Source organism: Uloborus diversus, chromosome 4 (assembly GCF_026930045.1).
Source record: "Uloborus diversus isolate 005 chromosome 4, Udiv.v.3.1, whole genome shotgun sequence".
Taxonomy (NCBI): Eukaryota; Metazoa; Arthropoda; class Arachnida; order Araneae; family Uloboridae; genus Uloborus; species Uloborus diversus.
In genome coordinates this window covers 87009046-87081134 of record NC_072734.1, presented here as the reverse complement: position 1 = coordinate 87081134, position 72089 = coordinate 87009046, and the positions used below count along the sequence as shown (strand labels likewise).

The 72089-nt window shown below is 32.8% G+C and overlaps 1 protein-coding gene across 1 annotated transcript; it reads right to left on the bottom strand.

Moving 5' to 3' along the window:
* Nucleotides 1–34906: 34906 nt before the first annotated feature.
* On the bottom strand, nt 34907–70769 carry LOC129220692 (thyrotropin-releasing hormone receptor-like). Its single transcript, XM_054855121.1, has 3 exons — nt 69909–70769; nt 38646–38834; nt 34907–35309 (listed from the first exon to the last, which is right to left on the bottom strand). Exons 1-3 carry the CDS (start codon nt 70767–70769, stop codon nt 35148–35150), a joined length of 1212 nt encoding a protein of 403 aa, XP_054711096.1. The 3' UTR covers nt 34907–35147.
* Nucleotides 70770–72089: the final 1320 nt, after the last annotated feature.

Below are 72089 nucleotides of genomic sequence, written 5' to 3'. Positions count from 1 at the left end.
CAATAAAGTCTACTTAATGGGTAAAACTCAAGATTACAGATATTATTTCAAAGTGTGTTTTGAAATGTTACTAAACAAACAGATAGTAGTGTAAAGAATATTATATTAACACTTTGCGAAGTTTAGTTTCATCAAACAAAGCCAAAAGATAACTGTAAACTTAAAGCTTTTTGATTTTGAAGATTTCTCAGATCCAAAGTTACCCTGTGAAAAGATGAAATCTAATTCGGTGGGGGTAGTTTTTGAGGCAGCGATTCATTGAGGTAGCGAAAATTCACCAAAACAAGAACTTCGAAAAAGAAATGGCAAGAATAACATTGCTGTCACAGTAAGTGCCGTGGACTAGGAATCTGACAACTGCGTAAAAGTAAAAGCAAAATACTGGTCTATTCAACAGACGTGATTTTAGACTAAACCAAAGCAGTGTGTCCCACCGAAATTCTGTAAACTAAAAATTATCCACTGTCCCAAAGTAAGCCCCTCGGTCCCAAAGTTAACCCATTTTACAGTGTGCTTTGTTTGTACGTATGTGAAAAAAGTTCTAGTGACTTAAGATGAATCATTTGCATATAAAATATTATGCTTCTTTTTAAAACCTGAACCAGTGTAACAATGTGAAAAACATATCTAAGTAAGATCATTGGTGTGCAAAATCAAGTTTTTCTCGGATTATGCAAGTGTGACCAAAGTAATGTGGTAATCCAAGTAACTAATCAAAAAGTTTATAACGCAATAAGCAGGAATAGGACACTCGCTCTAAATCCCGAAAACAAATCTGAATAATATGAACAAATAAAATGGATTTTCGATTTTATATTGTCAGTTACAGAGTCCCATCCAAATTAAAATATGTTAAATCAGTATGTACCTTAAGTTAGATAACTGAGCATACCTAAAAAGTTAATCGGACGTCTATCCTTTTGGATATCAGCGTTAAACTACCTTTTTTAATATGTAGTAATAAATAGCAAATATAATATATTTTATTCGTTAAAATACATTGCCAACTTTGGCGCATCAAAGCACAAACCATTTGGACAATTTATAAATCAAAAAGAATTGAGGCAAACATTGTGTATGAATTTCAAGTAGTTTTTGATTAATTTGGGACATAAATGTTATCCTTCTAATATGCGAATTGATTTGTGCAATTGGTCCTTGATGGCCGATGCCTTTTTCGGAGACAGCGCAGCAGCATGTATAATTTTTTTTATATAAAATTGAGACAATACGCTGAGAAAATTTCGGATACGCCACTAGTGCTGAAATTCAACTATTTAAGACTGTTCTTGATTTAAAAAAGTTATTCTTCCCAATAGGGGGGGGGGGCCGCCTTTTAAAACGAAAGCAGTATTTTCGGACTTAATATTGACTGATTGTCGAACTCAAGTGGCACAATGGGATCCAGTTTCTCAGTTACAAGTATTAGGTCATAAACTTTTAAGACTTCAAGAAGTTTAGCTTCAACTATTCTCTAATGTGATTATTTTACCAACTCTAAGAAAAATCACTGAAACATCCGCTCTGAAACGATATGTCTCTATAAATGTCGAGTCACGCGATACACCAATAACAATCTTAAACGAAATGCTTACGATGACTGTAGCGCAGTGATCTTTTGCTCTTTTCATTGTTCAATATTTTTCTTCGGAAAGAACAGCAATACTGCAACCAACTCATTTGTTTACAGCTGCACGTTAGTCATACTAAATTAGTATATTCAATCTAAGACACTCTATAAAAAAGAATTGACACGACTTGATGTAGTCGTCAGAGCGAAGCGAAATATTTGCATACGAAAGGACAACATTAATATTAAAAAAAAAGATTACAAAATGAAAGTAAAATGACCCTTTATTACTGGAAATGTCTGGAATGAATGACGGTTTTTGTATCTTGTTAGGCCACTTCTCTGCGTGCCTGCACAAGGAAATACTGGCAAAGAATGATGCTTAAAAGTACGTCATCTCCTACGTCATCTCGAATCAGTTACTGTAAACGCGTCACTAATTCAATCAAACTAGTAGGTTGTCTAACTTACCGTCCCAGGAGATCTTAGATTTGCTCGACATGTGACAATTCAGAGGATTCATCTACAGGCAGCTGAATAATTATAAAGTAGACTAAATTATGTTTCACTAGAATGTGCGTTAAAAACATTTTGTTAAAAAACATTGCTGTATGCTGCTCATGTGAAAAGTTTCCACAAGCAAGCAAAAATAATACTGGTACTTATTTATTCTCTTCTATCTATCTTGGTATAAACTATCTTGAAAATGGAATACATCTTTCAAGCGTAGTAAGAAAAATAATGTTTTTTCGTAATTCAGCATGTAATAGTACTCTGCAAGCCATGCACATTGTTATTTTTATTAAACAAGAAGTTCTGTCTAGAACTAGACGAGCCTACTTTCCCGTATACCCATACTACTTTCTAGTACCTGATCAATATTCTCAAAAATAGCTAAAGTCGCAAATTTTTTCAAACATATTTTTAAAATACTTTAAGCTGATTTCTAGGAATAAAATATTCCTCACTCATCTAAAAAAAATAGATGCGTAAAAAAAAAGAAAAAAAAACGGACAAATGAAATAGCAGCAACTTTTAAACAAAGCAGCAAATACACTTTTTTCCATTAAAAAAAATCTTTAACATCTTTCAAAACGAAAACATAATAATTAAAATTAATAAGCTCATTAAAATAAATACATCATATCAAAAAAAAAATCGTCTTTTTCCCCTGTTGCCAAAAACATTTTTTAAATGAATTAATGCACTTAACAAAAAAAACAAAAAAAAAACAATAAAATGTCAACTAAAAAAAATAATTTTCATTGTCAAAAAAAAAAAAAAAAATCGTCTGCGCATATCTTTATGTAGAAACATAAATGACTTCGAGTTTATTCGCCAAAAGCTGAGTATCTAAATTGAAACTTTAGCGTAAAAATAAAAACAAGTCATATCAACAATAATTATTTCACAGTTAAAACCATAGCTCTGGAGTCGGAGTTGAAATCAATCTCATTTTGAGATAAAGGAGTCGGAATCGAATATTTAAGAATCGGAGTCAGTCATTTGTCCTCCGTGTATAAGTGTTTGCCAAAGCTACGAAGTCAGAGTCGAAGTCGGGGAGTCGGAGTCCGATTAATTGTCGGGAACAGGAGTCGGAGTCGGAGTCAGGTGCCTCTAAATTCTCGGAGTCGGAGTCTGGAGTTCGGCGTCAAGAGTTATTTCCAACAAAATTTGTTTGAAGTAAATCCGCCTTCAAGTACAGAATCTACATTGACTTTCCGTTTCCCCGTAGGCGCTATTGTTAAGGGATTTGAACTGTTCAAAATTGAACGGAAAATTGTTCAAATTAAAAAAGATATTTTACATACAAGTTTTTCATCAAAAGCTTTTTCCTACAAAGTTTGTTTGAAGCAAATTCACCCCACAGTTCGGAATTGCCTTGAATTTCCCAGTAGACGCTAATGTTGATTTTTTTTGAACTGTTCAAAATTGAACAAAAAATAGTTCCAATCAAAAAGTAAAATATGGGAATGAGGTGTCCTCGCCGAGATCTTTCGAACAAAAAAAAGTTTTCTCGAATCGGACAATTCATTCAAAAGTTATTAGGGGGGGGGGACAGACAGACAGACCGACGGACCGACAGACATTTTTCCCCATCTCAATACCCTACTTTCCAATTTTTAATTTTTCGATATTTATTTAATTATTTTAATTATTTTTGACATTTTTTTGTTTTTCGCGATATTTTTAAGATGCATTGAGCCTTCTTTCATGCTTTTTTTCTTCTGTTTCTGACTTTTACTGGGAAAGTAGGCTAAAAAGAAAGAAAGCTTTTCAAGAATCTTTAGTATTATTCAGATATGGTACAAGATAATATTTCTGCAGTCAAGATTGTTTTATGATTTGGTTTGTTAGTGTTTAGTTTTTCACCATCAAAAAGGAGAGTATCTGTAGGGGGGCATTAGTTTGGCCGTTTATTTTAATAATAAGGTTTCTTAAACTTTTGTTGCAACAGCGATAATTCAAGCTGTATTTAATAGTTTCAAAATTATTTTTTTGCATAATGCTAGTGTAATGGCTAAAACATATGTACAACTGACAGTAGGCTACATTTACAGAAAGCAAAAAAAGTTCATAGCGATTGAAAACTATTTTGTTCATTCTTGAACATGATGCGAATTCGAGAAAATAAAAATCGTAACGAAAAGTAGGGTCTGGTGGGGGAAAGTGGTCAATGGGGTAAAGTGGTCATACGTCAAATAAATGACTATAGCTTGGAATTAAATGTACGAATGAATGTAAAAATTTTATTTTAGGTTCGGGGAGTTAGAAACTACATTTTGAATGCAAAATTTCCAAACCTGGCAAAATTTTATTTGGTAAAAAAAATATTTTGTGTAAATATGAAAATTTTAAAAATCTAAACACCTTTTTTAACTTCTTTGGGAAATTTTGTTTCTTAGAATTATGAACAGATTGACGGCACAGGAAGCTTCCTACATGTCTTAAGATCGCTTACTCATTAGCAGTTAGCTGAATATATTTTAGATCATTTTTTAGAACAATTTTAGTAAGATGGGGTAAAGTGGTCATAATATTAGGCTTAACGAATATTGTTCTTCTAATGTCACTTAAGAGTTATGTATAAGGCAGATATGAATTAAATATTAATTTCACTTAATATGTATTGTTTTTACCGTAAATGCGGTTAAATATACGAGTATATATGTATGCATACGCATATACTCGTGTAGGCACGTATACAAACGTATTCACATAAATGCACCAATAAATACGTATATGGGTATATGCGATATGGGTATTTTTTATCTATGTAGATATACATTCGACTATACAAGTATATACTTGCTTTTACTCGTATATATACGAACACTTATATACTCAGGTAGACACGTATATACACGTACGTACTCAAGTAGATACTTACATACAAGCATATGACATACAAGTATACAGGGTTAGTTTAAACTCTTGGGAAAATTTTTACCAGGTGTTAGAGGGGAGGATAAGAAGCAAGAATCACAAGGAACATATGGTCACAAACACAATGCTGACGCGCTACATGCACGCAAAACCAAAGACTGATGGATGCAAAACAGGTCACAAATTTGTTACACTAAGACAATTTTGCACAACATTTTAGGTTGTAAGAAGGTTTTAAAGCGATTGAAGAAATTTGCGGCCTGCAGCTGTAATGCATGCGTCGCAATCACAAAACACTCTCTGTTTTAATAACGAGACTTTTGAAAAACTTTCATCCGTCGCTGCGCCTTTGTTGCGATGCGTGTATCAGAACTACTACGGGCCGTAACTTTTAAAAAGTGCTCTAAATATTTCTTAAAAATTAAATTTTGAGTAAAATCATCTTTGTGTAAAAAAATTGTGACCTATTTTGCATACATCAGTTTCTGGCTTCGTGTGCATGTAGCGCGTCAACGACCATAAACTCCTTATTATTCTTTGCTTTTTATCCTCACCTCTCACACCCCTTAGATTTTTGCTCAAGAGCTTGGATTCACTCTGTAGGCATACATGTATGTAAGCGTATATACTCGTGAATACATATATGTACTGGTAACGAGTATGTACGGACACATAAATGTACGTATATACGTTTTTTCAGGTATATAATTGTGTTTACGCGTATACATACGTATATACTCGTGCTTCCATATATACATGTATATACGTGAGTAGACACGTACAAACACGCACTGGATGCATCCACGAATTAACTCGTGTATACCCGTATATACATTTATGTACAGTTATGTGTATACCCACATGTACACTTGTACATATATGCGTATATACGTCTACTATACATGTATATACTCAGGTATGCACGATATCTACTCATATATGAACGTGATTACTCATGTTTACACGACACGTATATACTCGTGAATACACGCATATATTAGTGCATATACTTGTAACCATAAAAATAACTGAAATATACAAATATTAGGGTTATTTAATACGGTTTTGCATTTATTTTTAACTATGACCACTTTACCCCATGCTATGACCACTTTACCCCATCCCATGGGGTAAAGTGCTCATAAATACAAAGGGATAAGGAAGTGTTATAAAACTAATTAAATCAATATTTTTTTTTCTAAACTTCAATGTACTGTGTTCTTTAATAATGCAATGTAAAATAACAACAAAAAAAAATTGAGGTGTTTAAATTATTTGTTGTATTTATTATCCACCAAAGTTGAAAACCTACGATTTTATGACCACTTTACCCCACCAGACCCTAAACATTTAAAAATTATTTAACTTATACCTGAACTTTCAAAAAGCTCTCTTTACATCTAAATTTTAGATGACTGCAATGCTGCGAAATTTTCTGCTATGGAGAAAATCCATAGGAAAAACGACTTCAATCAAATTAGTCTTTTCAAAAGCATTTACAAAAACTTATCGAATATTCTAATTTCGGCCAAAATTTTCTGAGGTTTTCCAATAAGCCATTTTGAAACGGAAATATGAATCCAAACAGAAAGCAGGATTTATTTTAGAAAATATTTCAAACTTTTGAAGTCGTTAATCGTTGACAAAATAAATATTTAAAAATATATTCAATGAATTATTCAAATGTTTCTCAAGTATTTTAACGTTTTTTTATTGAAAAATTGACAGAAGATATTCATATCTACATAAATCTAAATTCAACATTGTCTCAAAAGGTCAGAAAGTGAATGAATACAAATTAGAGTGCGTATGTGTGCTGAAGTTTAGGTATGATTGTGGTTGACATGAGTATTAAACAAGAAGTTCCGTCTAGAACTGCACGAGCCTACTTTCCCGTATACCCATGCTACTTTCTAGTACCTGATCAATATTCTCAAAAATAGCTAAAATCACAAATTGTTTCAAACATATTTTTGCTAATTTCTAGGAATAAAGTATTCCTCACACATCTAAAAAAATTAGATGCGTAAAAAAAAAGCAGCACCTTTTAAACAAAGCAGCTAATACACTTTTTTCCCTTAAAAAAAGTTCTTTAAGAGTTTTCAAAACGAAAAAATAACAATTAAAATTAATAAGCTTATTAAAATAAATACATCGCATCAAAAAAAAATTGTTTATTTTTCCACTGTTGCCAAAAATAATTTTTTAAATGAATTAATGCACTTACCAAAATAAATAAAAACAATAAAATATCAACTTAAAGAAATACTTTTTATTGTCAAAAAAAAAATCGTCTGCGCATATCGTTATGTAGAAACATAAAGGACTTCGAGTTTATTCGCCGAAAACTGAATACCTTAATTAAAACTTTAGCATGAAAATAAAAACAAATCATATCAACAATAATTATTTCACAGTGAAAACCATAAGTGAGTCGGAGTCGGAGTCAATCTCATTTTGGGATAAAGGAGTCGGAGACGAATATCCAAGAATCGGAGTCAGTCATTTGTCCTCCGTGTATAAATTTTTGACAAAGCTACGAAGTCGGGAGGATTGTCGGGCAAAGGAGTCGGAGTCAGGTGCCTCTAAATTCTCGGAGTTGGAGTCTGGATTCTGGAGTTTCCAACAAAATTTGTTTGAAATAAATCCGCCTTCAACTACGGAATCTACATTGACTTTCAGTTTCCCCGTAGGCGCTCATGTTGTTTTTTTGAACTGTTCAAAATTGAACAAAAAATAGTTCAAATCAAAAAATGAAATATAAGAATGAGGTGTCCTCGCCGAGATCTTTCGAACAAAAAAAAGTTTGTTCGAATCGGACTATTCATTCAAAAGTTATTAGGGGGGGGGGGGGACAGACAGACAGACCGACAGACCGACGGACCGACAGACAAACCGACAGACATTTTTCCCCATCTCAATACCCTACTTTCCAATTTTTAATTTTTCGATATTTATTTAATTATTTTATTTATTTTTGATTTTTTTTTTGTTTTTCGCGACATTTTTAAGATGCATTAAGCCTTCTTTCACGCTTTTTTCTTCTTTTTCTGATTTTACTGGGAAAATAGGCTAAAAAAAGCAATCGTAGGAATATCAGGTGATGGTTCTTAGGCTCATTGTAGTTGTAAAAAAAAAAAAAAAAAACGAGGATAGTTCTAACTCTCATTGAATAAATAAATTGGTTGAAATGAAAAAAAAAGTCATAAGACAAGTGACACATTTTGTGCTCAAACCTCACACCTGCTTTTTAAGTACATTAATTTGCAGATTGTTCTAAATAGATGAACGCATTTTGAATTCATTCCTAATGTGTTATTATTAGCTAGTTAATGATTTTGGCTTCGTTTTAAGATTTATTAAGGTCAATAATATTTTTCACATTATTCTTAGCTACAATAACACAAAGACAAAAAAAATTCAATTTATGAATTTTGAGCAATTATGAAAGAAAAACTGCATAAAAATGTTGAAATTCAGTGTAACTGAGGAAACATCCCGCTTTTAACTGATGCAATAAAAGTGACTTCAAGTAAATTCAACTGATGGAGGAAAAGGAAATTTTCAAACTTTTCTCAAAAAGAACAATCAAAAAGTTTATATTAAGTTTGCTTTAACCCTCAAGATTTAATCTTTGGAATAATGTTCGTGGGAGTTTTACGCTTTAATACACAAAAAGCATAAGGCTAAGCTCTGATCATGGACTCTTTTTTTTTCTTCTTTGCATAAGCATTTATAAAAGCGCAAAATATATTTTACATTTTCTTAGACGATGAGTTCAAAAGATTTTTAAAAAGCATCAAATTTTATATGAAATTTTCTTTTCCATGTATAACACAGCGTGATAAAATAAAGTTATATATGTATATCCAATACTATTAAAGAAAACATTTATTATTGCTTTAAACTTTGGTGACTTCTGAAGTTTAAAAAAATGTTAAACAATTGTTAAGATTTCCCATAGCAGAAGTAAAATAATCATTTGAACAATGCATTACATAATTCATAATAAAACGTTTAAGAAAATAATTATCACCAAAAAACTTACATCATAAGGACGAATTATGATAATAGGAAGAATAAATAAGCATAGGATACCCACGCTCTTTTTGGTTAAAATTGAGGTTTCATATATGTCAGGATTTTAAATACACAAACAACACGTTTTTATTCATTGTCCAAAATTCATTGCAACTCACTCATGATAAGCAGCTTATTGCTGTAAGTGACACATTTTTTAACATAAACGTTCTCGCTCCATTAACTTTCCTAATTTGGTCATTTTCACCCTTTGCTAGTTTGCTGTGCAGAAAACCATTAATTTTACATGCAAGTGTAGAAGTGTTTGGCAAAACTTACCATTAACTAATGTTTTTGTTTTCGAGCTCTTCTAAGTGCCGTTTCTAAATAAAACATTTAGAGAATCGTAACATTTAGAAAGATCTAACGCTTTCATGTTTCGTTACTATAAACATTGACTTCACATCCTCATGTATAAGCCAATTCACTGATCGAGTAACACTCTTGATGTCAGCAACAAAGGAACTCGCGCCATAGCATAATAATTGGATCATGTGTTTTAGTAATTTTTGACAGGCAGGAAAATGCTTTATTTTGACAAGGCCGAACTGGATCCGGTAACTCAATTGTTTTACTGGCAAAACTGTAATTTTAGGAGAATAAAGAAACGAAGAAGTGGTCAACAATGAACGCTATGTACTAAATTTTAGGGTTATTCCACATGGGTTAAGGTAAAAATTTCAGCTATTAAAATAAGGCAATTGCTTCGTTCAAATTTAGAAACAATTTTACTCGTCATACCTTGACGGGCGATTTGTAGTAAATAAAAATAACTATTTATCCCTGTCCTGCTCTCATTTTAGAAAACAAGTATAATTAGCAATAAAAATATTTTCAAATTACTATTTCTCCCTCTAAGTAAACGTAGGAACAACAGAATATGCAATATTTTCCCCCGTATCATGGAATGGTTCAATATCTGATCGTAATACAGACAGAACACAGCATTTCACAGCTCTGAACAAACCAAGAGTTTGCTCCTGAGTGTTTTTTTTTTCATGCCAACTATCCAGGCTCGAATCCAGATTTGGCATGTAGTTTATTCATCTCTGCATTATTCCTTCTAGTTTAGCGAGTCACCGTTTAGGTATAAGAACTTCAAAGCTATCTTTATAGGAATAATTAAATTTATTTAAAATGAACTCAAGACATCTAACATTAAATGAAAGAAATCGACAAATTAGACAAGATCTGCGTTACACAGCGGATGCCTACGTAACCTGACAGTTCGGGAAATTAAGCTACAAACCAAGAATTAAATCTTTACTTTGAAATTTATAACTGAAACAACTTTGGACAAAGTGAATGCCATTGCAAAATTGATTTAGAAAAAAGCACTTGAGGGCTGCAATGTCGATCTTTAACGATATAATCTTTTAAGTTTAAAAAAAAGTACTCCTCAAATGTATGGGAGCCTCAAATGTTCTCTAAGGTATACAAAGAAAGTCCAAAAACACAATTCACATGGAGAAAAAAAAACATATTTAGCTATTCTTATAATCCTTATCAAAAATTTTAGATATTTTTGATTGATTTCTCTGCGTTACACAGCGGATGCCTACGTAACCTGACAGTTCGGGAAATTAAGCTACAAACCAAGAATTAAATCTTTACTTTGAAATTTATAACTGAAACAACTTTGGACAAAGTGAATGCCATTGCAAAATTGATTTAGAAAAAAGCACTTGAGGGCTGCAATGTCGATCTTTTAAATGATTCGTTCACTTTTCTTAGTCGTACATTGAACTCGTTCATTTGAACGATTACGTTTAAAATTACGGGTGACTTCTCTGCGAGTTTTAATCACGTAGATTGAAAAAGTTTTATTATATCAATATTAGTGATATTCCCTTAGAGAAAAGCAACTTGAAAGTACAAAAATATGCGAATACATATTTAAGCAAAAAAAATATTTAATTTAGGTTTAGATGTTTCAAGTAATCATTGCTCATTTTGTGAGATGTTTCTCGCCCATAGGGTGGTAAGATAAGTTTTTCATTGTGAAAGTCGCAGATTAGATTCCAACACGGAACAAAACTGACTACCAAAATTTGATATAATAAAAACCAAATTTGATAGAAATTAATAAAATTTTTGTGACGTCAAAAATTGTTTTGAAGAATTGACCTAAAGTAACTGAAAAAAAATATCGTTAGCTTAGTCCGGAGCACCGGGTAGTTTAATTTTTAAAAAAAGTACTCCTCAAATGTATGGGAGCCTCAAATGTTCTCTAAGGTATACAAAGAAAGTCCAAAAACACAATTCACATGGAGAAAAAAAACATATTTAGCTATTCTTATAATCCTTATCAAAAATTTTAGATATTGAACGTAAAATTTGCGACTAGAAATCGCAAAGCTAGTTAAGAACAAAGTCAAATTAATCTGGGAGCCAGTGGATAAGAATGTCATAGAAACAAAAGGCTGGTCGGAAAAGAGATAAATGATACTTTTAGAAATATTTTGTCAAAAGAAAGCGTGAGAATTATTTTAACAAGTGCGTAGGATAAGAACTGGAAAGTCCAAAACATTTTGTTAGTAATTCAAACCAGTTACCCACAATATTACCAACGGACACATATAAAATATGCAAATGAGCTACAACGGTGAAAGAGAATTGATGATTAAAGCAGAAGGTAAAAATAGTTCTAAATAAATAGATTATACTGCATTGAGGAAAAAGAAACTTAGGAGATATTGAGAGTTAAAAATTATGAGATGTTTGTAATGAAAAAAAAATGTTATTTTATCACTAGTATTTTTATCACAATGTTCCCTGTTCAAAAGAACGGTCGTTCCTTATTTAGGACACTGTACTGTTTCATTCCTTTTTAGGAGTCTGTCTTTTAAACTCGTTCGTTCATGAACGACACATCCCAAAAAACACTATCAAAAACGACTTACAGAATCTAAAATAAACGCAAATCGATGCTTCGCAATAGCTATTACTCGTTTTAGAATTTGTTTTAGAGTCGTTCCGTGTAAATTAGAACTGAGTACTTTGGGATATAGGGATATTAGGAGATAATGTAGTGTGGCTCAGCATTCATGGCTCTCAATGGAAGCATCAAAAACATCGAACTTGTAGGAAATGGTGAGGACATTAAACACAATAAAGAAATCAGAACTTTTACACTTTGCAGTGTACCCCCTATCTGTAAGTTAGGCGCCAGAGTAACAACTGAAATTCATTGCTTAATTTCAAACGAACAAGGCTACTTGAGGAGAAAAACTTGTTCCGTCAACGCTTGATTAAAGCAAGCTATGCTTAACTTGTCAAACTTTCTGAGATGGACTTGTTAAAAGCCGAGAACCAACAGTCTTGAGCTGTACCGGGCGGTCATTCCAAGCTCGTCAGCCTGCGAGATCGAGATTTTCGCTCACGTGATCGGTTGTGATGTAGAAATGTCGCAAAGTAGCTGACGAGCTTGGAATGACCGCCCTGCACATGAAACTTACCGTAACTGAAACTATTGTAAAAAAAACTCCATTAATCCAGAACATTTTTTAGCTGCTTTGTAATTATAAGATTTCTTATTTAAATTGAGGAACCCCTTTTGATTTCAAGTGGCTCAACTCTAGGACCGTCACTAAGATACTTCGGTGCGTTTTATATTCTCATAGTCACCAGTAACGCATGCAGTGGTTCCCAACCTGAGAGCGATTGCTCTTAAGGTGATATGACTCTCCAAGGGAGCAGTAAATTTGTGAGGGGTGATAGGGGCGATTAGTCTTTAAAAGTGAAAAGACAATAACCCAGCGAATATTAAAACTGCAAACGAACAAGAAATGGATTGCTCACATTTTAGCAAAAAAACACGAATTAAAAAAGAATCAAATTGAAATTTAGGAGCGTTCTCCTCATACCTTGATTAACCTAATCAAGGCCAAAGGAATGATTTTTTCATTCATTGCAAATTTTGATTATATACAAGGCAAATATTTGTCATCAAAAGTTGATTCAGTTTCCAACCCTAATCTTTAAAGAGGGGCGATGGGCCCAAAAAGGTTAGGAAGCACTGCTCTAGATGATCGGTTTCTAGGGTTACCGTCAAAGTATAAAAGTTCCACAATTTGTTTTTAAGATTGATACTGAATTTTTTGGCTCGATTCTTTTTTCTTTCCTTCCTTTTCTTCAGAAATCAAATTTTAAAATAAAAAAATATATAAAAAGTTTATGAAAAAAAATTAAAAACGCCTGTATTTTGTTCTGTAGCTCCTAGTACAGCTCGCAGTTTTTCAAGTTTTTGGAAACTGAGTACCGATAATGAGTCATTTGAACATCCCACAGGAAGACTAAATTTCCCTTATCAATCCGCACGAATAGATATAAGAGAATATGAAGAACTTCCAAATACGATCATACGAAATAAACTTACTATGTGAAATGAAATGGATTGACAGAATTTATATTTTTTATAAGGATACTACAGAGACTTTTTTTTAGTTCCATTGTATGTGCTATATACAATAACATCCGTGTCAATATAAGACATTTACCAGTGAAACTGGAAACAAGACATATGCTACAGTCATTTCTGTTCTCTAAATTAAAAGATTTCTGTCATCTAGCCAAACTTGTGCTTGGATTTCAATGGCTTATCGTATACAATGTTCTCCTTTTAATATTTCCTTCACTTTTTTAGCCTTGTAAACTTGGTGTATGAATATTAGTTTAATACATTTACATGCGTTTGTATAAATTTGATACTAGTTATCGATGCATTGTTTGACGAGCATAATGATTTTTATTGATAGTATGTATTAAAATTGAGAGAGCTTTTTGTCAATTTTATGTCGTTAAATCTTCTAACATAGGATGAATTATTCGTTTGGGTAACTTCTTCTATCCTATTTCAATGGCATTTTGAATTGCCAAATATAATAGAAAATATTTTATAAACTAGTATTTATTACAGATAAAATACTACAAAAATTTTCATGTAGTTTCAACTACTATTTGTAACCCAAAACACATGTAATAATTTTTTAATAACGGGGATACAGTTTATCAGCAGTTAATTCGAAATAAATTCTAAACTCTAACTCAAACAGGTGATTGGTACGTGTCATTCACATTATATAACTCCAAAGGTTGATTAATCTAATGAGAACAGCTGGCGTGTCCCTCCCAAGTAAACACCGGAAGAACATTTTTGCATAACTGTGGAAGCAACTGATCAATAAATCATTCCGTTCGTGCTCGCTGCTCATGATTTAATAATTAATGAACTTTGAATCATTCCCACTTCCACAAGTCGAAACACATCACACGAAAAAGATCCAATTCATGGCAGAGAAATAGTACTACAATTGTTTCGGGTATTATTAAAATGTTATGTATAACATTGACGAATAACAATAAAAGTATGTGATGCTGAAAATAAATTTTAAAAAACAATTATATCATAAAAACAACTATGTCCAACAGAAGCAACTATGGTAGTTTGAATTTTAACATCTTGAATTCAAATTATGGTTCTTGCAATCACGAATTGATATAGCGTCCTACTCGTTGGGTCTCGTTTTTTCTACAAAGGTCTTCTATAGCAGTCATAATTCAAGAGGTCAAAATTCAAATTAATACCAGAGGCTGAATGGTAGATGTAGAGTGCTGGATGGTTTGTACAGGATACTATTTTTGTCTACAGAGGATAGTGTAAATAGGGTCGGGTATAAGTAAAATTGATTCCAAAGGGATATGAACGAGTACAATGAGTCGGAAGAATTACGACCCAGGAGGAGCACCGGCACGCGGAGGTCGGAGAACCTCGAACAGAATGGAAAATCAACAGCAGTGAAGTGAAAACAATAAGAGATTGCGATCGCTCATTAAAATCTTGTTCAACTTTCTTTTAAAAAACTAATCGTATTCAAATCCGTTTTCAACAAACGATTGCCATATTGTAAAAGCACGAAGCAACCTTCCCAAACATTACGTGTTCGAATCCCAGGAAGTAGTTTCACACAGTGTACGTTAATCAACATGTTGAAGGATTTATAAACTATGTCAAAACTTATTATACATAAGTTGAGATTAAAAAAAAATACATAATGTTAAATTTGAAAGGAAGACTAGTATCCAAGTCATTCATTCTTTTTTAAAGTTGTGTCAAAAATGCAATAGTTTTAAACTTTTTTAAATCCCCGTCACAAAAATAGGTTGGTTAGCATATCTCTACATGCATATTTCTCTTAAACGGAAGTTCAACGATGTACTGTGCGTCTGTGTGTCTCTCTGTGGCATCATAATTCGTAAACATGTGTTTCCCAAAGCAGTTCACCTGGGCCCAGAGGGGTCAACTTCAAGGTGCAAGAGGTTCTTATCAATGAAAGTAAAAATTGGAGGGGGGGGGGGGTGCATAAGATGAAAATAAGCGTCCGCAAATCTATATCCTAATTATAATAATTCAGCTAGATGGTGGCATTTTGAGAACGAAACTGTACTCCTACCTATTTTTACCCTCCGACACACAAAGGAAGGGGGTTATAAGTTTGACGTGTCTGTGTATCTGTCTGTGGCACTCTGGCGCCTAAACGGATAGACCGGTTTAAAAAAAAAAAAAAAAAAACGTTCGAAAGGAGAGTTGATCGTGAGTGTTCTTAACTAGATTGCGTCTTCGGATGCCATTAATTAACGAAAATATTAATTAAAAACCTTTAAATGGTTTTTTGCGATTTCATCAGTAAAAACAAAATAAAGGGCCGAAATTTCTGTTGAGAAGAATCTAGTTTCGAAATTTTTCATAGGAAGAGTTATTTGTTTCATACAGCAATTTTACTAGATTTGTATTTAGTACAGATTTAACTAATTAAACTATGAATAAAATGTTATCTTTCTATTTCCTTTCAATTTTTCACTTCAGAGTAAAGTCGAAGTTCACTAGACGTTAAATCCCGGTTATCACAAATTAGCCATTTCAACTGCGCTTGCGCGCGGACTTTGCTTTTTGTTTTTTGTTTCAAGATTACGTGTTGCTTGTTTACATAATGAATGCGATTAGAATATTTTCACAGCGATATTGTGATACATTATATGAAACTACGGATATGAATAACTGATAATCTTTATAATGTAAAGAGAAAAATGATACTTCAATATTTATTGGTTTGGAAATATTTATTTAACATAAACGCAAAACATGTTGTGTAGTTCAAAAGTGATTGGAATATGAGTACAGATATCCGTCTTTTGCGGATATTTTACGTTAGGCCTAACTTAGGCCTAAGGCCTAAGTTTACTATTATACATTTTTATTTAGGTTGAGGGTTCGACTTTGTTTGATAGAAAAATCAGATTCCGAATCCATTAACAATTAAAACGCAATACTCAACCTTTACCGATGCCTAAAAACTTAATCAGAGAAAGCTTTGCGATTTCTAATTTTTATCTGTTGCTATCTCATATTAATTAACAAATTTAAAATGTTTGTAATTAATTTTAGCTACAGTTTTGAAATCAGCTAAGTCCGCGCGCAAGCGCAGTTGAAATGGCAAATTTGTGATAACCGGGATTTAACGTCAAGTTCGAAGTTTAGTCTGCTTGTCAGTTACTAAAAATGGGTTGGAAGTTATTGATTGTAAGGTCACCAACCTTAGAGAAACTACTTGAGGAGCATCTCTGCTAATTTTGAGGAGCATTTTGAAATTTTGCGAAGCAGCTCAGTATTTCATTAAAAAAAAAATATTATATATATATATATATATATATATATATATATATATATATATATATATATATATATATATATATATATATATATATATATATATATATATATATATATATATATATATATATATATATATATATATATATATATATATATATAGGAGACTGAGGATACTTGGATACTTGATTAACAGCCAAAAATGTACCAAAATCATTAAGTAAAGATTTGAAACCTGACAATTATATTATGTACAAGTTATACTTGTACATAAAAACTGACAACATTTTGTTTTTTTCAGCCATTTTGTTTTAGCTCAAGAAATGATTGTCTGAAAGTGTCAAATTCAACTTTTTTTTAGCAAAGCATTCTGAAGTTTACGTTATTTGTTATATACAACTTAAAAAAAATACCAATGTGTAATGTTAAAGTATAGACAGTCTTTAATAATTGAGACATATTTTTAGTAAATTGCCACTGATTGCTAATAATAGAACAAATATGTTTGTAAAAATCGCTTATTAGGGATACTTTATTCCTTCGTTTAGAAGGATACATGATCCCAGGGATCAAGTATCCATCTGACAATGTAAACACAATGAAAACAATATAACTGTTGTTTACTTAGTTGACGTTAACTTTAAACATTTTAAACCATAATAACGTAATAAAATTTATCATGGTATGAGTGATAGATTTAAACAATCACTGCAGTAAATATGCTAAACAATTAAAATATTAGTTCGCACTTTAAACCCACATAACACCTCAAAGATCTAAACATAAACTAACTCTACTGATGAATTATGTTCTGATCAGCCAAATGAGCGGGAACAAATTGATATAGGTAACAAATATTTGTTTGAAGGAAAAAATAATTTTGCTATAATTATATTTACAACAAAAAAGTGAGCTGCCCATTATGTAGACCAAGTAGCGGATAAAATGCAAAGTTGGATTTGTAGAGTTTGAAATAAGTTTTCTTAAATGAAAAGGTAATATGCTTAATCAGTCTATTTTTCCTGAAAAACTGACAAAATGTGTTAAGCTGCACACATCCAGTTGGGTTAAGCGGAACTTTAAGAACTACAACAAACGAATTGTTTGCATTTGACTTATAATGTTTTGAAAACGTATGCTAGTCTTTCTTTTCTTTTTTGAAAGTACACTAATATTATACATTTTTCTTCCCTCTTTTTAAAAATTAATTCAATTGATAAAACTCTTAATTTTATTATTGTAAGACAAGAAACAAATAAGTTGATTTTTGTGCTTGCCATCCATTTTCTTTTTATTTCTTGTAGTTTTATCTTCATTACGCTATTTTTAAAAAAATGTTTTATTTACAAAATATATTGTTCACAACTGTATTGGAGAATAAGTAACTGATCAAAAGCATCATAAGTTCATTAAAGTTGTTTACATTTTTTTGAAAAATGTTCAAGCGGAATTTAAAACAATTATATTTTGTGTTCACATTATTATAATATGATAAAGAAAATTAGAAATAATGTTTTTTTTACAAACATTATCTAGAAAACGAAAATCTATAAATAAATTTTTGATCTAATGAAAAGTCTATGTATTTTCTCATTGGGATCAAGTATACCCTATGAATTGATCATGTATCTCTTGATGTGGGAATACATGATCCCTTTATGAAATTATTGAAAAAAAAATATTTTACCAAAACTATCTGTTTAATTTCAACTAAAAAAATACTGTCAGATAGGAGAAAAAATTACCTTTCTTCACGTACTGTAAAAAAAAATGATACTTTGCAGCAGAGCAAAAAATTGAAAACTAAAGTGGGGATCAAGTATCTCCAGTCTCCCCTATGTAAACAAAAAACCTCTTATCTAAAGTTGTTTTGAGCTTTCATGATCATTTAAGCATTGGCACGAAAATAATTATTTTTAAATTAATAAAACAGCTTTAAACACTATGTCATGCTTTGAATATAAGCATCTTCAATTTTCCGTATTTACATACTTGTCATAATAAACTAGTAAAATCTAATAAAAATAAATTTAATGTTATTTAAAATCTTTGGTAAGCCTGGTCAGAATCAGGACAACGGAAAATGCGGAGCAAAATTTACTTCTTTGTGGAGCTGCGGAGTTTCGCTATTTTTTTGGAGCAACTCCGCAAAATGCGGAGCAATTGGCAACCCTGTGATTGTTTAAAAATTCCATGCTAAGAAAGCTTTCCAAAACCCTCTGTATTCATCTACATCGTTGGGTAAACTTCCTATTTGCCCTATCTAACAGTATTGCTCATTTATGTTAAATTTAAACGGTTTCAAAAATGCGTTTAAAAAATAACCAATGCTATGCCACAAAGTTAACATATGATTTATCCTTGAAAGCGCCGGGTCAAATGCTTGTAAAAAAATAAAATATGATGTCATGGTAATAGATAACTTTGAATGCAGGCTTTTCGCTAATTTCTTAATGCTGCAGCATATTCTTTACGCTACACTTAATACAACTTTCAACTAAGGTTTGTTCTAATGTCGAAGCTTAATGTAATTCTGAATCCCCCTTTTATTTATTTTTTAATTATCAAAATATGCCATTCCTGACGGAAAAAATTTTCTGATTAAGGAAAATTAATTCTGGCAAATAGAAAATTGTGCATTGAGCCTCTTCAAGAATATTAGTTTTCTTATGTGTATTTGTTCGTTAATTTAATAAAACATGAGCTTTATTGCATTAAAAAAAATAAAAGTAATGTTTCTTGTTTTTTTATCCGTACTATGAGCGAACGTATTATTTCTGCCTCTGACATATAAACGTTTCACAGGCATCTGCGACAATTACATTGTAATGCTTTTTCCACATTCCTATTTGACGAATAATTTCAATAACTTAATAATTATTTATTTTGCATGTACAATAGTGAAGTTTTACAGAGAGGGCTTTTAGTCAAGATTCAGTTTAATTGAAATATTCGATTTAAAGATTTTGATTAAAATCATGGGTAGTTATTGATTGCAAAAATATACGAAAGAAAGAAAGAGAGAAGGCTCATTTATTTCGTACGAATTGCTTTTTATACCCTTACGTAATTATTGCTGCCATGACTTTAAAAATTGTAAATATTCGTTTTGGGACTAAATTCGCGTTCTTTAAGGTAGGCAAACACCCTATATTAAAAAAAAAAAGGCGATTTTCAGACTTTTAGAAATTTGGGGAACCCGGATATTCTTCTTTCTAAGTCCGCAAAAAAATTTAAAAAAAAAATCAATCGATGAATAATCAACAAAACTGCAAGAAATTTAATGAGCTCAAATGCATTGTTTTAAATATTTTTTTTCTTGTTTCTCTCGTAATCATTTTTTCAAAATTTTTATTTACGGCGAAAGCTCTAGCAAAAGAAATATTATTTCTACCTTTTTGAAATTTTGCAAAAAGGGATAACTGAATGTATTACAAACGTCTAAAAGCTGATTTACATGCAATATGTGATTTTCAAATAATAATCAATGAAAGGTGTGTAGCGAAAATCACGTAATAATCCGGGGTAATTTTATGCAAATTAGTTACAAAACATGTTTTTTATTTAATTATTTCCAATTTGGAGGTTCATATCACCTTCTTGTATCTAACGAAGATTTAGAGACAAAAGGTTTTAAAAATTATGAAAAAGTGAATGCGTAGGAAGTGTTAAGAAAACGGTTTTTTTTTTTGTTTTTTTTTTTTTTTTTTTTTGAAAGAAAAAAAATGATTTTTACTAAAAGAAAAAAAACTTTAATTTTTTTTTCAATGAATAAACAGTCGAAATGTTTTTTTATAATGTCATATTAAATTGCAATAGGTGCAATGAATATTGACGAAAAAAATATTTAGGCTGTTCGACTACCTTAACATGTTTATGTGTTTACAAATTCAATATGCTGTTTAAGCCTGACCTTTGCCACAAAGTATTTGTTATATATTGCGATAAAAATCATTGTGAGCTAAGATGTACACTGTAAGTAAGATTATAGCTTTTGCAAAATTCTTTCAAGACGCTAGATATCGGATGATCCCTGTATTTATTAGGAACAACACGTATTCAATAACAAGGCATCGGAAGCTGGATAACAGCTAGGGAAGGGATATTTCAACGTTATTATCGGTTTCCATAGTAACCAGAAGGATGGATGGAACTGGATATCCCCTCTGTTGCACCGGAAAAAACGGAGCTACATTAATATCTGAGTAGATATGGGCATTGCAGTAGCTTCGATTTAATACCAGAAAGTGCAAATATCGATGATGAAGTGGGAACAATATAGCGGTAAGGTCTCACTGGGAATAAGCAAGAAAATAAACAAGATTCCCGTCAGATATATTGTCTTTACTGATTGCTTTTTTAAAGACGATTGCAGCTTCAGTTAATAAAAATAAAAGCGGAGCAGTGCGGGTGTGGTTTTGTCTGGATTTGAATTTTCGAAAACACTTTTATTTTGTTTTGTATGATCCTATACAAAAACAAAATGAAGATAATGTTAGATCTTTGAATAGAATCCTTACGACCATTGTTCCATTGTTTTCCTCTAAGGTTTTGCACTTTACGAATGCAATTATTATCAGAAAAATGTAGCTGTTTTATATTGAAAGTTTGTTTTATATTTTGTTGTTTGATAAAAACATTGTTTTACTGGATGAAAAAAATATGTAATCCTAAAGAAAACCACACGATTAGTTTTTATCCAAAAATTTTTAGCACTGGTTTTCTTGAAAGTAATGTTTAATGTAAAAATTGTTCAATTTTCATACTTTAAAACATCGTTCATCGTTTTACTTATAAACGGAAGGACTAAATGTTAGTGATAAGACGAAGTTATGTTAATTTTAGATAGCCTTTATAGAGATGGATTACAAAGCTGTTGCTTTAGATTACAGTACCTTTAAGGTACAGTATTTATTAACGTTTTTATCTGAACGAAAAGATACCGTAAGCTTTATTCACTGAAAAGAATAGATTTTGTAAAATTTTCCTAACATCTGCTCATATGGTCATATTTAAATAAGTGATAAGTTCCAATTGGGACTAAGGCAAGCCCTGGCTGTACGGCGGTAACTTACTGAAAATATAATGCCTTGCCTGCAATCTTCGAGTTGAACCGAACCGTTGCTTAGGTCCCTCGTTTGGTCAGTGCTAATTCTATATTAGCTACCAGTTTGTTTAGCACTCTTGACTCCTTTAGAGGTTTTCCAACTCCAGCTCAGGCACTTCCTATTCCGGGCTAATGAATGCTAATAAGCACGAAACTGCAGTCCTCGAATGGAAAGACTGAGCTGGAGGTGTATTTCATGTACTACTTTTAGTCACTGAAGTTGATAGAATGAGCTAAAAAATAATAACATGGAACCAGAAAATACTTTTGTTTTCCCAACATTTAATTTGTAATTACTTTTTTAAAATGTTCGATTTTTCAATCAGGGCGTGGTCTTTATAACGTCACAATTGATGTACTTTGGCGCGCCTTCCACTGGTGCACTGAATCCACCAGCGCAACACACTGGTGATGCGCTTACTGTCTACTGCGTTTCCAGGTTATGATAAACAAGAAGCGAATTAAATATTGTGCACAACGCTTGCTATTAATCATATCGTTGCCACTACATAAGAGCACTGTCAAAAATGAATCGCTCAATTTTGACGATTCGGCAATCCTCGAGCACTATTTCGTAATTTTCGACGATCCTTTCGTCACCGAATCACGTGATATTTGACGAAACCAGAAATCTCAAATTTTTCACGAAATTATTTCGTCCCAATTTCGTTACATTGCAGTGCATTCTGGGAGTTTTCGTTTCAATCTTGTACTTGCTCGTTAAATTATCTTACCTCAATTTTTCTAAAGGATTCATAAAAAAAGGTTAGTATTTATTGAAATTTGTATGTGCAATGTGCCTTCTTTTATGTATTGTTACATTTTTGTTTAGTGTTGTGTTTGTAGTTGTATTTAAAACACATTAAAATTGAAAACGAACGGTTCGATTAGGTTTAGAATTCTGTGTGTGTTAACTTTGAGTCACTTCCACGTTAGGCTTAGCTAGCGTTGTTTTTTTTATTTGTAAAAGAAAATGTTGGTTCGTTGACATTTGTTTTCAAAAGCTTACTTCCTTTATTTCGTTAAAAAAATTACAAACATGACTAAAGAGTTTGTACGAATTTAAACTTACAAAAAAAAAACCCCTCCACCGTAGCTTAACTAACACAGATGATAAATACAGCGCTTTTATAAAATGCATAGAACTTTGAAGCTTTTAATTTCAACATGGAATATATTACATGGTTATGTGCTTTCATTCTTCTCCATGAATTAAAAAAAAAAATCTGTTAAACGAAGCGTATTTTTTAGTTTAATAATTCAAATTTGTTTCATTCAACATTTTTATTTTCTTAAACAAATACTATATACCAATCCCCCAATATGCTTACTAGCTTACCCCACGTTGTTTATATAATCTCTTTCCCTGCGGCAGATGTTTCTAGCAATAAGTGCTTATGTTCATTATTTGTGCAGCCTTTTTTTTTTACTTGCATAAACATGAAGTAAAGTAAATATCAATTTGATAAAATCATTTTAAGATAGAGAAAATATTAATTTCCATAAAGAACTCTATATTTGTGCTTGATATTTCAGCAGAATATTTTCAATATTTTTTCAATTTTTCCGCAAATTAAAATAAATTATTTAAGTGAAGTTTTAATGTTTAACCTCGATTTAAAAAGAAAAGATAGTATAGCATGTTTGAAAATTGTAATAATAATAGTAAGCATTTTTTGTTGTTTATTTTCCCACTTCATGCACTAAATTTATAAGTTTTTCTATGTCAATTTGTGTTACATGATTTGTCATAATTATGAATTTTTCCATTATACATAGTTTCTACAGCTAAAATAAATGCAGCATTAATTTTATTGCCATATTTGCCGCCTCAAGATATTGTCAACAAAAAGTGAGAAATCCCGGTCTACATTCAATCAGACTAAGAAGTATTTTATAGATGATTTCCAATAAATCCAAATCTTTTAGTTGGAGTTGTGATTTTGCTGGATATAAAGTAAAATGCCTGAAAATTTAACCGAACTTCAATTGAAAAATTGAAAGGATAATGAAAATATATAAAAAATTAAAAGGATAATGAAAATGTATGATAAGCTTTATATATGTAACAAGCTTTGCTCACCACACTAGTACCTATTTTCATTATATACCTTTGAAAAAAAAAAATCCATTGATATCAGTCAATTAGTTCTCAAGACACAAACAAACAAGAAAATGCACTTAATAGTTATTGGGTTTCCCCCATCTTTTTCAACTCTTCTCCCTTGCCGTTTTTTTATTTACTGCGTGAAAATTGCATATTTTAAAAATCAAATATGCTTAGTTAAAAGGTAATACCCCCTTCGTCTCCGTCCCAAACTAGTAAGTAGAGCTACGTTTGAATATTTTTGTACTAGTGATTGATTCTGATGATTTTATGATTTTTTTCGAATATTTTTTAAAGATTTCAAGGTACTATACTATCAATTAACAACTTTACTTGGCAAGCATTCCCTCTTAAAATCATTACCAGCTGAGTTAAAAAAAATCCGAAGTACACACGCCCTTAAGCTACGCCTAATTTTGTAAGTACTCTACCCCCAGTATAGCAGAAAAATCAGTTTTTTTTTTCTACTAAATCTCTATCCATCAGCTAGAAGATAGCTTTATGTAATTACTAGTCAACTTATGAAATGGAGCGTGGCTTCGAGTGTTGGAGCCCTAGGTTTTTGACTCTAATTTGATAGTGGTTTAAAGAGGTAAAGCTCGGTAAGTAAATGTTGTTTATTGATAACATAGCACAATAAAATCTCTGAAAAAAGTGCAAATAAAATCATAATCACCGGTTTCAGTACTACTTAATTCATAAGTACTTTATTGGAACTAATTTGGGTAGGGGGGGGGAGTACTTCAGAAAACATTCGTGAAGAAAACGGAACACGAAAATCGGAAGAAAAAAAACGGTGTATTTTGGCTATTGGTTAAAATAAAAAATAAATTTAAAAAAAAAATCACAGATCAACAATTTTCGCACCCTTGATTTTTTTTATAGCTCAAAAAAAAAAAAAAAAAAAAAAAAAATTCACGACTTGATGTGCAAAAGAATTAACTCGTTTAATGGCTAAATAATGCTGATTCTCGATAAATTGAAGAAACTCTAATGCTAGAATATTATTCAGAAATTAATTTCAGAAACTGAGAATCCAGCTGAATAAATGAAAATTTTGTTCATCCGCTGTAAAAATAACTCATTCTTGCAATCTGCTTGAAAAAAAGCTGTCAGCATCGAAATAATCATATATTTTGAAAAATATGAAAATTAAATCAGATGCTTTTCAAAGTCATAAGCGAATCGTAGCTTTTTAACTTAAGAAAAAAAAAACCTCAGATTTTGAAAGAAATCGTAAAAACATGTTTTATTTCAGAAACAAACTGTTGAATTTAATCGTAAAACTTTCCTCGAAATAGAAAAAAGATACATGTGCGTGAGGACATACACCCATGGACTTAAACCTTTACTTATTATGTATATATGCTATTTTTAAAACTTTTTTTAGGATGGATCCAACATCACGAAGATAATCAGAACAAGAACAGACGAAGACTTTTTCATAATTATAACAATATTCTAAGTGTTCGTATATTACATTGATTTCTTGTTACACATGTTTGGAAATAAAAATAAAAACTTAGGGGTAAAAAGCAAAGGTATATTTTTATAATTATTTAACAAACATTACACTAAATTAATTTTACCAAAAGATTTATTTTACATCTGCATTTTTTTTTGAGATTTATATTTTCAAATACCTTTTGCAATTTTGGCAGAGAATTGTTTTCAAAGCATGAAATTCATGCAATAATAAAGTTCCTGTATTAAACATAAATTTGGCCAAATAAACATTCTACATACAAGCAAAATTAATGAAACAAATAATTAATTGGAAAAAGAAAAAGGTAAGCTTTTTCTTAAGATTATCTAATTTTATTTTCTGTATCTAATTTTAGAACAAATATGTACTAACTTAAAGTTGTCCATTTTATTGTACTTTTTCTTTTAAATTTGTGGTATAAGTTGGATAAAAATCTTTTTTTTTTTTTTTCTGGAATTTTTTCATGCGATGCAATGAAGAAGAAACTTCTCAGCAATTTTCTCCCGAGCATATATCGATCTAACTGTGCATAAAAGTGGCACATGATTTATTTTTCCAGAACCCAATGTCTGCTGAGGAAGTAGCACTTTTATGTTCCCAGTAGGGGCAGGGCGATGTAGGAATATCTACATCGTTATGCATCGCCATCCTTATATCGCGATGTAGCGATGTAGTTCAAACAGTTTGAAATATTCTTTCCGCTTTAGGGGCACCCCCTCCCCAATTAGGGGGGTTTTCTTTACAAAAATCCAGACTTTTGTTAGATCTTTTTCTAATTTGGCACATAGGTTCTTTAATCACATGGGGTAGTACCCCATATGAATACTACCCCATGGGAAACTATTCTATGTGGATTTCCAGCATCAAAGGACATCTGGGTCGAATCTGGAAAAGATCCGACGAAAACTGGATTTTTATAAGGAAAACTCTTTTGGGGTTTGCCACACATAGCGGAACGAAAACTACACTATGAGAATTCCCAATAATCAAAAGACATGTACCAAATTTGGAACAGAAGAAAACCCCTCATTTGGTGGTTGTCGCCCACAGCGGAGTGAAATATGAGAATCCCTATGAGAATTCCTGAGCATCAATGAACGAACTTCTATGCCAAATTTTGGAAAGATCCGACAAAAAATGAATTTTTTTTCAAGGAAAACCCCCATTGGGGTTGCCCCCCCCCCCCCCCACCCATACATTGACGAAAGCTAACCTCCGTGAATTCCTGAGCATCAAAGAACTTCTATGGCAAATTTAGAAAAGATCGGACAAAAACTTTTTTTATATAAGGAGAACCCCCAATGCGGGGTTGCTCCCCCCCCCCCCCCATCATGGAGGGTTGAAAACTACCATGTGTGAATTCCCGAGCCTCAGAGGACCTCTGTTTCAAATTTGGAAAAGATATGATAAAAACTGGATTTTTATAAGACCCCTCCCCGTATGGGGGTTGCCCCCCATAGCGGAAAGAAAACCACCCTATGAGAATTCCTGAGCATCAAATAACGAAACTCTGCCAAATTCGGAAAGATCCAACAAAAACTGGATTTTTTGTAGGAAAACTACCATAGGGGTTGCCCCCCCCCCCCCTCCATAGAAAACCGAAAACTACCCTGCGTGAATCCCCGTGCATCAAAGAGCCTATGTGTCAAATTTTGGAAAGATCCGACAAAAATTGGATTTTTTCAAGGAACCCCCCCCCCCTCCCTCCCCTTATAAAGTGATGAAAACTACCCTGCGTGATTCTTGAGCATCTAAGAACCTCTGTGACAAATTAAAAAAAGATCGGACAAAAACTTTTTTTTTAATACGGAGAACCCCCAATGCGGGGTTGTCTGTCTCCCCCCCGCCCCCCCCCCCCCACATAGAGGGACATAAACGACCTTGTGTGAATTCCCGAGCCTCCAATAACGAACCTCTGTGCCAAATTTGGAAAATATCCGACAAAAAATCCGGGGGGGGGGGGGAATTAGATACCATGGGGTGTTTAATCTGCAATGATTTGTTTTACCTTTTTTAAGAGGTTGTTTGTTTGCATTTTTAAATAAATAAAAATTTGCTTGACATATTTTATGTGCCTCTTTTTTTAACAATTACTTGTCTTTTTTTTTATGGGGGGGGGAGGCTGCAGGCCCGTTGTTTCAATTTTTTCCCAAATATGGCAAAGAGTCTGTACTCAATAAAATTTTTACAGAAAACCAACTAAAACGACGGCCAGTCATGTGTAAAAACATGAATGTTCAAAAATCAAGACGGGAGGGGGGGGAGGGTCAATTGACCCCCTGACCCCGTAAATGACGGGCCTGTGAAAGTGACTATACGCAATAAAGTGGGAAACTACGGGGTAAGATTCTGAAGTTAGGATTTGATCACACGCACACAAATCTTATAAAATACAGTCGAACCTCGTTATAACGAACTTAAAGGGACCATTAAAATCGATTATTACAAAACGTGGTTCGCTTTATCCAAAAAACAATGAACAATAAGACAAGGATTGCAAAAAAGTTCCTTTTAGCAGTTATTTTTTTAAGCGTGTTCGAATTAACGAGGTTCGACTGTATTCTCAAAAATAAAAAAAAAACTAATGTGCTCAAAGAAAAAAAAAAGGAAATAAATGTTCTTAAAAATTTACGAAATTAACGTCCTTCTATATGACGAAATTAATTTGACGAAACTAATGCTCTCAAAGCTACGAAAATGATTGTTAATTTGACGAAACTAGAATGAAGAAATATTTCGTTAAATTTGACGAAATTCGCATCCTCAAACCACTAACAAAAGCAGTTTCTTCAATTTGACGAAATGTTCGCTCGGAGCATATCCCTGGAAGTGGTTTCGTCAAAAATGAAGAAAATTTCGTCAAAATTGAAAGTCTATTTCTGAGAGTGAGTAAAGAAGCGAATTAAATATTTCACTTTGCGCTGGTGGCATCCATACATGGATTTCATCACTAGTGAGGCCATGTGCAGAAACGTAAAAAATGAAAATTGAATCTGCACACCGATTGAAATAATTGTTAAAAAATACTTTAAGGGTTATTGTCCAGAAAGCGTAACTTTTGAACGTAAATATTTTCAAATTCGAAACCTTTTGTTTTCTTTTTTTTTCATTCTTACATGAAAGTGTTAACTACTAGAAGTAACCATAAACAATGGCCCAGCTAAGTGTCAATTATTTTACTCATAAATAAAAAAAATAAAAAATGCCTTGTTCACGGAAATTTAAAAAAAAGTTAAAAAAAATTAATATTTAAAAATCGAGGTTAATTTAATATCAAAGGAGTAATTTTGTTAATTGCGGTGCAAAAAATCAGCTATTTTAATGATAAGTGGGAATATAATACCAAGCTCTCTTAAGTACGGCCTAATTATTTGTTTCAAATGTATGTTAAAAATAGTATTTAGTAAATTTGAGGATATACTGGCAATTTATAATTTTGGTAGAATGCCTATTATTGATGCATTTCCCCTCAACCATTTATTTTCACCTCAGAAATAACAAGAAGTTCCGTCTAGAACTATACGAGCCTACTTTCCCGTATACCCATACTACTTTCTAGTACTTAATCTATATTCTCAAAAATACCTAAAACCGCGAATTGGTTCAAACATATTTTTTTAATACTTTAAGCTGATTTTTGGGAATAAAATACGCCTCACTCATCTAAAACATTAGATGCGTAAAAAAATAATAAATAAATAAACGAACAAATAAAATAGCAGCACCTCTTAAACAAAGCAGCTAATACACTTTTTCCCATAAGAAATTCTTTAACAGCTTTCAAAACGAAATAATAATAATTAAAATTAATTAGCTTATTAAAATAAATACATCATATCAAAGAAAAAATAATCGTTTTTTTCCCCTGTTGCCAAAAATAATGTTTAAATGAATTAATGCACTTACCAAAATAAATAAAAACAATAAAATGTCAACTTAAAGAAATACTTTTCATTGTGAAAAAAAGAAAAAATCGTCTACGCATATCTTTATGTAGAATCATAAATGACTTCGAGTTTATTCGCCGAAAACTGAGTACCTAAATTAAAACTTTAGCGAGAAAATAAAAACAAGTCATATCAACAATAATTTTTTTCACAGTGAAAAGCATAGCTGCGGAGTTGGAGTCAATCTCATTTTGGGATAAAGGAGTCGGAGACGAATATCCGAGAATCGGAGTCAGTCATTTGTCCCCTGTGTATAAATTTTTGCCAAAGCTACGAAGTCAGAGTCGAAGTCGGAGAGTCGGAGTCCGATTAATTGTCGGGCACAGGAGTCGGAGTCGGAGTCAGGTGCCTCTAAACTCTCGGAGTCGGAGTCTGGAGTTTGGAGTCAAGAGCTATTTGCAACAAAATTTGTTTGAAAAAAATCCGCCTTCAAGTATGGAATCTACATTGACTTTCAGTTTCCCCGTAGGCGCTAATGTTAAGGGATTTGACTGTTCAAAATTGAACGGAAAATTGTTCAAATCAAAAAGATATTTTATATACAAGTTTTTCATCAAAAGCTTTTTCCTACAAAGTTGTTTGAAGCAAATTCGCATCACAGTTCGGAATTGCCTTGAATATCCCCGTAGGCGCTAATGTTAAGTTTTTTTGAACTGTTCAAAAATTGAACAAAAAATAGTTCAAATCAAAAAGTGAAATATGAGAATGAGGTGTCCTCGCCCAGATCTTTCGAACAAAAAAAAGTTTGTTCGAATCGGACTGTTCATTCAAAAGTTATTTGGGGGGGGGGGACAGACCGACAGACTTTTTCCCCATCTCAATACCCTACTTTATATATAGATAATTTTAAGATGCATTAAGCCTTCTTTCATGCTTTTTTCTTCTTTTTCTGACATTTACTGAGAAAGTAGGCTAATGACATTGATAAGGTCTTCCACGGAGATCATATTTTCGGAGGTGAGGAATTTTCCATTAATATAGGCCGAATAGATACATTTTTCAGGGAATTTTTTTTTTCTTCGTTGCTACAATCTGCACATGTTAAGCATATGAAAACCTGTTCACTTATTTTTTTACATTAGTTTAAAATCCCTGATATTCAAGTTTTTAAAGCAAAATCTATCTCCTTGTTTTTCGACTTCAACTATGGCTGAAAATAAACAAGGATCTTGTATCATGGAAAATAAAATTTGATGTCATTACTGCCACTTGTTAAGGAGGAATGGCATTTTGTGTTTAGATAACGGAGGTGAGAATGTATTGTGTGACATGACTCTTTGTTCTACTAAAACGAAAATTAAAAAGTTAAATGTACTGAAAGAATTAGTATTTGAGACACTTGTGAAAGGAATAATAAATAAATAAGTACATGCTTTCAATTGAAGTATGTACTTATGTATGTGTAAGTTACAAGTTATTAATATACCACGGAGGTGAGAATTCACATGTTGTGTTTGGTGAAATTAAAAAGCATTGTTAAATGAAATGCTCCTTAAAAAAATTTTCTGTAAAAGGCGGGTGACAGAAAAGTAACACTTTTTGAGGAATGACCCCTAACCTTTGTCAAATTCTTTACAGCAATGATCAAATCCTATGTTTTAAGCATGCTCGTTCAGAAAAAATACTTTTAAAAACTTAATGAACGACCCCATTGCTACCGACGGAACACATATCTTTCTTTATTTATTTTATGCTATTTAGTCTACGTTACGACATTTTTTTCAATAAAGATTGCTCGAAACAAATTCACATTTTGTTTCAGAATTGATAGTAGTAAATAAAATGATAAAAAGAGGTTTTAGGAATAATGGGATAAGCCCTTTTTTTTCTTTTTTCTAGTAATCTTCAAAATTTCCCCTGTACAATAATGTTTTTTGAACTATTCAAAATGAAACGCAATGATGAATGAAACGCAAATGATTAATCCATTGGAAACAGCTGTTTATCCCCCCCTGTACTAACAGAATCCCGCTAGCAGAATATTTTAGCATAATTGCGACGGTACATTCAATAAATCATTACGCAGTTTCAAGCTGCTAATAATTCAATAACAAATGAACTTAATCTGAATCAAAATTACCGTATGTCAAACACATTACTAGAAGGTTTATTTAACAAATATTTTAAAAGTAGAGTTAGGATATGGATAAATGTGTGTGTCTATATCTACCTCTTCCTTAAAATTTTTAAATAGAATGATGCAAGTTGATAAAAATTTCGTTCAAAATATCTCTGTCAGTTCGTTTTTTTCTCGATGCTGTATTTTTATTTGAATAAATACAGCACCGAGAACGAACTGAAAGGAGCAATTTCCATAAGTTTTAAAGTGCTTTCTGTGTCTGGTGACAGGGCACATTAGATATAGGAGAATATGGGACAAAGTGAAATGGGGAAATATTTACTGTTTCTAGCGCCACCTATCTGGCAATATTTTAACTATGTAGTAGCGCATGTAGTCTATAACAGTCAAGAAAAAGTTACCTCTGAAAATCAAAGAATGATAGTAACAGTAATTTTCAAAAATTGATGCTCATATTGTAATAAATTGTTGTAAGTTAAAAAAAAAATTATTTTGTAAATATTAAATAATAAAGTTCGTATTATTAACATTTTAAATATTAATTGATATCCACTAATATTCGGTTTAGTATTTATGTGTTGAATATTCAGCTTCTGTCTATTTTAATGCTTTGTGGAGTTAGTCAAGTGCATACGGGGCAAAGTGAATGTGTAAAAATGAAATAGCTCATTTCATTACTGATTAAATCCTCTATTAAATCACTGGCGTATTTTCTCATTAATTATTTCGTTTACATTCCTTCACTTAATAATTCTCTTATTTATACATTCGTTCACTTATTTTCAAATTCTTTCACTCTTTCATTCACTCATTTATTTCTATCATAAATACATTTATTTATTTATTTAGTCGTTGATTGTTTCATTTTCTTTTCATATATTCCTTTATTAATTCATTTACTCATTCATTTGGTCAAAATAATGGAATTAAGAATATTTCGTTTTTACTTAAATTAATTAAAAATTCACTTAAATGTTTTTTTTTACTTTGTACCATGAAAAAAAGGGAAAGTTTCCACCTTTTTTGGGGGGTAAAAATTTATTGCCAAAAATAAAGTTAATGCAATTTTTGTTTATGATACTGTTATTTATGTACCGTAATTTTCAGAACAAATTTTCAATTTATTAATTTTGAAGAAAATAATCTAGCTTAACTTTTTTACTTTGCCATAGATTCCCCTATTATGCGTCACGCCACCAAATAGTATATCTGATGTAGCAATAAATAACTTATACACAAATTCACATTTATGTCCTTTATTTAAATAATTTTACTGGAAAATAAAACATACGTTATTTTCACAACATTCAGTAATGAATTTGAGGTACAATATGCAATAATCTTTCTTAGCTCAGCAAAGCTCGTTTGTAGTTACACAAAAATCATTCATCATACACAAAATCATTCCCCCTTTCATGAGACATGATCATACACAAGAAATGACATTAATATATTCCTTTCGGAACGTCACATGAAATATAGTCATTCTATTGATTATTCGCGTGACAACTTTAAAACCATTGGAAAGCTTTGAGATCCTAGTAAGTGAAGCATTTTTAAAAAAATGTGGATCTTGTGCCCTTAAAAAGTTATAATAGGTGTTTATTTAAAGTAATGAATCTTTGAACAGTTGTTTAAACCTGACTTGTTGGTGTTCGAATGAAAAATGGCTTGGAATGAAATTAAGTTCTGAATTATAGAAAATAATTTCTCGCGGACATGACTAGTTGTCTGCAAAAGTGACGATGACAATATCAAGGGAAAAAGTACATTCTTTTTTTTTAGAATATTTATTGGGATCTTTAGGTTTTTTTTTTTTTTCTTTTTTCAACCAAATTTCTCTTTACTTTTCCCGGTATACCCGCTCATATTTTAACTAATTGAATGCTACGAAGTTACAGTCTGACCACCGATAAGATGGAAAGGCTAACATCTGGTTTGCAGGTGGAAATGGCCGCGTTCATTAGTTTTCAGGAATGTCGGCTTTTGTAGATGGATGTAAGCCTATAATATAAGCAGAATCGCAATAAAGTGAGAGAACCACGCGCATCAAGTTTTACTTCCCCCCTCGTTCAGGTAGACTAGTTCTAGCTAGAGATCCTAGGTACGGTGAGTTTGGACAACTTCGGAGCGGTGGCCATTTTATGTTCAAAGATGCTCACTTCCCATAGGCCGTAATGCATCTTCTGCTCCAAATATCACTGTACATTGTATCGAAAAAATTGGAAGCTAGTTATAATATTATGAAATGAAATGCGCAGATCACAAATATTTGTTTGTTTTCTATCTTTATCAACAAATTTTTTAGAATTTTTTTTTTCTTTGTAAGCGCTATGACGATACGAAACGATTGGCGCAGTGTTGCCAGGCTTAAAGCTCACTTCGTCTAATGAAAATACTAGGGGAAAAAACAAGTCTGAACTTTAAAGATTTAATGTCCTACATTCCGTGGAAAAGCTAGAAATTCACACAGCGCAGCATTTCTAACTGACGACACTTGGACTAAACATGGCAGTTGTGGCACGCCGTTGTCCAATCTCTCCGTATACAGGATCTCTAGTTCAAGCTAAACGTTTGCCGATTCCATATAATCCTTGAGCAGACTTTAACAGCATATCACAGTTTTCTTAATCGATGGCACAGTTTCTCTATATGAGAAGAGGAAAAGTAGTTTCAATCATAGCATAAAGTTTGCGTTATTTGTTTCAGAAGATTTCAATATAAATGCTACCTAAATAGATCCTGATCATATCTGATCTTGGGAAGAAATACACTTTGAATGGCTGGAAAGTAAAATGGAGATAAATCTAAGACATGAAAGATTTATCGCAGTTGAAAACTAATGGCCTGTTAGATAAACCAAATCCTTAAATAACATAAAAAGTGTCAAAATATGTTTAAAAAAAACAGTCAACAAATTGAATCTAGCCATTAAAGGGCAGCCAATTAAATGTGTCATGTCACTGAAAATTTTAAAAATTCTTCGTAATGGAAAATTGGAGCGCGATGAAAAAACACGGCAGCGACGTAAACGAAATTTTACGGTTTTCATCAATATAGAACGTAAGTACGTCAAGTAACCACGGGACAGTGTAAACCTATTCCACACTTTTTTTCCCTTTTTTTATGCTATTTACTTTAAACCTGTAGTATTTTACCCTATCTACTTTTCCAGAACAAATTTTCGTAATTCGTCAAACCTTGGTACCCCAAACCAGGGTACCAATGCTGTCCCTATGGCTGATAAAAATATAATGATTTTTGAACTGTCAGGGGGAAATAACCCTGAAAGACACAAATCGTTGTACAACACACGAGGGCTGCGCGCTGATACACGAGTTGCTGTATTGGTAATAGTTCTCGGCAGCGTTTTTTTTTTTTCTTCTTTATATTTAAAACTTCTGCGATAATGGTTTTAAAAAGTGTTTTTCACACTGATAAAATTTATGAAATTTTGATTGGACATTTTCTTGCCGTGTAGAAATTTTCGTGCTTTTAAAAAATTTGAGCCTGAAATTGTGTACACTTTTTTTTATATGAACATAACTTTTCTTCTATCAAAGATGATGGCAAGTAGATTTTTTTTATATTTATGAAACAAAACGCAGAAAATTGTGCAGTTAATGTCTTAGTTTCCATCACACATTACAACACACATTTTATGGAAACTACTAGAACACAAACATAATAAATATTCATTAGTGTTAGAAAGAATCACAGTAACTGTTGAAGTTGTTCCACGGTGCATGAGGTGATTTGTGACGTCACAGTCTGGTGCTGTCGTCTTACGACGGATCCGGCCACGCTGATATATGGTCCCTTAAATTTTTTTTCTGTCTTGCCGCAGGACAGCATTCTCTTAAACGCTCTCCGAAACTGAAATGAATAAAGATAAAAATGCAATGTTCAAAAAAAAATAATAAAAATTACCATAAATTAAGTTAGTATTTCAGTTATTTAGGGAAACTTTGATCCAGAATTTTTTCCTAAAAGGCACACTAATACTTTGATAGCGGTTTTGCTTCTATTGGTATAAAGCTGAAGAGAAACTCTCAAATAGTGACAATATTTTAAAAATACCAATTAAAAAAAAATATTTAAAAAGAAATAGTAAACTGATTAAAAGTTTCCTTGCCAATCAGGGTAGCTTTTGACTGTGTGGAAAATGTAATATAAAATAAACTTGTTCTTTAAACGCAGCGCAACCTTGAACGCAAAAAATGAAATTTCTAAACATTTAAAAGCTTCCCATTTTTATTTAAAGGCATCACAAGATTTTTGTCGCTTCTTATATTGCACTAGCAGTTCCCGCACGGCGATGCCCGTGCTAAGAAGTCAAAGGAATTCTGTTGAACGAAAAAGCTCCACCCTCCCTCCCCGCCCCCGCCCACCTTCTGATAAGATATGATCATTTTTCTTCAACTAAAATGCGTACACACCTTTTCAAAAGATCTATTAAAATCTTTTTGGAATTTAATACTATTCGCCAAGACACATAAAAATATGTAATAGCTTTAAAACTCAAAATAATCCTTCAACTACATAGATCATCGCTTAACGCGGCAAGCAACCACGCTACCGCAGCCCTGCCCTTTAGTGATTAAAGCACCCCCCCCCCCAGCAATTTGACGTGTTTCGCCAAATAAATAATGCTATAATAAAAACGTTATAAAAAAACAATCACAATTGAATAATACAACAAATCAAATTATTTACTTGGTAAGTAACTATCATTAACTATAAGAACAAAAATAAACGTTGAAGAAATAAGGAATACAAAACCCAATAGAAGAATTCTACAGAATCAAATTATGTACTTGAACATCGAATAAAACGCTTTCAAAAATCTGTTCGCTGATCACAACAACGTAGCATGGGCATGATTCCTTGCAGCTATTGATACTATCGGCCAGCGCCCTCTCGAAGAGTTAACTTACCAAGCCATCTATTTGGATTTCAAAGAACTAAACTTACCCCTCCATCTGTTATGATTTAATAGAACTAAACAATTAATTAAACATTTAAGTTTCAATAACAAATATTTTGATCAATCTAATTAAAAAAAAAGCCTATAGCATTTTTGAGTAAATGGACTACTCAACATAAAAAGTTTTTTTCAATTCGAACCAGTAGTTCCTGAGATTAGCGAGTTCAAACAAACAAACTCTTCAGCTTTATATTACTAGTTAATTATCAAGAAAAATATGACTGATACGTATATATACAAATATATATATGTTTTATTTACAAATCCTTTTTAATTACGTTTAGAATTTTCTCTAAAAAGTACCGTCGGTTACGCCTCATGGATGCCTCAAACCTACGCCCACGGGATCGCGAAGCCTGCGCTTTCAGGTCGAGCAATCGTGGATACGCATATTCTGCGTTCCAAGCATTTTAAACATTTTTATTGCTGATCCACTCCTATTAGTCATAGCGTGATGTTATATAGCCTATATCCTTACTCAATGAATAGACTAATCAACACAAAAAGAATTTTTCAATTCGAACTAGTAGTTTCGGAGATTAGCGCGTTTAAACAAACAAACTCTACTGCTTTATATTATTAGTATAGATAGAATATTATGATTTAAGAAGAGAGGTTTCGCGAACTTTGACCAGTTTTAACTAAAGGCAGTGTTTAATCAGCCATCAAAAATGCCTCCCAAACAGTAACTTCAGAGTTTTGGAATACAATCAGCTATGCACAGTGTTGTCAACTTATTTTTTGAAAACAATAGAGAACCAATATTACAACATTACCAACAGGATTATTTTTTGGGGCTTCTACAGATTCTTCTAAAGTTAAATGTATTTAAAAACATCAAATGATGAAAAGTTGTCCAACTTTCAAAAGAACTCGTAATGACTGTAAGGGAATAAAAAAATATTTGTAAATGTTTTTGTGCGAAGCAAGGAAATTTGTCTATTGACAACTGGAATGCGCTTAGGGACCACCTGCAAATAGTGTTACGTCTAGCTGGACAGGGAGGCAGGAGAGGTTCGTGAAATTGTGAGTTTGTGACAAGAGAAAGGGAGAGGGTAAAAAGAAGCGTATAACACTTTTTTTTTAAATAAAAATATTCTTATGGAAAACAGCATGACATGTGACAAGGCCACAAAAATGGTAACGATAAATGAGTGCTTACTAAATTCGTCTAGCCTGGGCTTATTACCAGCTTGGATACTGGTAATAATATCAGAGTATGTTTGACATTGATGCAAAATCTGGAGGAAAAGAGATGTTGAGGATGAATCACTGAAGCACGCAAGATGGCAAGAGAAGGAAGGGAATTGACGAATTGATTACAAAAAAGAAACATATAGCAGCAACAAAACAGAGTTTAACAAAAACATACGTTTTTTAGCTTATAATGCTTCGACAAGGGGCTTGTGCGTATTGAAGACGAGCGTTGGAAGCTTACCAGCGAAGCTTCGGAAGAGTTAAGAAATTGAGAGTTGGGTGAATGACAATGCGGAGCATGGCGTAGTCCTTATCGAAGCATTTGTTTTGACGATCACCGAGAGTATTAAAAAGAGAAACAGTGTCTTCCTCAAGTGTTCTAGGAACATCGAAAAAAATACCGAGACCGAAAAAAAACACTTAAAAATCATTTCAGACCTAATGAGTAAAATATAATACATTTTGTGCATTTGATTTATTTTTTATATTTTCTTTTTATTTAATTGGCCCTTCATCTTTTCTGTACTTGATTTATATATATATATATATATATATATATATATATATATATATATATATATATATATATATATATATATATATATATTGGTAAAGAAAATTTTATGCTCGGCCTGTTTTCTAAATTCATCTCAGTGTAATATTTAGAAATAAGCTCCTCACCGGTTTACGCACACAAAAATCAAATTTTTAGATGTCTGATAAATTTACGTAATTATTGAGGATAAAGGATGTATTTTTTAAAACAGTATTACTATTGTATTTCATTTAATTTTTTATCATCAAAAACATTCTCACGGGTTGCGATGAGTCGTCGATATTTTGTGACGTGTCACGGAGTGGAAGGCGGGAATACTTGATTTAATTAAGCATCACGTTGGATGTGCACAGATAATAATGCCCTCTATTTTTGTTCACAATGACTATAAATAAATTTCCATTTTAGGCTTTCGTTTACAAAGTACTACATGCATTTAAATATTCAAATGTCGATTAACAGAAACAATTACCTTAATGGACATAACGTTATAAAGGATGGGATTAATGGCGCTATTGATAAAAATCATGGTCTTGCAAAACATCAGAAACCATAGCTCCATATAACGATGCTTAGCAAATGAATTATACACAACCAGAACTCGATATGGAAGCCAAAGCGTAGCGAACACAGCAACGACTACGGCCAACATCTTCACTACCTAGAAAAAAAAAAACAAAAAACAATTTGAGTTTTCATTGTCAAGTAAGCAATAAGTTCAAGAAAGGCTGAAATAGATATTTTTACCGCAATCATCGTTATTTGTTTCCTCAATTTAAAACGATACATAATTTTAAAAACCTTCTGTATGAAACTTTCTTAAATCTAATGTTCAATTACCTCTCATATGTGGTCATTGACATTTGGAAGATTTTCGGGTGTTTGTGTAAGGTCCACTACTTTTGAAGTCCATATTTCGGAGTAGTAGTTATGATTTCAAATTGTATTAACTTCTTCTGCATGAAATATAGACAAGTAGAAAATCTGTAAAACTGGACATAATAAGGTGGGATGACTATCTGTTAAGAAAGCACCAGGAAGGAACTACATTAAACGATCTTAAAACAGCCCCTTTTGCGAAAGGCGAAGAGATAGATTAATTGCTACGATCAGCGCTAAATAATATGACGAGCTGGTACTTTTCTTTCTACAGAAAATAGTTTCAACGATATCTTTAAAATGCTCAATACATTTTTATTACCGGGGCTGTTTAGATTCATCAACATCACGAGAAAGTTTGGATTCAGGCACGCCTGAAAGTCAAAAAATGGAGATTTTAATTAAATTAAGGTCTTGAAAGTGCTTCAAAATAAAGACAAGGCCCACAAGTGGGTCCTTCCAAACATAACATAAATTTAAGTCTGACACTTGCTAGCCTTAGTACCACATTATATTAATATGCATAACTACAATTTTGTTACTGATAATTCATTAGATGGTACTAGTCTTTTTTACTTCCTTTTACAAAAAAGGAAGTATTGTATTCGCAAAAAGCTGTTCACTCAAAAATCGACCTTAATTTCCATTTTACTCACCCACGATTAAATGTTGTGGTTTTTTTTTCGACTCGACCACACGTGGATAAGTGTCTAAGAACGTATAGACACGTGAAATATCCATTTTGACGATTCCGGAATTAATTACAACGAGTTTTCTCGTGACGTCTGTATGTACGTATGTATGTATGTGTGTATGTGCGTATATATGTCGCATAACTCAAGAACGGTATGTCCTAGAAAGTTGAAATTTGGTACGTAGACTCCTAGTGGGGTCTAGTTGTGCACTTCGCCTTTTGGTTGCATTCGGGTGTTTCTAAAGGGTTTTTTTTTTTTTGCATCAAATCATTGTTAATTTCGATGTAAACTCAAGTGGTGTTATAACTTGGTGGACACTTGGCTTTATATCGCCATTTTAGCCTCCAAGTTTTGTCGCCAACTTGGCGACAAATTTGGCGATTTTTTTTGTTAATCTGTTTCTTGGCCACTGTTGGTGATATTTAGAGAGTAAACTATTGAATCACATTAAAAAGGTTAATAGTGAGGAAATTTCATTAAACTGGAGTAAAAGGAAGTCATGTGATGCACACATCAGCTAGTTTTTTTGATTTTCAGTGTATCAAACTCTCACCCAAATATTGTTTTTCGCTAGTTCTTTCAGTTATCAACTTAATAAAAACAAACTACATGCTGCGGAAATTTTGTTAAGTCAGCCAGCCATTTGGTGTCAAATTAAAAAGATGTTCTCTCTTCTTCTTCTTCTCATTTTAAAATGGAACTGATATTTTTGAGTATGTAACTATCTTAAGTTGTTATTTTTCTTTTCGAATCTTGGAACCATTTGAGAAACATATCAATAATGTAAAGCAATAAAGTTTTATTGAGTGACCATAGATCCAAATATTTTGCATGTATTACACAAACCTTTGCAATAACTACTAAAAAATAATGATATATATATTTTGTTTAAACCCGGATAGGTCCCAGAAGGAAGTGAAGAAGATTAGGGAGGTAATATTGATTGTAATTGAAAGCTTTCGGGGTGCTGTACTGGATGTTTGCTGATATAAATAGCTCTAAATCACTATAAACTATAGTATTGTGGCAATTAATTGGGAAATGCATTTTTCTTCAAAAAAAAATTAGTTCTATTCAAGTTTTTAATGAATACATTTGAAACTAATAATTAATATAACCTTCCCGAGAATTAATAACATCACAGACACGTTTTGACATGGAATGTACTATACTGGCATCTATAGTTTTAATTTAAACGTATTTATACCATATGTCAAATACAGACGAAATTAGCTTTTCCGTCGTAGTACTGTCAAACTTATGAAGACGTTTCTTAACGATAGCCGACAAATTTTCAATCGGATTTGAGTCCGATGAGTTTCCGGGTCAATCCAGTACGGTAAGTTTGTTTTCAGAACAGAAATTGACAATTTGCTTCGATGTGTGACATCGCGCGCCGTCTTGTTGAAAAACGCTATCTCCGTTCCGCAAAAGTTTAGCCATGGTTGTAAGCACCTTTTGGGACCAATATCAATTCACTGTTCATCATTCCTTGCACAGAAACAAGGGATTATGCCCCTGAAACGCAGAAACTACCCCAAAACATCGTTTTGGACTGATACTTGGGTGTTTGACTAATGTAGTGCGGACGAAGAGGTTCTTCTTTGCTCCTTCTCACGAACCTGGATCTAAGTCCCTGTGCCATAAAATGTGTTTCATTAGAAAATAAAACCTTTTCCCAGTCCAATTCTAACCTTTTTTTCTTCATGCGAGTCGTGTGAAGCAGCTTCTTGTAAGGTCGACGTGCTTTCCGCCCACGTTCTAAAAGCCTGTATCTTACTATTGAAGGTTCTATGTCAACACCAAGGAGGATAGAAGAAAGGGGAGACGCCCAAAGTCGTCAACTTGCTGCGCGCATGTAGAGTAATGGGGAAAACGTTCAGAAGTAGTGCCTTGTAGTTCAAAATTTATGTATTGCTTAAGCCATTTGCACAAATGAGACATTTTTACGCACTGTATTTCTGGAATACTAAACTTGTTTTTAATTGTGACAGTTAAAATATGATGAATCTTCATTATATATCATAATATGATGTAGCAAATTTATAGTTTTCTTGCATTAAAAAAAATATGTGCCCTATCCTCTTTTTTTCTATGTAGCCCAGTCAATAAAGATTTCGTGTCGCAACTAATTTAGGGAAAGCTAAATTTTTGCAGGTTGTTAGTAGATAAAGCATACACTAAAAAAATGCAAAGTCCCACCCCCCACCCCCTCCGAAACATTGCCAGAGCAGTACTATGATTATACGCTTTTCGTGTTGCAACTACTTAAGAGAAAGCTGAGTTTTGGCAGGATGTTCGTTCATAATGTATTCTTGAAAAAAGTACAAAGTCCCGACCCCCACCGCTCTTGCTTCCCCCTTCCACCCCCTCCGAAGCACTGCAAGAACAGTACTATGATTGTACGCCTTTCGTGTCGCAACTAATTAAGAGAAAGCTGATTTTTGGCAGGATGTTAGTACGTAATGTATCCTTTAAAAAAGTATGAAGTCACGATCCCCACCCCTCTTGCTTTCCTCCCCACCCCCTCCGAAACATTGCAGTACTATGGTTATTAGAATGGGACGAAATAAGTCGACATTTTTTTTTTTCGAAATCAATTTTTGGATAGCGCGCAAAAGTTGCGTAGTGAGCTAGTTAGCACTCACAAAAAGTTTCTTAAACATTAAAAAATATCTAGCCAACGCTGTTTGACACTGAAAAACCGAAAAAAAAGTGAAAAATGAATTTTTGTCGAAATTTTTTTTTTTAAACTAAATTCCAAATATTTTGCTGGAATGCACCGAAAATGTCATATAATGAGCCAGTTCGAGCCCATAAAATGTTTCATTGATTTTAATGAGCATTTAACCGCTCCTTTCTGTAATCAAAAATTGGAGAAAAATGAAAAAATATTGAATTTCTTTAAATACCAATGTGAAAATTATTTTTCAAAATTAAATCATAGACTAATTAATTAAATAGCACTATTAATCATAGTAATTATTATCACGCAATAGTATCATACATTTTCTAGAATTACATATAAAGATAATAACATTTTGAAAAAGAAATCTTCAAATTTGAGTTATAAAACCTCAGGCATAATGAATATTATTTTTTGGAATAATATTGTCCCTTGTTATCAAATGATGGAAGTTCTTTCCTATTTTGAAGTTTGGCACGAATGTATCCATCTCGTGCAGTTTCACCACGAAATTTTATTGCAACTTTGGTTATTAGTTTCACACAACGTTTCACAGCTTGCGTGTGACAGGGAAATTTCTCGAAAGTGAACTCTGTAGGCTGTTCTTCGCACATTTCTGTCAATTGTTGGTCTTTTAGATGCATCTTTCAATTGTTGATCTTTTAGATGCATTGTAAGAGGTGGCTCTGTAACAACAGTTTGCCCAGTCAACTAAATCAACATAATCAACGGCTTCAAAATTGAATTTAGGACGCTTAAAAAATCGTACACCATCCGAGCTCTTCGTCTTCTTATTTCTAGAGTTCAGAATGCGCCTAACAGCTAATCCCCGAATGTATTTTCTTGAGTCAAACAACATTGTCAACAGTAGCTGTTCAGGATGAGCGAAATATGCATTATTTGAGAGAACTTTGAAAAATATCTCCTTAACGTTGTCTGGAAACTGCCTTGCAAGAGAAATCATTTTCCGAAAATGTTGGGCACCATACTGGCAGTTCGGTTTCATTTTTATTTCAAACCACATTGGAGCATAAACTAACATTACATACTTTACAAGCATTGTAAGATTTTCTGATGGAGTTGGTGTACAAGCGTTTAGCCTATATACAAGCGCTATACTATACCCAAGCCCTATATACAAGCGTATCAAACGGTTTGCAGTTGTCAGCCATCGCGCATGACTGAGTTTGCCTGGGCTACTGTCAGCCATGCTAGAAGGACAACTACCATCTTTTACGGCAAGACATATTCTATATAAATATTGTTGTTTAATGCTTAAACTTTTTCTATCTTCCATGTCCAAAAACAGAAGAATAAGTCAATTTTATCAAATTTGACCACCGGATTTTTTTTTTTTTACAATCTCTAAGAAGTTGTTCGATAGCTCCAGAATATGAATGTGGCCCCTTTGTGCAACCGTCCAATTCCAGAATAAGATGCCTCAGTGGCAACTTATTAGTATGCAGCAGACATATGTTCCACTGTAAAGGTATTTGGAGATATGTCTCAAGTAAACGAATTACTCCACCTTTCCATCCCGTATTTACATTTGTTCCGTCGCATCCAATAACCGTTAAGTTAAGCAAGCTCATATTATACTTTTTTGCAAAGCCTATAATACCTTGCGATTTTTTTTTTTTTTTTTTTTTTTTTTTTTTTTTTTTTGCACTTTCAACAACTGTTAGTGATAAATGACCGATGTACTTGCTACCTGACTCTTCTATCAGTGCTACATTGTGCTTCAGATGCTAATTTTTGATGGCTAGATGTCTTTTGAAGGGTGTCATCTTTGCGGCCGTCAAAATACAAACTCTTTATAGCTGCCCCTTTAACTACTCTTTAATCCCTTTCTCTTAGCTCGCTCCTTTTTTTTTATCGACTTCTCTCCTTATATTTTTGTTTTGTTTGGGAGAAACTAAATCGAAATCAGCGAGAACTGCTGTAGCAATTTTAGCCCCTGCTCTATTTGAAGCTCCAGTTAGATCTGCTGCTAAAGCTGTATGAGGCATAGAAATTTTCATTTGACTTGTCGTTGTTGATGGCGCATCAGTTCACTTATGTTTTCTTGAAAGCGGATAGTTCAATTTAAAATCGTCATCTGTATTTTCTGTGCTTTCTCCTGATTCAAGCTCTGTTTCAGGTTCATTCAACGTAATATGACTTTCCTTAACCCTGAATCCACTTGTGCTGGTTACTGATATGTCTTTCTCATCCAAAGCAACACTTGTTTCAATTTTTTGGCATCTTTTTTCTCTTTTTCGTAGTTTCTGGGTTGTTACTCTATCCATTTTTCCAAATATTCCTAAACTAGTGGTACCCGCACGGCTTTGCCTGTAGTAGAAAATTAAAAGGTCATTTGGTTCACCTGTATATTTACAAATAATGGATGATAAATTTCTCGCCAATTGGCTATGTTCATTCGCTCTCCCATGTTACGGTTCCACGTCATGATAATTTCGCAATTTACTCGTCCATCGTATGATAATTTTGCTCCGGAAAATGTTCTTAAAATTGAAATAGAAAAAGAACAAAAACGAATGTTCGAAAAATCGCTTCGAGATGCGCACCCTCATGCTACAAACTAACTTAGTGCCAAATTTCATGAAAATCGGCCGGACGGTCTAGGCGCTATGCGTGTCACAGACATCCAGACATAAATCCGGACAGAGACTTTCAGCTTTATTATTAGTAAAGATATTCTACGAAATGTATGAAAGTCTTTGAGGATTTCAACTAATTTACTGACAGATACTTCTAATGTTTGCTGAAACTAGCTTCAACTTTTTATTTTTGACCCCCCCCCCCCCCCCCTCCAAGTGTTTGAAAAGTGCATTTTCGCCCTTTTTTTCAGTTTTTCAAGGTCAAATAGCGTCGGCTAAATATTAAACAAATTTAGCGAAATTTTTTATGGTTAATAACGGGCCCATATAGCAACTTTTCCGCACTATCCAAAAACAGATTTCCAAAAAAAGTTTTTCCGGCCCACCCTAATGGTTATGCTCTTTTCATGTCGCAACTAATTTGGGGAAAGCGGATGTTTTTCAAGATGTTAGTACAAAAAGTATACACTAAAATAAGACGAAGTCCCAACCCCCCCTCTTTCTCCCCCTCCCCTTCCGAAACATTGCAAGAGAAGTACTATGATTATACTCTTTTCGTGTCCCAACTAAATAGGGGAAAGCTGATTTTTTTTCTAGGTGTTAGTATAAAAAGTGTACACTAAAAAAAGCACAAAGTCCCTACCCCTATTGCTCCCCCCCCCCCCCCCGCCTCGTCCGAAACATTGCAAGAGCAGTATTATGATTATACGTTTACAGCTCGAAAACTAATGATGATACTGGAGTATTCCTTTTTTTATTTCACTTCTTACAATATTATAAACTAGTGGTGCCCATCCTACGGCCCACGGGTCACACCCAACCCATGAAACTGATCAGTGTGAACCGTTGTTTTGCGAAATGTTTCAACTCGAAGACTATGTTGCAACTGTTTTCTGAAAAACAGGTTGCATTCAACAACAACAACAACAACAAAAAAAGGCATCAAGTTATTATAACTAAAAATTTTTTTTATAAGGGGTCATCTAACAGTTTGTTGGCTCGGTCTGAAATATTGCTACACTGCATTCCACTACAGTGTTCACACATAGACGTACAATCGAACCCAGTTTTACGACAGCTACAGTTCGTAACACAATGTTTTACAGTTGCAAGATATGAGTAGGAGAATTTCACTTGGAGCATAGGTAATTGTCATGATTTTAGGAATTAGTCTGCTGCTTGAAATATATTTCCAAACCCATTCTTCTGCTGGAAATTTAAAACCTAACCAAGTTTGAATAAAAGTTTGTGAAAAGCAAGTAATCGCAAAAATGTCCCTAAAGTCCACTTTTGATTTTCCAAAACTTCCACCAACTTCAGACGTCACTCGTCAACATCTTTTTTAGGTTTCCACCAGAGTTTTTAGGGTCAACACCAGATTCAAACTTGGTTAAGTTTTAAACGTCCCCCAGAAGAGTGCGGTTGGCATTATACGTCATGCAACAGAAAGATTCCTAAGTTCATGAAGGTTATCTCTGCTTCAAGTGAACTTCTCCAATTAATATCATGCAATTGAAAACATTATGTATTTCAAAGTGTATCTGTCGTAAAGCTAGGTTCGATTGCACGTCTATGTGTGGACACTGAAGTGGAGTGCACTGTAACAATATTTCGGACCAAACCAACGAAATATTAGAAGATAGTCCCTTATATAAGATTTAAAAATGTAACCAAAAGTAATATTAAACGTTAATAATATCCGCTGCGAGAAAATAATCTCCGTTAAAATATATTGTTCCTGATTTATTTAAAGTTTAAATTGCTAGCCAAGCATTGACATTATTTTGTAGACTATCGCCGACACAAACGAATTATAAACTTTTTTAACAAATGATTGCATTATGTTAGGAAAACTTTAAGTGAACGTCATTACATTGTTGATCCATTTCAAGAAAATGATTATTATCATATTATTATCTATAAATTTTGTTCAAACATTTCTTTCCAAGACGTAATGATAAAAAGCTATTAATTTGTTGAAGTTACTTTTTGGTTTTTATTGTGAGTTTTCTGCATATGATTAAGTTGGTACAGTGGTGAAACTGAGCTATCTACATGAAAAGTGTATGTTTCAGAATTTATGTATAACAGTGATCCCCAACAATGTTTTCAGAAACCAATTTCTAAATATTTGGCTAACAATTTGTAACATAGTCATTAATCGTGCTCTTCGATTTGTAACATTTCAAAAAATAACTGGCAACACGGATCAGCTTCGCGGGCCAGATACAGCACCTGGGCCTTAGTTTGGGCACCGCTGGTTTACAATATTGTTAGGAGTAACATAAAAAAAGGAACATTCCGGTAACATCATAAATTTTCAAGCTGTACGCTTATAATCATAGTACTGAACTGATCAGTGTGCAATGTTTCGGAAGGAGGGGGGGAGCAGCAAGAGGGGTTGGGGTTGGGACTGTCAAGGTTTTAGTGTACACTTTATGTATTAACATCGTGCAAACATTCGGCTTTATATTAATTAGTTGCGAAAAAAAAGCGTATAATCATAGCTTTGCTCTTGATGGTCTAAGTGTTTTAGAGAGGGTGGTGAGGAAAGCAAGAGGGGTAGGGGTCGGGACTTTGTGGTTCTTTAGTGTATACTTTATGTACTAACATCCTGCAAAAATTCAGCTTTCCCCTAATTAGTTACGACACGAAAAGCGTATAATCATAGTATTGCTCTTGCAATGTTTTGGAGGGGGTGGGGGGGGGAAATCAAGAAGGATGGGGGTCAGGACTTTGTATTTTTTAGTGCATACTTTATTTGCTAACATCCTGCAAAAATTCAGCTTTCCCCTAATTAGTTGCGACACGAAAAACGTATAATCATAGTACTGCTCTTGCAATGTTTCGGAGGGGGCGGGGGGGAAAGCAAGACAGGTGGAGTCGGAACTTTGTGGTTTTTAGTGTATACTTTATGTTTTAACATCCTGCCAAAATTCAGCTTTCCCCTAATTAGTTGCGACACGAAAAACGTATAATCATAGTACTGCTCTTGCAATGTTTCGGAGGGGGCGGAGGGGGGGGGGAAAGCAAGAGGGGGGGGTCGGGACTTTGTATTCTTTTAGTGTATACTTTATTTGCTAACATCCTGCAAAAATTCAGCTTTCCCTAAATTAGTTGCGACAAAGCCTATTTTTTTACCTTCATTGACTGGGCTAATGGTTCTAGTAGAGATATTTCGAACAGGAAATGAGTTATTCAAGTTGTGTTGCCAGGGTTGGCAAGTATTTCGCCATGGGTAGAAAAAACTACGGTTTTCCCCTTCCAGCAAAAATAGTTTTTTTGCCAGTATTCAAAAGAGAACAAAAAATGGAATTTTTACAGACAACTTATATAGTTTTTTTTAATTTTGCCCTCAGTAAATTAATAAAAGATATTAAACATACTATAATTAAATTCTAGTTTTGGTTTTCTTTGACAACTAGCTTAAAATAAATGTAATATTAAACTTACTTAAACGAATGCTTTCAAAGATTGTCTTTTTTTAAAAATAAAAATTGAATTTACAATTTGTATTTGTGACAGGAAAATAAATGCAAAGGATGATTGTCTAAACGGACCAAACATTACCAGTTCTCAACTACTTTTCCTCGGGTATCAATTTCCCCAGTCAGGAGAAAAAAAACGTATTACTTCTTTAGAGAAAAAAGATAATTTTCTATATTATTTGACTATTTTCTGTCAAAATTAAATAGCTTGAAAATCAAAATGAAATCTGGAAAAAGAATAACAGTTTAAATTTTTGATGAGGTTGGTCGTCCTGCCAGCAAAAGGGTTATTTTTTCCAGGATAGTGGCAAAAACTGGGAAAACAAGTACAACAATTGTACAATTTGAATAATCCAATTGAAACTTAAATTAAAGCAGACCAAAACTATGTTCTTCATTAATATAAATGTAGAATTAAAACAATTTAAAGTAAACTAGGTGAAATAGATAATGATTTAAAACTTTCATATTGCGATGCAATGTTTGAAAAAATGTCCTGATATACCGGATCCAACTGAATTTGAATAAGTTTTGACTATTTTTAGGAGTGATTGTCAATAATAAAATTTCTCATTTAGTATGAATTATACATTTTTATCACATTTATATTTCACACTATATAATCATAGTTGACCTCTTATATTTTTTTATTACTCTGTTGGCATTGCAAACTTTGCACTACTTCCCTGCTAAAAATTAAAAGATGAGAATTTCTTATTTAATAGTTAGAACAGTTTTTACACCAAAGTCAGTGAGTTGATTTTTATTGTTTTTTACTCTCCACTTTCTTTCTGTATTCATAAAATGAAAAAGAAAAGCATTTGACTAAAACAATGGATTACTGTTCCACTGATGCAATTTAATATTTTAGGCACAAACAAATGAAAATTATTAGAATGGATTTAAAGTTCCTATGGTATTAAACACGTTATATTCAATCCCCATAAATGAAGCAAATCTAGTTTTTTCACTTTGGCAAATATGGGCAAAAAATAGTTTTGCCAGGACACTTTTAGAATTTTTTTTTTCCTACCTTTGGCAGAAATGTGCCAAACCTAATTTAAAAAAAAAAATACTTATCTGAAATTTATGTTTAAAAGAATTAGGCTCATAGAAAAATTTTACTGCAATATATTGCAACATGTTGTGGTGGAGGTTTAAAAGGATTACTTTTGTTATTAAACGCAAGTTCTGCAAATTATAAATAAATATAATAAATAATAAAATTGATAGCTAAAAAATTTCATTCCTATATCTTTGTTAACAGAACTCAATTCAATTTTCTCGAATTCTGTCTCCATTTTTTCCACTGTCCTGGCATAAATGACTTCTTACTTGCAAAATGTCTAACCCTTTGTGTTACCCACTATTGCCCTTTAAAGTGCAATAATTTTGAATATAGTTGTCTAAGTGAATTGCATTTTTTTTTCAGTATTTTTTTCTCAATACCTAAACCTTACATTTAAATATTCTTTTATAATGGCACGAAAGATATTCCTGGAATCTTGTTTCCCGGTCTGTCTGTACACCCGTACGCAACACAAGCCGGCATTTTAGTTAAATCAACAGAAAATGTTCGCTATTAAACACAGCATTAGGTAAAATGGCACTGATAAAGCCAGGGGCGGACTGGCCACGTGTGAGATGTGGAAAATTCCACATGGGCCGTCCTTAACTCGGGCCGTCTTATGTGCAATCAATGTGTACGTACCATTTTCCTCATTTTTTTTTTTTTTTTTTAAGTTCTTAGCTAGGCCGGCCGTTCTTGTGTCGAGGGCTGCAGCCAGAACTGCTCTTTTTTAAGGGGGGGGGGGAGGGAGAGGAGGACGGACCGCTCCTTTTCCAACGGTTACTCTCAGGACGTTAGTCTGTTCTTGCCTAACTATTACCGTATCTTGTTACGTAGGGAAAACGAAACAATGTCTTTGTTGGGTAGTCTTCGTTCGAAGCGAAGCCTTCAGGGTCCATGGGTGTCTCTCGTATCTGTTCGGGATTGATGTTTCCTGGAATTCTGGTAAGGAGTTTTATTGGGGGTGGGGATCTTTTTTTGTGGCCATCTGAGACGACCTGAGACTGTCTGGGATAAGATTACATTGAACCTTTTTCTAAAGAAATAAGAGAAAGGCACCATCCTAAGAATAGAATGTATAGGAGCAAAACGTCTGCTAAAAAGCTTTTTTTTTTCCTTTTCATCCTTCGTTTTTTTTGTTATGTTTCCCAGCACTTTGCAATAGATAGATCCATGACTTTCTCAACCAATAGGGAAGTTGCAACCTATTAAATGTTCATATTTTGGCTATTGGATATTGTTAATTGACCCTCAAAACTAAAAAATTCACCATCGCCGAATTTTAAAAAACCGTGGTTGATTTTTAATGAATTTTTAAAAATCCACGCGCAAAAGTGCGCGCTTCTGAAACGTCACTAGCCTACGTCACAGGGCGCGAACGGGCAGCCTTCCGCCGAAGATCCCTTGTTTTCGCTAGGAATATTTTGAGCGCGCTGATATTTATATTTTTTAGAAATTCAATAATCCTTTTGAACACACTATGGAGACCGGATTCGTTAAAGCACAATCTAAATAATCTTCCTCATGTAACATCAATGAGGATATTCGAATATTTCCGAGAGGATGAGAGGTTTAATGTTCCAGAAACGCGAGGCGTTAAATGCGAGGAGATAGCCTTTTACGTTTCGTCTTCGAAGTCGAATGCGTGACCTTCGGCTTCTGCCCTACCGGAAGACGCATAACGTCACTTCCTATGCCATCTGACGTCACAGGCGCTTGAACTTTAAAAATTAATTAAAAAAAAACTACTTATCGTATCGCAAAAATTTTTTCACCTATGATGTTCATACATGTTACTCTATCATATAAAAATAAAATTAAATAAAATTGAAAAATCGAAAACTTCCCTATTAGATAATTTTGAGACCTCCCCAATTTCGTCTCCAAGGGAAAAAAACGAGTCATTTGTTGACTGCTGAATGGGATTGCATGTGTTTTAAATCCAACGGTGACAAGAATCTTTTTTAGGTAAGTTTAATATTTTTAATCATCGTGTGTTTTTTTTTTTCTTTTTTTTTTTTTTTTTTTTTTGTCATCAGCACTTTAAATAATAAGAACTTGAACTATCGGTTATAATTATAACAAATTGATGGTGTTACACAAAAATGAGTCAACCCACCAAGCAGTACTTTTGAGTAAATTGAGTTCTAAGCTGAACTTCATAGATGACATATTAATTCAGAATTTGGCTTAAATTGTCTTTGTATCCCCGTAGTGTATCAGTTTATCTGCCAACCTATGTGAGTAACTCATTATTTTTTTGAAGATTTTTGTTGGGTAACTCATTTTTGTATAACACCGTCCAATTCATCTATTTTCGTTTAACAAAGATAAAATTCACAAAAGTACAAACAGTATAAATATTTAAAACAGTGATTTCTAACATTTTTTTATCCGTCACCCCTCACCTTTTTTCTTGAAAAAAGCAAATTTTAGAGCAACGTAAAATCGATATTAGGTATTTTTTGCATATAGTGAAACCTGTGTAAGTTGACTACTCGTGGTGCAGTACTTTGGTGGTTAACTTAGACCAGTGGTCAACTTATAAAGGGCAGTAATGATTTTTTGAAATTTTTTTTGTCATTTCTCGCACCGTGTATTCATTTTTCGAGGAATTCACTCTTATTACTCTTTCTGTTCAACTAACTTTCATTGTTTAACATTATTGAAAGTGGAACCATAATTAAAAATACTATTCAAATAGTTTTGTTATTTTTTCCTTGTTTTAAACTATATTAGACACCGTAGTTTTAGAAATTCCATATGTGCCAGCTAATTTTCTTTGGCTTTCTCCATTTTCAATTCATTTTAATATTTCATACTTTTTATTAATTTTAAATTCAACTAACTTTCTTTTTGAAGCCTTTTTATGTAACCCTTATAGCACAAAGAGCAACAAGCTCGACTCTCTCAGTTTATAAAGGCAAAATAAAAATGTCCTATATCTTAATCCCTTGCACCCGAAATAAGCCAGAAGGGCTCTTTAGCAAGCCCATATCTGCGTACCCGCAGTGCGGGGGGCTCACTTCCTCAAGGGGGCTAATGACCCTAGAAATTGAAGAAAAAAAAAAGAAAGAAAAACTCGCATTAAGATTTATTAATTTTACAAATAAACACTGCTGGCCACTAGAGAGATGCCCTACCCATTTTGTTGCAGAGGGCCCAAAATGTACAGATCCGGGCCTTAGCACAATTTCAGTATTGCCACAACCTATTGCAACTGAAAGAAAACACTTTGTGCTTTTCTACTGACACCTATTTTTATTGAACAAAGTACAAAAAACTATTTCAAATAGAATAACAAATGAAAAATAAGGTTGGAGAATAAAGAGCAGCATAAGCTTTATGCTGCTGTTTAGTTAGTAAAATGCTAGTTCGTCATCAAAGCATTAAAAACATGCTTGGAAAGCTGTCAAATAATAATAATAATACAATAATAATGTATTAATAAATAATAAAATAAAATAATTTACTGAAGAAAGTTTTAAAAAATAAACCAAGTGGTAAACTTACAAAGGGTTTTTTACAATACTCCAAACCAAATTTGGCGTACATTAGTGGTCAAGATAGACAGGTGGTCAAGTTACAGAGGTTTTCCTTCATTATATAAGATAGGACTAATTCCGTTCCTGACAAAAGAGGTCAACATAGACAGGTGGTCAACTTACAAGGGTAGTCAACTTTACAGGTTTTACTGTACTTAATTTTAATTTGAAGCCTAAATACTGTACCAATTTGATCCACTTATTGTTACACACATTTTTTATGTTTTTTTTTTTTTTTTTTTTGAAGAGTAATTAATTTTTGAAGGGAGATAATAAACTAAGATTATATTAATGTACTTTTCAAAGACAGCAGAACATTTTTCTTTTTTTCCTTTTTTTTTTTGGGGGGGGGGTATAAAATTTAGGATTTGGAAGAATAAAAAACTTTGTCAATTTAAACTTGAAGAAAAAAAAAGAAGAGAGAGAATGGTTTGTTCCGGTATCCAGAACCTGCCCTGAATACAATTCGTAATCGTATGCTTGTCCAAGATATGAGGATGTGCATGGCCCTCCTGAATTTAATTCATTTCTTTTTTAAACTCATGATTTTTTGTCTAAATTCTGGACCATCGATTTTGCATACGTTTTCACTTTCAGTATTTGCTGTTTTGTTTCAATTTTTAAATTCTTATGAATTATGTTTATTATTATTAATGAACACAAATCATTAGAATCTAAAAATTGAAAATATATAATGATTTATGTTTATTACTTATGTTTATTATTATTATTATTATTTAAATTTTTGTTTTGAATGTTCATTGCCCCCTGGAGGAACCAAATCAACTTTTTGGGGGTAATCGCTTCAGGTTGGAAACCACTGATTTAAAATATACTGGATATTTCACTTGATTAGAAATAAAAAGCAAAACATCCTTTTCATAATGTTCTCTTGAGGACTTTTGTTAATTTTAAAATGAATATCAACTTAAAATTTCAGTTGGCAATCAGCAATTATGCTATAGAATTTGTAATTCGTATTGAAAGTTATCCATAAACTTTTATGTGATTTGTTTTGATTTTTAAAGAGAAAATGTTTTACATTTTTAGATACATCTATTTAATTCATGAATTGATTTTACATTTAGCTTTAAATTTTATGACGTAGTAACATTCCTGAAGTAAATTTCAGTTTTGCTGTTAAATAAACAAATTAGTTAAAGAAAAAAAAACAGAGAGAGAGAGAAAAAGTGAGGAAGGGTTTACGCTACAGTAATCAATCATAATTTCCTATATTAAGTTGGTGTTTTATGTTTCATATAAATAATCTTAATGAATTCTTAAAACCGATTAATAAAGTGTAAGGTCTCTAGTTGAACATATTTACTTACGAAAAAGAATACGCACATCTTATTGCTTTTCCCAATACATTTCTCCGTTTTCACTTTAAATCTTGGAAGCTGATAGATAAATTGTTCTTACTTGAAAGCGTTGAGAGTCAGTGGAATATTATTATTAAAGGCAAGTTAATACGTAGCATAGGTCACACATATACCATAAAGTACAAGCGCGGCCAGAACTTGCCTTCTGTGGAGAGGGGACGGGAGTTTGGTCATAACCATCTTTTATATGCATATAAACTACCGTATTAAAATTATTGGCAATCTAAATCTACGTTAAAAACCAAGGGCCCGGGGAGGAGACCGCAATCCCCCCACCCCAAGTGTATATCCCATGATTTTTACTTTAGTTCTAGAACCTGACAAATAAATTTCATTCACTAGATAACTTTTTGAGAGATACCTTTGAAAATCAGTTTTCTCACTGAGACAAATGGCGACTTTTTCGGGCGAAACTCTTTTTTTTTTTTTTTTTTGTAGAGTAATTCGGGCTTATCCGATATTTTCGATCAGTTCTCACTGTCTCATGATCTGTGATCTATTCATTCTGAACGGATATATTACGTTTGGTTTACATGAAATTTTTTTATAGTTTGAATACGTACAATACCATTTTAAGAAAAGACTTTAAAAAAAATAAATAAATAAAAAAGAGTTTTTCTAAAGGGTAAATAGTACCGCTCATGGCCATATGAGGTAGTGAGAAGCAAAGGGATGCAAGAGGCAAAATTAAAAATTTGGAGATAACCAGTACAAATGGTAGGTGGACCCCTTCTCTGTCTTGGGGCAAGAGATAGTATTAGCAGCCCTGGTAGGTGCCGCTGTACAGCATGATTTAGAAAAAAATTCAATGAAAGCCTACCTAGGATGTGATCTTTATACGAGTTTTACTCAAAACTTGAAAATGTCTACTTACACCCCTTTGCTTCTCACTGCCTCAAATGTATTATGTTTTGTTTTAAATAAGATTTTTATTCACTTTTACATAAACGAAATACTCTTAAATGCGGATTTTCAAAGAAGTCACACAGTTTTTACAGTGGTTTTTTTTTATTGTGTAGAGCAATTTAAGCTTGCAAACATTTTTGAGAAAATTAGATCCTTGAAATATCATCTGTATATTATGGGCGTTTGCTGCACGCTTGATTTAAATCAATCTGCCCTCTAGTTTGCTTGAAATGAAAAGTTAAATTAGGATTTCTGAAAAAAAAAAAATCTTGGTATTTCAGCGGGGGGGGGGGGGAGAAGTGAGGGGGTGCTAGAGGAACCTTTTTTTTTTTTTTTGAAAAAACACACTAGAAACTTTTTAGGTTTGGAAAACTACATCCAAACTTTGTTTGGATGGGGCCGGCATGAATTTTTTTCCACATTAAAAGTTTAGGGCCAGTCCGTCCCTGGATAAAGCCCTTCAAAGCTGAATGTTTTGGGTAGACTTTTTCTCCGCGCCAGTTAAAACCGGTTATGGTTTTAGCTTCAGATTTTGTTGAGTTGAGCGTCTCCCCTTTCTTCTATCCTCCTTGGTCAACACCAGCTGCCACCATGGACTCGATGTAAACTTTTGTCCTCATGAGTCGAAGTTGATCTTTTTCGGCCGCATTTTCCAATACGGTTGGTTCCAGCATTTTCTGTTGTTTTAAACCGCTGCCATATCCTCCCGACACTTGATTTACTCACTCCACATATTTTGCCTATTTCTTCTATCGTTTTAGAAGTGTGTTCTCTAAGTGCAATCACTTTAGCACGTGTTTCAAGGCTGATATCCATGACTCTAATTACTCCTACAACAAGCGAGCAACTAACACTGGCAACTTCTAGCCACTTGGCGGAAGAATTTATTTGCCTGCTACTTACTTAATGCGTACAAACAGCTACTAGTTTGACAATAACTGCCATTCGAACTCCGAGCTGAATTTGAGTGCTTATTCGTTCGCTTACGTGAGGTAAAGCGAAAAAAATAACGTCTCCCAATTAATTGCCACAATACTGTAGTTCAGCATTTTACTTCTTAGAAACAGTTTTGCTCTAAAGAATAACTAGCTGTTACTTTTATTTGTACAGGAAAAAATTTTTAACGATGTATTTTAAACGCTTACGACATTTTTCAGAATTTCTCAAAAAAAAAGAAAAGAAAAGAAAAGAAAGAAAGAAAGAAAAATAAATCTCAAGTGCAAGTAAAATATTTGCTTTTTTAACAGATATTGACACGCAATTCAAAGTGACATGTCACCGAGTTGAAGAAAATAGAAAAATATCTCTTATAAAATCATTCAAATAAAACTGGACAAAAGAACGAGTTGAAGCCGGGTGTATGATATTTTTCTTTTGCACAGTAAAAGGAATTCTGACATTGTAAGTATTGTGAAAGTAAAAGATGTTTCTGGAAATGCGAAGGCTAAGCATAAGAACATTTTGAGGTGTAAGGTGTTTTGAAAAGAGAAAAAAAATATTCTCTTTTTGGTTTTGACCCAAACTTTAATACCTGTCAAAATGTTGAGAAACGATTTCGTCATACTCTTAGTGAAGAACAAATTCTATTTAAGTTGTCATTTTTAGTCATGTTAAAGATTTAGTGGATGAAGGAAAAATACTCGAGTTAGTTAATTTCAATTTTGGATTGTTGTAAATCAGTTAATTAACAACAATAAATGCGTTATGAACTCGACTCGTTTGAATCCATCGATGGAAGAAAGCATATTTTTTTTCAATATGCAACCGACTTCTGGTTTTGGTTTCCCAACTTACTCCCAGGAATTCTCTCATTTACGAGATCATTTTTATCGCGGAAGCTGTGCGGGGTGTTTAATGCAAGAAAAAGTCGCAATCGTATGCAATATTGTGGAGGACGAAAGTGTGGACATTTTGGGGAGGGGAAGGATTTTTTATTATTTTTTTTTAATTTTGAGTATTTGCGCAAATTACATTAGGGCTGCACAAACTTCGCATGACCTGGCGAATCCGGTGCACCTGACGACACCTCGGCAAGACGAACAAATTCCGCTTAAAAGATCCATGATACCTGGCTGCTTTTCGCACCACATAAAGTCGGACTTTGCAGACTCAATTGTATTACGTTTCAAAAAATGAAAACTCGCAGTAACTTATTTTGAAAAGAATTTAGTACTGAATTTGAATAATGAAAAAATAATATTTAGTAATAAAAAAAGTCAAGTACTTGCAATACAATCAGAGGTTACGCGGCAATAATTATCAATAGGGGAGCCAGGAGACAGTTCATGCAGATTTTGCATTTCGTTTTTTCAAATTATTTTTATTGATGTTACATACCAAAATAAAACTTATGTAACATTATTACTAATTTTCCATTAAGTAGTAATTTCAACACTTTTACTAACATATTTTTTGACATATTAAAAAAAATCTCGAAAATTCGAAGTGTAACAGCTATGCTGAATATGGGTCAAGTTGTTACACCAATGAATAAACTGATGCTGGCGTAATAAGCAACGGAATGAAGTTTTAAAGCGTTGTTTTTAAACAAGAGTCTCTCAAAATATCCGCAGTCTTAAAATTCGAGTTAATTGATAAACCGTACATCAATTCGATACGGTCATGAGTGTAAATTTTTAGTTTTTGGTTTTATGGGGTACTGCAGTGCTAACATGATGGTTTTTGAAATGTAATACAATGAAACTTCACAACCACATATCTTAAACGTTATTACTTATAAGAAGACAGATTCCCCCACGTATGTGTGTCAAATAATTATATTGGTTGCTTCTTCATAAAATTCTCAGTCTTGGACTCATACACAAATTGAAGTCCTAGTATTAACTTAACCCTGTATAAACTGGACCTAGTCTCTCCTGTGCAATAAGTACTGCGGTGATTACAGTGAGTGATCATTTTTGCCAAAAAAAAAAAACGTGCATTGCAGATTGTTAAAACATGTGAATTTTTTGCAAAACGGTGAGGCTTTTTACCCTTTTTACTTCTTTTTGCAAAAAAGGAAGTATTGTATTCACGAAAAACATTTTACTCAAAAATCGGCCTTAATTTCCATTTTGCTCACCCTTGAATGAATGTTGGGTTTTTTTCAACCCAACCACACGTGAATAAGTGCTTAAGAGCGTATAGATCCCCGAAATATCCATTTTGACAATCCCCGAGTTAATTACAACGAGTTTTCTCGTGACGTCCGTATGTACGTATGCATGTATGTGCGTATGTGCGTATGTATGTCGCATAACGCAAGAACGGTAAGTCCTAGAAAGTTGAAATTTGGTACGTAGACTCCTAGTGGGGTCTAGTTGTGCACCTCCCCTTTTGGTTGCAATCTGGTGTTTCTAAAAGGGTCTTTTGCTCCTTTTGGGGGGAAATCATTGTTAATTTCGATGCAAACTCAAGTGGTGTTATAATTTGGCGGACACTTGGCGATATATCGCAAGTCTTTTGTTACCAAGTTTTGTCGCCAACTTGGCGAAAAATCTGGCGATTTAATAAAAAAAATATTTATTATTTTTTAAATCTGGATTCAGTTTGGACACTGTTGGTGATATTTAAAGAGTTAACTATTCAATCACATTAAAATTGCCAGTAATGGGGAAATCACATTAAGTTGATGTAAAACGAAGTCATGTGATGTACACATCAGCTCGTTTTTTCTATGTTTCATATTTTTAATTTACAATTATTTAAAAAAAAAAACTTTTAACACGAGGTAAACAAATTTTGCAACCGATTAACGGTGTTTTTCCTTTTTCACGAAACATAATAATAATAATAATAATGATAATAACAATAATAAAATAAATACATAAAGCAAACATACCAAGTATACTAAAAATGCTTAATAAAACTTTACTTAATGTTAGAGAACTGTAACAAAAATATTTAAATGTTACGAATAAGATAAGTAATTGTAATAGCTATAAAAAAGTAATAAACATAGCTGAAAATCATAGAAAAGTACAACAAGCAACGGTAAAATTAAAAATTTCAAAAACCCCCGACTGTGTCGCAAATGTAGAATCAAGAGAGAAAATTTAAAAGCCTTACGTTATTAAAAATCAATGTCAAGCATTCTATTAAATAGAAACTGGCAACAGATAAAAACATTTTAAATCATTGCGTTTTATTTCCTTGTTGGCCAATAATAAATTCGGTTACCAATCGCGTGAATAAAGGCTTAGCCGTTATTAAAATCTGCTTTAAACGATCTGATGTTTGCATCACATGACCTCATTTTCCTCCAGTTTAATATCATTTTCACATTATAGGCAATTTTAGTGTGATTCAATATTTTACTCTCTAAATAGCACCAACAGTAGCCTAATGGAAACCAGATTTTAAAAAAAAATCGCCAAATTTGTCGCCCCCAAAAAGGGGCAAAAGACCCCTTTAGAAGCACCCGAATGCAACAAAAGGGGAGGTGCATAACTAGACCCCACTAGGAGTGTACGTACCAATTTTCAACTTTTTAGGACATACCGTTCTTGAGTTATGCGACATACATTCGCACATACATACGTACATACAGGCGTCACGAGGAAACTCGTTGTAATTAACTCGACAATCGTCAAAATGGATATTTCGTGTGTCTATACGTTCTTAGGCACTTATCCACGTGTGTTCGATTTGAAAAAAAAAAAAAAAAAACTCAACATTCATTCGGGGGTGAGAAAAATGGAAATTAAGGTCGATTTTTGAGTGAAAATTTTTTCGCGAATACAATACTTCCTTTTTTCGTAAAAGGAAGTAAAAAACGTTAGAATTCGAATTCTATAAAACAAAAAAGTTCCAAACACATTCTGTCAGACGCGGAAAAAAATTATCTTTATTTTGATATTAAATTTTAAAAATTTTAACTATGTTTTCGCTGCAAAAATCGCGAAAAACTTTTTAGAGGTTTAATACTTTGTTAATTAATGTCATCCGAAGATTCAACCTAGCTAAGAACACTCTCGATCAACTCTCCTTTCGATTTTTTTTTTCGAAATCGGTCCATCCGTTTAGGTGCTAAAGTACCACAAGCAAACACGCACACAGATACACAGACACGTCAAACTTACAACCACCTTCTTTTGCGTGACGGGGATTAAAAATAAATATCAAATTCATATAGAAAATGTCGTATAGGATATTTGTTTTATATAATAGCGCTGTTTCCTTTTCTTGAGAAAGGAAATGTGTTTAGCGTGGGCGAGCAAAAATCTCTGAGGACTGGTCAAATTTTCCTGCTAACCGGTGCAGGTTCATTCGACCACTGGTTGATAACCGCTGCTCATGATAACGATAATGTAACTGAAACGGTTGAAAGAACAATCGAAACTATGATGATTTTTTTTCTCAAAGTTATAGCTTCAGGAGAGGATCCTATTCCGACGATGTTAGAATAATTTGACTTTCCAAAATTTAAATTTCTGTCAATTGCCGAAATATTGGTGGGACGACGTTTAAAGCCAGCGGTACCTCAGAAGACTATAGAAGTAGTTATTTCCCGTCGGAAGTACCATTCAACAAGTGAAGGAACATCAAAAACATCCGAAATGTAATCATGATTTGTCAACAGCTACTCTAAAATGTTTAAGTGTCAAATATTCATTTTATCTGCAGATTGGTTATGAGGAATGGACAGCGGGAGCTGATGTATAAAAGCCTAAGATCTTTCGTGGTTAAACTTTCAAAACGAACTGTGCTTCAAGAACGTAACTGAGACCAAGAAAGACGATTTGACCATAGTGAAACAGAGTTTGCAGATACAGGCGTCCCTCGTATAACACGGTACTTCTACAACACGGTTTCGATATTACACGGTACCACATCTGCGATTATTATAACACGGTTTCGATATTACACGGTACCACATCTGCGATTATTATAACACGGTTTCAATATTACACGGTACCACATCTGCGATTATTATAACACGGTTTCGATATTACACGGTTCGGAACTTGAATTTAATACTTCATGGCTTTGTTATAACTCGAATCTTATATTTTAAAAAGATGGAATTTCATTTTTGTTTAATACATTCTGTTGACGGTTGATAACTCTCATCAGTTTTTACTTTATTTTTGCGAAATTAAGTTTATATAAAACACGGTACACATCCCTTGATTTACATTATTTCTAAGTCTCGTATAACACGGTTTCGATATAACACAATACATCTTAACCTGATTTTTCTCATGCACATACATAATTCGTATTTAAAATAAGTAAAAATGTTATTTTTAAAAAAGTTTCGTATAACACGGTTTCGATACTACACGAAACGAATTAACCGTGTTATACTTGGGACACCTGTATCCAAAGTGATGAGATCCAAAAGGCACCTGGCACTACCTATTTTATTCAAAGACGTGTGCTTTTTTCTTCTTTAGAACTTCAAGCACAACTTTAATATACATTTTTCATTATTTATTTCGTTTAGTGAAAATTAAGGACACCTCATATACTGTCCTCCTTGCTTTTCGTTCACATAATTTAATTCTACTTCTATATGATCGCAAACGATAACGTGACAACAATTCTTAAAATATTATCAGAAAGACCAAGGATTCTTGCAGATTTCGTTCATTATGTGTTTTCAGAAATCTATCATAAATACCTTAGATACCTATCATAAGTACTAGAATATGTATTATCGAATTCAGAGTATCGAAAAATCAAAAGACACGATTCTAGATGAGCAACATTACACACTACGTATGAATTTCACTATACGTCAAAATTTATTATTGTTGCTCCTTGAAAATAAAAATATCAAATTTTCAATCTTTGGCTCTCTGTTTTTAATGAAAGTTTTCTCCAGCGTTTGCCACTTATTGAAAGCTTGGTGCTTTATTTCAAAACTGCGACGCTCAGCGTTTTGAGGAATCTAATTTTGTACTTCAAGGTTGTAAGATTAAAAAGTATCTAGCCAGAAGTATTCTTTCTATCTGTTGTTAGATTTATATACTACTTCCTATTTCTTTTCAATTGTTTTCCTAGGATTTTTGATACATTTTAAAAGAAATTACAAACGTAAAATTTAAATGTGAACTATAATAAGAACGGATATTGCTTGTTATTCTATGTGTAGGTTAGATATTAAATAAGATTTACTCTGCTATTCCTTATACAATAGTGTTCATCTTGAGTTATCTAAACACTATTTAACTTACTTTAATTATACTTGTACTCAAATTTGCTACTATGCGAAGTGATTTACAAAAGTAGTGAAATAGCAAATGAGTTCTGTCTGTTTTTGCTAGCTGAGACCTTTCGCCAATTTGCGCATGCGTCAGGTCTGCTCTGATCTTACCAAAATAAGGAGGAAGGGAAAGCCGGAAGTAAAAAGTACAGAATGACGTGTTCAGCAGTTCTTCCAAAGTAGCGTCGAAAGCAAGCAAGTGCGAGCGGAAAGTGCTCATCTTCAAACTATCGCCCCTTTTAAAAATAGAATCTAGCCCAAGTGCTACTCTTTGCTTTCAAGAACAAACAGTATACTATAAAGAATTAGAAATTTCAGGTTATTATTGTTTAAACGCAGGCTTTTCACGTTTTGTTGTCTAACTCTTATTTTTGTTTCTTAAACAATTTGAAGAGAACTTTCTTGGGTAGTCATGAATATCATGGTTATGTTTCTCAATTTTCGAATTAATATGGTTAAGCGTCATAGTCTTTCGACAAGAATACACATAGGGTTTATTAAGATTTTAAATAAGAAATGTGAAAGCAAACTAATTTTGACACCTTGAAAGACTGAAAAAAAGCAGCCAAGTTTATGATTCTAGAAAACTAGTAAAAATATTCACCCTAATGAAATTTGCAAACAACGTTGAAATATTATCCAGCTCCAATGAAATATCGATTTCTAGTAATTCCAAAATATGTAAAAGTGAAAATATTCTCAATTAAAATTAAAAAACATCACATTTGCATAAAAGTTAGACGTGGTTGTCTGCATCAATAATTTTGGAAAACGTTTCAAGTAATTCTCGTGCACGAAGCAGAGTTAATAAGCAGTAACAATAATCTTCAGAAAAGTTTTCTGAAAAAATCAAAATATTCCAAACAGCTTCTCTTTTTTTTCGAGATCTATATTTGACTAATCCTGTTAAGCAATAAACAAGCCTTTTTTTTAGAAGACCGAATTCTGCGATCGATAAGGGCATTCATTGTAATGAATGTTTCAATTATCTTTATTTTTTAAGCCCATTGCCAAAAGACTTGCTCCTTGTGACTTTTTCTAGCTCAAGTTACAAAAAAATAAATCTCAATTATCTTCAACTAGAATTAATTATACTGAGATATGGTGAAAATTAAGCTCAACTCCCAGAAGTAAGAATTGTCGAGCTTTTGTTACATCTGCCAGTAATAGTAAGGAATATTGCAATGATTAAAGAAAATATAATTATGAAAAATAATTAATGCCATATCCGTGCTACGTATATGGTTAAGTTGTCCATATAAATTACCCAAGATTAATGTTTCTGAGCTATTCGTGTTAAAGAATGGAAACTTAACGAAATAAATTCGCCCAATTAACCACGTCCGCCCCAGAAGCCCAACGGCTGTAATGGATGTGACTTTAACAGTGATGTAAAGGGTGTCCTAAAGCTAACGCAAGATTTGAATTTGACACCTTTTTACTTCCTTTTACAAAAAAGGAAGTATTGTATTCGCGAAAAAATTTTCACTCAAAAATCGCCCTTAATTTCCATTTTGCTCACCCCCAAATGAATGTTGAGTTTTTTTTTCGATTCGACCACATGCGGAAAAGTGCCTAAGAATGTATAGACACGCGAAATATCCATTTTGACCATCACCGAGGTAATTACAACGACTTTTCTCGTGACGTCTGTATGTATGTGCGTATGTGTGTATGTGCGTATGTGCGTATGTGCGTATGTGCGTATGTATCTCGCATAACTCAAAAATGGTATGTCCTAGAAAGTTGAAATTTGGTACATAGACTCGTAGTGGGGTCTAGTTGTGCACCTCCTATTTTGGTTGCATTCGGGTGTTTCTAAAGGGGTCTTTTGCACCTTTTTGGGGGGAAATCATTGTTAATTTCGATGCAAACTCAAGTGGTGTTATAATTTGGCGGTCACTTGGCGATATATCGCCAGTCTTTTGGTTGCCAAGTTTTGTCGCCAACTTGGCGAAAAATTTGGCGATTTTTTTTTTTTTTTAAATCTGCTTTCAATGTGGCCATTGCTAGTGATATTTAAAGAGTTAGAGAGAGAATCCCATTAAAATTGCAATAATAGGGAAATAGCATTAAATTGGTGTAAAAGGAAGTCATGTGATGCACACATCAGCTCGTTTGCCTTAAATTGTTGGCCAACGTGAAAAAAAAATCTGACAGCTGAGAGTTTAGGGATAGTAAAAATGGAGTGTTATGCCATCATACAGCCAGTGAAACAATTCAACTGACTGCATTCGGCGTTACCTGGTCATGTACTCTGTCGTTTCGGTGATCAGAATTGGTACCCTAGATTGTGTGATTTAACATCATTAGATTTCTTCCTATGGGGTTATTTGAAGTCAAAGGTCTATGTCAACAAGCCCACACTTTTTCGTGCATTACCGTGTGACGATATCGAGAGCGAATAGCAGTAATTGCTTGACAAGCCTCAACTTTCATTACATTTGGAAAAAATATTCAATAATGGAAACACGTCATTGTATCGTATAACGCTCCATTTTTAATTATCCTTAACTCTCAGCTGTCAGCTGTTCTTTTTTCAGGGTTACCAACAATTTACTGAAAAAATTGCCGCAAATTTAAATCTCGCTTTAACTTTGGGACGCCTTTTACCTCTAACAAGAGTACCACATAAATACAAATTTGTATTTGTAATTATTGTATTTGGTAACCAATTTCGAAATTTTGGATTTGGTCATTCTTATGCATTTTAAATAGACTATTATGGTTAGTTTCTTCTAAATATCAAGTTGACTTTTTGCAGAGTTTAGTAATATAGACCGAGTGAGCAGTCATTTAAATTTCCCTAGATTGCTCACTATCTGCATAGGTTTCTTCGGGTGAAAAATAATTGATTCCTTTTTAGCATGAAATTTATGAATAATAGATGGCAATTTTTCCAGAGGAAGATAGCGAGCATGTGAAATACATTTATTCCCTAATATCATGTTCGTTAGAAAATATTTTCTTACATTTTAATTTTATAAACTATATAAACAACTCCATTAAGTTATTAAAGTATTCATCATTTAATGAAAGTATGCAAAAAATGCTAAGAATTATTCTGCAAGACTAAGTACATGTGCATGAATTTTGAATGGTATTAATTTAGACTTTTAAATAGTTTTACCTCTTAAAAATCATGTGAAATAGATATTTATTAGTATTAAACTAGTGCAAAAACAAATCTCATAAAAACTGAAAAACACGCGTTAAGACCAGATACAAAGCGATTTTTTTTTCATTTAACACAACAAAACATTTATATTACTCAACTTCAAAATTACATTCAATATCAAAATTATCGAAATTTAGATGAATATTAAAATGTTTAGAGTATAACTGCTAGTTGTTGCCTCGCTAAATTTGGAATATTATTTTAAAAATTGGAATATTATTTAACAGTTGTGTATTAGTATTTAACAAAAAAATTAGGTGCTGTTTTAAGTTTGAGAACTTTTTGCGTATAATATACATTTCGCTTAGATTGTGATAAATAATAATATAAAATAAAATATTTTTGAGTAAAATATTGTTGAAATATTTTTTAAACTTTTTTCTAGATTTTAATAACTTTCTCTTTTCACATGTGAATGTTCAGCACATGAATGTTCAGAAAAAAATGATGGTAATGTTCTTTTCATCTATGCAGTGCTTCAGGATTAATGTACTATGTTTCATTTATATTATACGAATTAAACTTGCTAAAGACGCCTTCAAGAACAATACAAATATTTCAAAATCAATCGATTTATTTATTTCGAGTACATCTTTTATTGATCGTAAAACCTTGTATACATTATTTTTGAAACTAGCTTTAGTGGTAGCTTTCATTTTATTTCATTGATAAATCGTTGATCGATATCACCAAATGATGTCGTAGTTTGGTTTTTGACAGTATTGAGTGTAAAAATAATGAGTGTACATTAGTTATCTGCTGTTATTATCTGGCATCCATTTAATAAAGAACATGGGGAAAATCTCATGAATGAATGATTTATAGCTACGAACTCTTCAAGAGTTTTATTTTCCCACAGTTTCTGAAAGAATTGGGTCGTTTACGAAATTTAAAAAAAATATCTTTCCTTTCTTTCCAATGCTTAAAAACATTGAATGTAACCATTTTTAAAATTATTTGACAAAATTTACTATTTTTTAACAATTATTTTAATCGGTGGCAGATTCAATTTCATTTTTTATGCATCTGCACATAGCATCACAAGTGATGAAATGCCATTCACTGATGTCATTAGCTCAAAGAGCAATATTTAATTCGCTTAATTATTCACATGTACTTGCAACGCGGTTAACAGCAAGCGTAGAGCGCAATACACCCAAACCTGTTTTCATGCGGTTGATAGAGATCGCATAAAAAAAATTATTCGAAACTTCACAAGCAGCTTTAAAAAGTTGTTTTCGCAACGCAGTAAAAAATATTTCTTTTATGCGGTCGATAGAGGACCTCATAAAAAGAAGTCTCACACAGAAAATAACTCAAAAACTTACGAAATAATCTTCAAACGAAATCAAATAAACCAAGTGTTGATACTTTCAGTAAGCTACCACCTTATAGCCAAGGCTAAGGCTTAAATACATGAAATACACCGCCAGCTCAGTCATACCAGCCGAGGACTGCAGTGAAATTGCTTTACTCCAGTCCTCGGCTGAAATGACTGAGCTGGCAGTGTATTTCAAGTGATGATAATTTTTGCCGAGTGGTAAAGATTTCCCGAATAAGGAAATTTTTGAGAGGTCACCGTGACTTCCCATCGGAGAGCCTATGTCGTCACTTGAAGATACTACCTCGCACTCGTTTTAAAAACAATTTCTTCTATTAAAGCCCAATCTGATTGAAGTTTTAATATGCTGCACAAAAAAAAATCGCAAAAAAGAAAAAATCACATAAAAAAGGCCGCATAAAAACAGGTTTGGATGTATTTAATTCGCTTCTTTACTTTGATGTACTGGCAACGCAGTTGACAGCAAAGCGTAAACATTCAGTTTGCCAATGGGATAACGCATCAAAGAACATCCTCTGTGACGTCATAAAGACCAGGCTTATTTTCCAAACTCGGAAGCATTAAAAGATTAAATAAAAAATAACTGTTGGAAAAATAATTTTTTTCTGGCTCCATGCTTTTTTTTTTTTTTTTTTTGCTTGTTCTATCATTTTTAGTGACTAAAACTAACATTTGACTGAAGGAAACACCCCATTATGGTGTTAGGGGATAAAGTGGGAAAAACTTAGAACTTTAAGCCATTAAATATTTTAGCATTTAGGATATGATTTTAAAAGATTCTAGATTAAGATGCATTCAGTTTCACTAACTATAGCGACATGGCACTAAGCTAACTATAGCATGGTCTCAAAACTGGTAATTTTAAGAATAGTAATGATATTAGATAATAGTTCACGTTATAATAGCAAACCATTCAAATAAATTTTTAATTTTAAATTAATTTTTAACTCACATACAAACTTTTTTTTCTTGGGATGAAGACATAAATAGAGTGAGATTAATACTTTAAAAGTCGAGTTTTAATTTAAAATTGATTTAAAAAATGTCGTAAAAATTATTTTTGTATTTGACATAATTCACACAAACAAATTACTTTTCTGTAAATCATCGTAGTTAAATCAGATTTCAGTTGTCCTTTTTGGCGGTATTATTATAATTTTTTAAAAACAAAACTACTATGCATTTAATTACATTCATTAGACGCCGAGAGATGAAAACGCTATACTTTCAGAAAATGAGTCCCGAGACAAATAAAATTATACCATTTAGGAATTGTTTCAGTGAACACATTAAGCAAATGAAAATATTCCTTTCTTTTCGAAATTTCCACAATTACTGGCTGCTACATTTTAACAATAGGAAGAGACATCTTTCTGCTTTCGAAGTTAATTAGTTCGTTTAAATCGTCGTCTTGTCGTCGAAAAAGACTTTTGAATTTATCGTTTGCATTTGTTCTTAGCTACTCTTTTCAATCAAGTTACGAATTTTCCTCGCTAAGTTAAGAATTTTTTAAAATCCTTTTTATTTATTTATTTATTTCGCACATTTAGAAGTAGTTAGGACTTTTACTAAAACTTTTACTCAATGTCATTATTTATTTATTTATTTGTAAAACATTTTATGTCACAAAAATCATTATTTTCGTTCATGCGTATTGAATAAAATGTATAGAAATTCAAAAGAAAAATTTAAGACTTTTTCAGTTGGATGTCATGAAATAAAGTGTGTATCCTCAAAGAAAATCTTAAAGAATCTTCAATGTGAAAATATGAAGGAATAATTCGTATTTGTTGTTATTTTTGCTCAAGAAAATGCAAACATTTATAGCTGAGAAAGCAGTAGGTGTCGGACAATACCTTCTTCAGATTAACTAAAAATCGTTTAGTGACCTACCATTTAGCCACACCTGTAAGATCTGTTTCATAAGAAAAAGTTTAGTTCTGCTAGCTAAAATTTCAATCTTTGACTTTTGGATAAATAAATCAGTTCTTCATCTCAATGTAAAATTAAAAAAAAAAATAAAAATAAGAAAAAATTTTTAAAGGAAAAGTTTAAAAAGAAGCGCGAAATTGGTAAAGGGTGTTTTTTTAGAGGTATAGAACTTTAAGTCGGGAACACTGTTTGATCTGTGGGCCATTTTGATAGTTGACACTTGTTTTGTGTTTAGTTTGGTTTGCCATTTCATCATAAATAGGCAACAGGACGGTGCAACACGCCACACAGCGCGTGTCACAATTGATTTATTGAAAGAAACTTTCGGTAAACGAATAATTTCGCTTAATGGACCCGTGAATTGGTATGCGAGATCATGCGATTTAACTACGCTGGACTATTTTTTGTGGGGTAGTGTGAAGTCTCAGGTCTACACCGATAAGCCACAGACGATTGACGCCTTGGGCCCTGGACAAGAACATTCACCACATATCACTCACACACGGCTCCCATTGCTGCAAAAAGTGATAGAAAATTGGACTTCCCGATTAGACGTTCTCCAAGCCAGCCGAAGTGGCCATATACCATAAATCACATTTAAATAAAAATGGCAAAGAATCATCTTTCGAGTAAAGCCAAATTCATGGCGATTTATGTCATTTAACGGTGTTTATTTTAAATCTAAAGTTCTATACCTATAAAAAAAAACCTTAATTTTAAAAAACAAACGTCACAGTAAATGTGCGGTAACAGTACAATAAGTAAGTCATAGTTCAATTGATTTGTCTTTGAAGATAATTATTTAAACTGAAAATTTACGTACCTGTGCTCTGGCACTTGTTCCATTGTTAGAACAAGACTTTTTTGACTCGTGTGGAGAAACCATTCCATTAGCATTTCCATCTGATCCAGACTTCTGTATATCTCTCGAGAAGAGGACCCTTGCAATCAGCCCGTACAACACCATCGACAGCAGTAGCGGTAAAATGTAGAAGAGAACCAAATCTGTGAAGAAATATCCCAAATAATTTTCACGAGACAATGCAAAAGTACATGTTTCTCGAACCTCCATGCCTTTGTATTTGAGTGGTTTTATCTTCGTCAGAAACAGCCATGGGGAACAGTAAAGACAGGCAAAGATCCATGCTCCCACAATAATCTTTTTCGCACGACTCACTGTGCAGACTATTTGTGCCCGCATCGGATGGCAAATTGCGATATATCGCTCCACCGTAAAAGCTGTTATGGATAACGACGATACATTGATACCCAAGTATTGCAGATATATGAAGAGGGCACATCCTACCCTGCCCCATATCCATTCGTCTCCCAGCAGATAGTAGGCAAGTATCTCATTTGGTACAGAAGCCAGCAAGGTCATAAAATCGGCAATGGACAGACTGACTAAGTAGCAGTTTGTTGGAGTATGCATGCTTCGAGTACGGGTAACCACTATCACAACCATTATGTTGCCGAGAATTCCAACTATGAGAACTATCCCTTGGAAGAAAGTGCCTACTATTTGGTATTTCATAGAGTAGTACGCGGGATCCTTCTGGTCACTAAAGTCATCAACATTGTTAAACATACAACCTGTCATATTGGCATCGCTTTCGTTTGATGCGTAATAGCAATCCCAATCCAAATCAGATATGTAGTTTGGTGGGATGGTTAGATTAGACATGTTCATTTTTTTTCAGTTTAGACTGATGAAGTGTCTTGAAATGAATCCATTTATATTCTGTTTTCTCAAGAGTCAGTAAAACATTGCGTCAGTTTCCAATTCCAATCACGTCAAAAACTTCTAGTACATAGTACTTCCTTTAACTGCAGAGTAAATTTTGAAACATCACAAGTTGATCATAGCTGTTACTTTCATAAAAAATTGATCAACTGAAAATGTCAGACAAAATCAGATGCGAAGCTATTTTCATTTTCTAGAAATTTTGATTTCTTATGTCCTCCTATAAAAGAAAGAGTATACATTTAGGGTCTTAAACATATTTAATTAACAATTTTAACATTTTAAGTGTCAATTATATTTGGTAATTAGATAGATTTATAGTTCAATGCAGATTTATTAGCTCAAAAATTTATGTACCGTTTGAAACAAGTTTTGGAAGTCAAATGCCGAGGAAAATTTATTAAATATATCGCAAGCTGCGACGTTAACTTAAGTCGGTCATCCGTGAATTCACTAAATGTTGTTAAAATGTAAAGCATTTTCTGGGAAATTACTTTGTAACTCCTCAGAATTTATCCCCATGGATATTATGAAACTTTCTCCTGGAAAATATCCTTAGAATGAGAACCATTTCAAAAATGAAAATTTTCTCGTTTACTTGTTGCCTGTTCCTGCATTTATAGTACTTTAAAAAATATAAATACGCCATTATACAATGAAGAAAAATTTAGAATATTGTATTAAAAGCAGTCAGTACAAGTTTTTTATTCATTGCTTAGAGGTTTTAATTGTGTGTTTTATGAAAGTTTTTTGTTACATATACCATTCAATTCCTAATCATTATCAAAAGTAACGAAACGTTTTTCATATTAAACTGAAAAGAAGGGTGTATCTTCTATTACATAAATACCCATGTTTTATATCATTTGAAAAAAATCTTCATCATCCAAAATCAAACAAGTTAAAACAAAAAATGGTAATGTACAACTATTTCAGTTTGTTTTAAACTGTGGGTTACTACGAGTGATTGAATAGTTTTTGAAACATTATATATCCAAAAATATTGCACCTTCTTCGATAAAAAAATATATAAAAATTCAAAATAATCAAAAACTCATCAAGATTCAGAATTGTATTGGAAATACCAATACAGTATTTTTAGGATAGCGTTTAAAGAAAAGTGGTTTTGTGTGTGTGTGTGTGTGTGTTACGTCATGGCAGGGTTCAGTATCGTCCTGGTAAAGTCATCACTGCAGCATGAATGCTATCCTTAAATTCTACGCTTTTGGTAGAGGCGGTAGGTAAACCAGATCATTAACG

Excerpts from the sequence above, each read along its gene's own strand:
- LOC129220692 (XM_054855121.1), bottom strand. The coding sequence starts at position 70,769 with ATGTCTAATCTAACCATCCCACCAAACTACATATCTGATTTGGATTGG. Across the intron at positions 38,835-69,908 it reads GAACAAGTGCCAGAGCACAG|GTAGTGAAGATGTTGGCCGT; the intron begins GTACGTAAATTT and ends TTTTTTTTCTAG. Across the intron at positions 35,310-38,645 it reads ATAACGTTATGTCCATTAAG|TTTCGGAGAGCGTTTAAGAG; the intron begins GTAATTGTTTCT and ends TATTCATTTCAG.